Below are 70,726 nucleotides of genomic sequence, written 5' to 3'. Positions count from 1 at the left end.
GTGCATATATGCACTTTTTAAGCTACACACAGTATAAATCCATTTAGATACTCTTCCTTTATAGGCCATCTGATCCAGCATTTTAACACAACCCGACTGTTTCAAATGTCCAATGACAAGCCTCTTGAACTACAGATTTTGGACTAAGTTTTTTGGTTAAGAACAGTGATGGGCAAACATACAATCAGTTTTTCAAACCCTCCAACAGAGATGGGGAATTTGGAATAAAAAGCTAGATAACTCTTCTCCCAGTATGCAATGCAAGATGTGGGAAAGAATGGTGTAACTGTAGTTCATTACCTGGGAATGATTCCATGTGCTGGGCTCGTCCTGTTGAAATATTGGATCCAGTTGTCGTACACAGATGTGTCCAGCCCAGCTGCTTTGACCTAGAGAACAAACCCATGTGATAGGTTCTTGTGTGGACAGTATTTATGTTCAAGTTAAAATGTTGTAAAAAATAAAAATAAAAAAACAAACATCAACCGACACGAGTTCATTTTAAAGACTTCACCTGTTTTGTGGCTTTGAAGATGACGTTTTGTACTGATGGCATCCCTGAAGCTCTAAGAGTGGCGTTTGCTGAGGAGCGAGTGTTTTGGATTAGCATCACATTTACATAGCCTCCATTTCCAAGGCACAAGACATGCAGTCACTGAACACAACCTGCTGTGAAAACCATTGTAAGAATTCACATATTTAACATTATGTATCACAAAATAAATCACATCTGTCAACAAGACAGTTTCAGAAACATTCTTACGAAAAAAACCCTGAAAAAAACAAAAAATCTGCAAAAATGTATATTTTCAAATGTTTATAGTTCATCTAAGTAGTTTAGAGAAGATAGATAGATAGATACCTCATGTAAACTAATCCACTGTATAATGTCGTATGTGTTTGTGATTGTCTTTGCCTGTAACTACACTTTTTTCTTTTCTTAAAACATGGTTGGCACGAGCAATTGGCTGGCAGCCCTAACTGAATTTTTTTTTTAGGGATCAATAAAGTATCTATCTGACATGAAAAACAAACAAATCGAATGAAAAATGGTCAAAACAACAATAACAATAGTCAATAGAAAAAGTAATAATGTGAACCCAACATGTCCGAAAAGGAGTAGGATGAAGCATATGCTTATTTAAACCTACCCCTTCTCCACTATTCAATAAATAATCTTACTCCCCAAACATACATTTCTAAGTGTTACATAGTATTTCTGCGACTACAATGGCTGCATCTGTCCAGTAAACCTAGACTAGGCCGAGACTATTTTAAGGCATTAAATATTTTCATTTTCAAGTGAAGCTTCTTACCAAAGACAGCTATATCCACGTTGATGTAAGCAATGGTTCGTTCACTGAGCTTGGCAAAGTATTGCTGGTGAAAAGACAAGCTCAAGGTCATGTTTGTCACTGTATGTATACAATCAGTACTTTAAGTGAGACTAAATATACTTCAAAGAGTACTTTCAAATTATGGAGTAATGGTACATTTAGTATAGCACAAGAAGAGAAGAGTAGTCATCTCAGCAAAGAATTACTGATATTTGTTATCCATCTATTTACAAGTACTAACATTGTCACAATGAAGTACTGTTCATGTTTTATTCCTTAATTCGCCTATTTCTTTGTAAAGATAGACTGTTCTTCATTGCTTTAAAATCAGTTTAGAATTACATTTACATATTGCTCAGTGTGATGTCTAATCTTGTGAATTCATTACAAATCACCTCTGTGTATTCTGCGGACCCAATAAGGCCGAACTCCTCCGCTCCCCAGCTTCCAAAAATAATGGACCTGCGAGGCCTCCAAAGGCCTGCCACAGAGAGGAACAGAGATTTACTCTTTATTCAGCTCTATGAACAAAACAATTAGTTGTTTTTTCAGCTATTAATATCCTCACCCTGCTTGACCATCTGGCCCAGCACTCTGGTAATTTCCAGCATGACAGACGTCCCACTGCTCGGGTCGATGGCACCATGAACCCAACTGTCCCTATGGTTCCCATAGATCACATACCTGTCTGTAGACATAAACACACAGAGCACAAAGCAGCTGTAGAGTAATCACAAGATGAAAACAGATGCAATCTACTGGCATATTTGGATATAGTCTTCAGTCTCACCTGGCTCAACACTTCCTCTAATAATTCCCATCACATTGGAGGAGTTCTTCAACACGTTATTGTTGAAGATGTCCAGTCTCACATCACTGGAAAAGAGGATCAAGGGTCAAGGTCAAGATTAAGTTCACCAGTGACTTACGTCTTGCCAGCATTATAGGTCTGTATTATAACTATGATGGTACCAATGATATGGTCCTGGATTGGTTAATGTCCTGTCTGTCTGACAGGTCCTTCAATGTTATGATTAGAGAAAGCTTCCTATTTTTTGGCTTGTGCCTGTATGTTGTTTTTTGACTGAAATAGAAATTGTTTTTTACAAGTAACAATTTGAAGACACTTCATGAAAGTTATTGTAAGATATATTCATAAACCACAAAGAACATCTGATTGAGCTGTTAATTATTTACACCATTACAGGGTGAAGGCTTGTCATAATCTGCAAGTCAAAGCTTCATGGATTTGGTGAGTCTTGCTGTTAAAGGATAATTGACAAATCTAAGAAAACTGTTTCCTGAACTTCCATATGTGTTCAGAGACATTCAGAGATCCGGTGTCTCTGACCTGCATCCACAGCTCCTGTTCAAGCTACCTTTGGAAACAAGCTAAAAACAAAAGCTCTGCCTTTTGTAAAAGAAAACACTTAACGATTGATCCAGATGTGAACTTTAAAAAGGAAATTGAGCTGACTCCTTAGCTAAAATGAGGTTTAATAAAAAGGAGAACTACTACTGTATATATTCTGCATATGCTGTAAAATAATATATAAAGTAAAAAGGATGGTTTGATGTTAGTTGACTACCTGTTGTTGAAAGCAGATGTATTTCTGAACCCCGGGCCACCAAAGTTGTAGGTACAGTTGAATGCTCCCTGCCATACACTTGGAGCCGCTTCTCCACCTAACGCACTGAAATGCATGATGGAAAAGCAAGTTACAATTAGTTCATAAACAACAATGTTGGGATGTATTAATTACTGAAGCAGATTTGTCTCTTCACAAACCAGATTAGTATGTAGGCGTCCTCAAATCCGATTGGTTGAATTGGAATAGGAGGGATACCTGTAATGTCCTCAACAGGAATCCTGTAAGTTTCATCTGAAAGAAAATAATAATTCTGAAGAATCTCTGGAGTAAAATATTAAAATTAAATAATTAAAAGCTTTATCTTCATATGTATGTTTAAATCTGATGTTGTTGTAAATGTCCCCTTGCAGATAGTATTAGTATGTACTAATTTTACACAAGTCACTGCTTACCTTTAGCAGCCAGGTAGGGTGTGCGCATGTCTCCATAGTGAGTGTTGAAGGAACCTCTCTCCACACCAGAGGGCGGTAAGTACCAGGAATGAGGATACGTCTCATTGACGTCTGACATGAGGCCATCATTGATGTCCAAAGGCTCTGTGTAGACAAGCACACCAATGACACCGTAGGGTGCTGCATTGATGGCCTGGATAAAACACATATGGCATTTTGTTTACATAACTTATTGATTAGCCATTTTTACCTGGCAGTACAACCATATTTTGTACCGATGACCAATAAAGGCTGGCAACAACACTATGGATTGCATAGAGAAAATGCAATAAGCAGTATACTTATAATAAATGAATAGATGAACTGACTCATCTGGGTTTATGCTGGCTAAAAAAATAGATTGCTGCTGATATTCAGTGTGTTTCAAACTGTGAATACATTCTACATGGTGCTGACCAGTGGTTTGTGCACTATAAAATGTCACTAAGTCAATAAACATGCATAAGATATCTATTTCAAGTGTCATTAAGAAACTATAATATTACAGGTTAAATAGAAAAATAGAAAAATAGAAACTTGAATTCTGTTGATATAATGAGAATTAGTTTAAGTTTTATCTTTGTTTCCTGTTTCTTCAGTTGATATAAGTTCTTACAGAGCGAACAAATTGTAAGCTGATAACACTGTAACGTGCTTGTCCTCCACCACTAAAGGTGTTGTTTAAAGAGTGACTGATTTTATTGTTTCACTTGTCAGAGCACTAAAAGCTGACAGTGACACTTTTGGCACGGACGTTTTGTGTAACCTTGCCAGATTGTTTTCTGCTTATCTTTAAAGCACAACCGAACACAAACAGTATAGTAAGTTACTCACTAATTAGCACAAAGTGCAACTCACTTTAGCAGCTCTCCCTGCTCCACCATATCTGGTGATCGCGATGGTTCCCCTGAGGTCCATGGTCTCGTTCAGCTTTCGGTAGTCGCTTGGTTTTCCCTGGTTGGCATACACCAGTTTCCCCTAAAACCATCAGAGAAGTAAACTCTGTGTCATCAACAGCAACTCGGGAAGTAACCCAGTGCAACAATGTCAATGCCTTTTGTGCATTTTATTGTTTTTTTGTTTGTTTTTTTATAAGAAAATGAATTCATGAAAACTCTAACAAGTCTTTCCAAAATCATCACACTGCCATGGTGAGAAACCTTTTTACAGGCTCTAGTCTTAACCCTCATTATGGCCTCCTCCTCCCCTTTTATAGATGTTCACAGATAGTAATAATTCCTCAACCATCGTAAGCCACTCTTAACTGATGGGCTTTTGTTATTTTATGAACTCAGACACCATAACCTGTAATGTTATCTCCTTTATCAATAATTTGCCAATTATATTTGACTAGAAAGAAAGAAAGACCATGGTCAGGGTAATGTATTTAACATTACACAAGACAAAGTTGAAATGAATGTCCAATGTCCCTTCACGTTACACAGGGCTGGACTTTGACTGATGGTTAAAAGTGGCTGAATTTAATTAATGAATTTGAAAGAATATTACTGGATGTAAATAACAGATGGAACCAAATTACAGTACTCAGTTCTGAGAAACAGTGAGGGTGGCCGTGGGGAGGGAACCCGTGCTGTAAAGATGTGGGCACAGTTCCATTTCGTCCAGACAAGGCATAAGCCAGAAGCAGCCCAGGCTTATAACAAAAACAAGGGAATTTGAAGGAGCTACTGGCTGCAGCATCTAGCTGTTACCATAGGTTTAGCCCTCCTTAAATCTAAGTGGCAGGAGCTTTTTGAAGGTCTTAAATTCTCATAAAATCTTCATGTAATAAAATATAATGTCATGACTAATAAAATATTCCTATAAACCTATAGTGACTTAGAAATGTTCCTTATCTGTCTTCTGTCAGAAGATGTGTTGGCCTCAAAGGTTACAACAGGTAAGCTTGTGCTGTGTGAGATGGGGGATGGGACAATCATGTGATTTTTTTATAGTTTCAGTAAATGACTTCCTGGAAATACTGTATGCTTTATTTAAACAGCATGTTCGATCTTTCTTTTTATTTGTCCCATATCTGTCCATCTATGTACTGTATCTGAGCAATAAAATATGGGATGTGACTGTATGGTACTGGTCTCTATTTGGTTTTGACACAAAGTGGTCAACTAAATTGTGTGCGCCCGCCCGTGTAACATGGGCCCATACTAGGACTGCACTTTTCATCCTATTAGATATGTTCATTGTAGGAGGCTGCTGTATCAGCCTAAATGCAATAAATTACAACCTCTTGGAGTATTTGAAAGTAAAATTGTCTGTTATATACAGTAGGTGTTTTCATGATTCACAATTTTATGTTTTTTATTTAATCCTGCTGAATGCCAGGCCATAACTGCGTTAATAGTGCCAAAGCAGCTGCTTTAGATGACACACTGACGTACATAACAGTAGCTTTAAACAGAATTTCAGATATGTCCGAATGCAGTGTTTTACCTCTGGGTGTCCAGGAGGGGAGTATGCAGCGTATGGCTGAACCACCTCAGGATCATCTTGGTCTGGTGTATAGCGCTTCTCTTTTTCTCTGGCAGTATGCAGCACAGTATCAGAGGGGCTCACTGAAAGGAATAATTCATTGTTACTGGTCTGCTATCACTGAGTGAAGTGAAAGTCATCAGGTGACAGGCATAACAGCTGTGGACTGTGGAGCATGAAATGTAAATAGATGCAACATGATGGAAAATATTTGCTAAATGTGATTATTTATGTGTAGCTTGAGGACTTTGCCTTCATTGGGATCATCATGAATATGTTACAGATAAACTGAATCCAGTTTTACAACAGCTTAGTAAATCATACAGTGCAACACATGAAGTCAATACAGTTGACTCATTCCTCCTTATCTCATCTTATCTCATTGTAATGTTGTATTAGACCTGCTGCCTGTTAATTACGCTCTAGTGCCCTGAACTTTCTTAAACTATAGTAAAACGATAACGAACCAAAAACATACTGAATGGAAAGTGTTATCTATCCTTAGGTTACACATGGTCACGTGTGGGCCTTGTGGTCCTCGGCAATATTAATTGTTTGTCTTTGACTAGGTGCCACCATATCTCAAGACTGTGGTGGCCAGGGTCGAAGAGACCTATTGCTGCCTTCCTAGTCATAATAGATAGATTGCCGTTGACGTTCCAATCTGCGTAAACAGACATCTGTGTCCCCAGACTAGAATATGCTCACAATAACACCTCCATGGGTAAAGACATTCTCTTTGACTAATTCCGGGGCGTGTAATATTTGGGGTGTGATCTTTGGGTTTAAAGTTTATCCACCATCACAACTTCGAGACCGACTCAGGCATTTAGGATGTACTAATACAGCATAAGACATCAGAGGCTCCTGAACACTTTCTTCCCTCCTGACCTCACCATTGACCTCTGACTTCAGCAATTTCTCCACAACAGAGAGGTATGGTATAACTCTCTCCATGTTCACATTCAGCAACTTGTTGACTCACCTACAGTGACCTTGTTGGGATTCTTAGGGTCAGGGAAAGACAGGTGGACTAGGTACTCCTCTCTCCATGCCTGGTCCAGGCCGGTTGAGGGGTCTTGCCATCTCTTTAGCATCAAGTTCACTGTCTCCTCGTCTCCAGCTGTGGTGGCCATATGGGGCACTTTTGTTAACTCCCTGTGAAGGAAGATACAGATTAAGAATAGCTTGATTATGTGTTGGCCATTATATAAAAACTCTAAAAAGTCTATAATAAGGGCAATTCCCATTGGACCTCATAGGAATGCTAAATACCCTTCAGTGCATTTAGACACTTTACAATGTGAAACTCAAATACAGAAGCTGCTTACTCACATTTTCTATCACTTCAATAAATAAACAAAAAGAAAAACCTAATTGAGTGACCAACAAATCTGCATTTCATCATTCATTAAATCACCTTAGGTTCTCCTGAATCTGGATGTTGTCCACAGTTGACATGAATTTCTCAACGAAGTCCTCGTCCACATCTTTCGCCACATCCTTTACCCAGGATGGGGCCGAGCTGCCACTCTTTGTGATACCAAAGTGACCGATTAGAATACCTACGGTCAGTACAGCAGCACCAAACACAATCGAAATCAACACCTGTTTTATCATTTTCCTCCCTGGTTCTCAAACAATCAGTTCACCTTCTCTTTGGACCTCAATCTGAGCTTTCTCTAAAGGTCAGGAATGTGTTGGTGTTGCTTAAAAATCCAGGCTTATGTAGGAGAAAATCCTTGCGTCTGATTTCTGAATGATCACTGCAACACCAGTGCAGCTGCTGAAGTGACCTCCCATAAGTAAGAGATGTGGCTATTGTAAAGTTTACCCATTAATGTTTGCAGAGGGGATGGACTTTATCCCTTTGTGTGTGTGTGTGTGAGAGGTGTGTAAATCCATTTATTTTCATCAATTTATTTTGTTAACACTGTGTGAGTGTGGAATGAATATTTGGGTTTTAAGTGTTATTCAGTAGCACCTTGTTTATTTTGTTTTTAGACTTTAGATCACTGCCAGTTTCTAAAGTGAGAATATGATTATGAAAGTTGATTTCTGACTTGACATGTTTTATCAAAGCTAACTTAAATACATTAAACTGGATTCATGTATATTCCTGTATTCAGTATTATTGTTTTCATTGCATTATAGTTAGTAAATTAGTCAGTTGATTGACTTACATCTAACAATACAAACATATAAATAAGCGTATAAGTTATGCAACATAACTAAGACCTAACATTTGTCTATGCATAATGAATTTAGATGATGACTTCTGTGAACAAGGAAACAGCAAAATGTTATTTTTTATTTACAGTAGCCATTGACATGAAATAGTATAGGGTCAAGGTAGGTGTTTCTAATGATACTAATTAAGGTTCCCTTCCATTTATTGCAGCAAAGCCTTTCCAACACGGATGAACATGCATCACAGCAGCACCCTGACTCTGGTGGACCTGAATTAAACGGAGCCTTAATTAGTATTAGCCCTACTATGTTGTGTCAAAATGGCTGCTGTGAAAAAGGTCCATTCACTTCATTTTATAATTAATATAAATGTTATAGCACTACATAAAATCAGTGTAACAACAATGTTAATACTTTGCTGTGTTGTCATTTATTCAGACTTTATTTTCTATGTTCTTTCAATTATTTACATTAGAGCTGACACTCTTCTGTGGCATGACATTTCTTGTAAACTATACAAAATTAGATTATTTTTTTCAACCGTGTGATATCAGTGGAACCATGTAAATGTGATTCTCAAATGATCTACGTGTATCTTCTATTCAAACAACCTACCAATTTTATACTATTTAACTTCAGGATTTGGAGAAAGTCATTTTAAAGCCTGGGGAAATTTGTATAAATGTTTCAATAATACATATTTTATTTATTTAAAGTGTATATGCTCATGGTTGTTTATGTGACTCATACACAATGTGCTGTTGCTCGATGAGAAAAGGTCGAGGTTGGGTTTAGAAGTTTAGGAGAGTATTTTTATTTATTTATTTATTTATTTATTTATTTATTTATTTATTTATTTATTTATGTATTAATTAATTTATTTATTTATTTATTCTCAATAAATCCCTAATCCTAGTTCAGATTATTTTATCTCAATCCAATTCATGCGAGTTAGTTTAGTCAAAATGTTTTAAAGTCTTGACGCTGAACCCAAAGGAAATAATCAAAACAATGTCTCCATCTAGTGGTGAAAACGTGTCACCGCAGCTCACAACAACTCGACACGGGACTTCCTGTGTTCACAGTTTCCTACCTTAACAAAATGTCGCTCTTGATTTTGCTCCTTTCAATACACATGGAGAGATACAGTTGTCACTTCACAACATTTGGTGGTCGTGAAAATGTTTGCATGTCTTCATAACTCATGCTAACTCATGCTGACTCATGCTGAGCCGCAGACATGAAATGCATTTTATCTTGAATCCACAGTCTCCACATTCACCGCAGCTGTTTCATGATAAACTAAATGACATTTAACGCAGGGGACGTTTCCTCTGTTTTCTCCCAGCATGCACTCTTCATCTGTTTCACTTTCACTCTTGGAGACTTCGTGCTAAAAACCAGCCAAGCGGTGAGTTGTACGTTTCTGATCGTATTCATATAGCACACAGCTGACTGCTTTTAATAAAAGATAATAGAGGATATGACAACCACGGTTTTGATGGAATGGTCTCGATAGGGATTGGATACTATAAATGAATGGACATGTGTGTGAAATCGAAAGTGTCACCTGTCATGTTTGTGCGTTTTCATTGTCCTCTTTACTGTGTAGCTGTTCAGTTTTTACAAAGAATGAGATATATATTAACCTACAAGGAATAAATGTAATGCCTAGTGGACAAAAGCCAGCCCTGGTTATTGTGTGTATATATATATTTATGTATGAATTCATTATGTAAAATGTATAAAATGGAATGCCTTATTCCTAAACATATCAATGTTTGTGTATGTCATTTGTATTACAGGTGAGAGGGTTTCCTGCTTTCACCGTCACCATGTTAGTGGCTCCTCTTGTGCTGCTGTTGTTCGTTTCATTTTCTCCCTCATCAGGAGCTCAGCTACCAAATCAAGGCAAAGTCAAGGATGTCCCCATAGCCACCAATGGTCAGCCATTCCCCTGGGACCGCATGAGACTTCCTAAAACTGTTTCCCCGCTCCACTATGACCTGACCATCCACCCCAACCTGACCACCCTCGACTTCACCGGCGTTGCTCGTATCCAGCTGGACGTGCACCAAGACACCAGCACCATTGTTCTTCATGCAAAGCAGTTGCAGGTATCCAACGTGCTGCTCCTCGCACCTGAAGGTGTGAGGCCTCTCCGTGTTTTGGAGTATCCTCCTTTCCATCAGCTCGCCCTGCTGTCAGACTCGGTGCTGACCAAAGGTAGGAAGTATGAAGTTCAGCTGGAGTTTGCTGCCAACTTATCTGACAGCTTCCACGGTTTCTACAAAAGCAGCTACCGCACACGGAGTGGGGAGGTCAGGTAAGAGCCACTTTTTATTGGATGTTATGCATTATGGGATACTGTAATCTTAAGTGATGCAATCTTAAGTTTGAGAAACAGTAATACCAACAGTAACAAGTATGAGAAGTATGAGACAGAGGCAAATAATGATGATGATGACGATCTCATTTGTTGATATTTTTTACAAATATAGCAACGATAAACCTGATTTTAAAATTTTGATTCACTATCATTTATTTACATTATTAGGGTTCTGGCATCCACACAGTTTGAAGCCACCTTTGCTCGTGGAGCCTTCCCCTGTTTTGATGAGCCGGCCTTCAAAGCCAACTTCACCATACGGATGATACGAGAGCCACGTCACATAGCCATATCCAACATGCCCAAGGTACACAATCATGCAGCAAGATTAGTTTAATTTGTTTTAAGTACAAGTGAGGAATTCGTCCTAATTCACCATACTGATTGCTGGCCTTGCCTTTATGTTTCTCATTTTTAATCTCAGGTAAAAACTGTGGACTTGCCAGGCGGTCTGCTTGAGGATCACTTCGACACCACTGTGAAGATGAGCACTTACCTAGTGGCCTACATTGTTTCTGACTTCCTGTCTGTGAGCAAGACCACACAGCATGGTGTCAAGGTGAGCGGGACAACAAATACTGCCATACTGTCATTTAGGTCTCTCACCTATGTTGTGGAGAAATTGCTGAAGTCAAAGGTCAATGGTGAGGTCAGGAAGGAAGAAAGTGTTCAGGAGCCTCTGGTGTCTTATGCTGTATTATTTATTGACACTTGGCCAAGGAGAATTAGAGACACTCTCAAAGTACATCACAAGTGCCTGAGTCGGTCTCACATTCTGCCCCAACTCATCCTGGTGGATAGACTTTAAACCCCAAGATAACACCAAATATGCTATACGCCCAGAAATAGTCAAAGAGAATGTCTTTACCCTTGTAGGTGTTTATTGTCAGCATATTCTAGTCTGGAGACACAGATGTCTGTTTACGCAGATTGGAACGTCAATGGCAAGCTATCTATTATGTCTAAGAAGGCAGCAATAGGTCTCTTCGACCCTGGCCACCACAGTGTTGAGATAGACTGGCACCTACTGTTCCGAACCAAAGCCAAACAACTAATACTGCCGAGGACCTCAAGGCCCACACGTGACCTTGTGTAACCTAAGGATAGAAAATTCCATAACAACCTAGAGCTGCGTAGTTAGAAATATTTGTCACTTTGCTTTCACCTGTTTTTAAGTCGTATACACTGTATTGTGGATGAACATATTTTGTCTTTAATGTGTTTCCTATCAGATTTCAGTCTATGCCGTACCTGAGAAAATCGACCAGACAGCCTTTGCACTGGATGCTGCCGTCAAGCTGTTGGACTTCTACGATGACTATTTTGATATTCCTTACCCGCTTCCCAAACAGGGTCAGTGGAAATCCATGCTATTACCATGTTATTAAGCCACTGAGTAGCAGAAGCTGCTGTATTTATTTTAGTAGCATTTAGTAACTAACTCAGTTATTATTGTAATGTACTTTTCTTTCTTTTTTCTTTTTTTGCTGTACATAGATTAAGAAAAGAATCAGCATAAATGACAACCCCTCTACTACTGTTAATCATTGTAAATAGTGTCACGATTCGTGTCTGTTCATCTGTGGAAATTGTGTGGTATGGTAGGTGAATTGTGTGTGTAGATATCCAGGATGACATCTTATCTCATGTCTTTCTGCTTGGTGTGAGGTCACTTTGACTGAACAGCATATAAATTTAAATTTAAGACTGCGGCTGCACTGTGCCCTAGATAAAACATTTGTCCACTCTTGAATGCACACAGAGACTCTTGGAAGGCACGCATATTTTTAAAAAAGAGCATAAAGAGAGTGGTTCATCTGAGAGGGAACCTGTAATGTTTGTGAGACATAAAAACAGCAATATGCATAGAAATAATTAATATATTTAAAAAAGAAGAGGAGACACTTAGTTCGATCAGCAGGTGACATGAATGTACCATATATAGTGTTTATGTGCTTGCTGTTCCCTGCAGACCTTGCTGCTATCCCTGACTTCCAGTCAGGAGCGATGGAGAACTGGGGTCTGACCACATACAGGGAGACTGGCCTCCTCTTTGACCCTGAAAAGTCCTCAGCTTCAGACAAACTGGGTCTCACCAAGGTCATCGCCCACGAGCTTGCGCATCAGGTAGCTGGCCTGCGTCTGTTTGCTGTTGCTTCAGTTTGATGGGTGGATGGATGAAGTTGAAAACCGCTGTCTCATGCTGCAAGCTGAGGCTAAACATTAGCATGTGCAGGGGTTTACAGATGTGTCTAATGCAGAGTCTTAAGTGATGTTTCAACAGGACTAAACTTTAAGATGCATTTATATGTTGAATGCTGTTTTTTCGTCCAGTGGTTTGGGAACCTGGTGACAATGGAGTGGTGGAATGACCTGTGGCTCAATGAGGGTTTCGCCAAGTTCATGGAGTATATTTCTCTCGACATCACCTACCCAGAGCTGCAAGTGGTGAGAGCTGAGCACAGGAAACTTAGAACATGTGAATGAGCAATCAGAGTCTGCCACATGGTACAGTGTTTCTCTTTCTCATTCATTCTCTATTTCTGTCTCTTCAAGGATGACTTCTTCTTGGGGAAATGTTTCGAGGCCATGGAGGTGGACTCCCTCAGCTCATCCCACCCAGTCTCCACCGACGTGGAAAATCCCACACAGATCCAGGAGATGTTTGATGACGTGTCATATGACAAGGTCAGTCTCAATCAGAGGACCAACTGTTTGGTGTTTCGGGTTATTAGTAAACTTATCATAATAAAAGTATTTTTGTATTTGGTCATTAGTTCATTTTCAGCGTGTTTGTTGTCTTATTTAGGGGGCATGTATTCTGAATATGCTGCGGGACTTCCTTACTCCTGAGGCCTTTGAGATTGGCATCATCCGATACCTCAAGCGCTACAGCTACCAAAACACTGTCAACAGCCACCTGTGGGAGAGCCTGACTGATGTGAGTTTGGTGTCACATTTGCATGAGAGAAGTTCTTTTCTTTTTCTGTCTACAAAGTGCTTGTTTTGTCGACGGTCAGTCAGCTTTGATGAATAAAACAATAAGTTAAATCAGACAAGTCCTGTAAGTAATGATTTTGGCCACGAAATCTCTGCATGATGATTGGAGTGATGCAAGGTCTTGCCTTCTTACTTAACCCTGTCTCAGTAAATAATTTCCCCCTGGGATTATTAAAGTATTTCTGATTCTGATTAGGATTTAAACCTTCATCTTGCCATACAGATCTTTTTGAGAGGACAAATTTGCAATAGTTAATTTTCCTGCTTATGTCATTGTGAGGGATCAGTAGTATAGTTTTAGGAACATCATTTTGGACCTGGCATTTTTGAGACTGTGTGATGTGTCTGCCAGTGTTGTTACTGTTATCATTGTCTGCTAATGTTTTCTACGTCTTCCTCACCAGATCTGCAACTCTGATGATCTCATGGAAGGAGGAATGAAACACAAAGAATTCTGCTCCAAGCGAAAACGCCAGTCTGGATCGTCTGTATGTTTTTTATTATTTGTTCAGTCCACTACTCTACTGACACTATTTATGATGTATGTAAATTTGTGATGTGTGTGTATGTGTGTGTGTACCTTTTCAGAAATGGTACTCTGGTGATGAATTGGATGTTAGGGCCATCATGGACACCTGGACGCTGCAGGAAGGCTTTCCACTGGTCACTGTGGAGGTCAGAGGCCGCGAGGTCAGGCTCAGTCAGGAGCGCTTTCTGAAGACAGACGACCCCTCCCTCACTGAGGGGTAAGACATCAGATTAGGAGCTTTAATGACAGATAACAAGTGTACAGTGTCAGTCAGAACAGAAGTCCCTCTTCCTGCATTTAAAGTATATTCTAATGCCAAGGTGCCACTTCACTATCTAAATAGTCATATTAAATAATATGATAATTTATTGTTTCTTTTTTTAATTGCATTTGTATTGTAAATTTATTTGTGTTGTGTTTACAGATTCCTCTGGCAGATTCCACTGACCTACATGACCAGCGCCTCCAACACCATCCACCGCTTTCTGCTCAAGTCAAAGACCGGTGAGTGTGTAGCTCAGTATAATGATGTTTTTTTTAGATTGCTGAATTTATTTCCAAATATTTAAAGTGAAATTTCAATTCCTCTTCACGTCAAAGCTTGCCTTTACATCTCCTCCATGCAGATGTCTTGTACCTGCCGGAGCCAGTAGACTGGGTGAAGTTCAATGTGGATATGAGCGGATACTACATGGTCCACTATGCTGGTGAGGGATGGAACTCTATTATCAAAGTGCTGCAATACAACCACACAGCTCTGACCAGCAACGACCGTGCCAGCCTCATCCACAACATCTTCCAATTGGTCAGGTATGTTTACAGATTAGATAATAACAGCTGGACCTGCTGTTTGTTCAGCGTTTCACAATAACTAGTTTTTGTAAAAATTGTTGTTGTTCCCACTGAAGATGGCTTGTTAATCTTAAAATTCAGTGTTGCCTCTTAGTATTTTTTCAGCCAAATGTAAAAGGGAGGTCAAAAGGGAAAAAAATGCAGCATGGTGTTGATTTGAAGCCTGTTGTGTGTTGCAGTATAGGGAAGGTGAGGCTGGACACCGCTCTGGAGCTGTCTCTCTACCTGTCCAGAGAGACTGAGATCATGCCTGTGACTCAGGGCTTTGGAGAGCTCGTACCTCTCTACAAACTTATGGAAAAGAGAGACATGGCTGCTCTGGAGAACCAGATGAAGGTTAGTGAGGGCAGAATTCATGACAAATTATATTGGGCAAATATTACTTACATATCTATAGAAAAATATGGGAAAATTCTACCAGTCAAATTAATCTTTGTGTGTTTTGTCTCTTTTTTGGCAAATGAATGACATTGGAAACTAGCTTTAAGGTGCATTACTGTCAACTGCTGGCAGTAACGTAAAATATTATCTTGGGCCATTTCAAGCTTTTATTTGATAGAGACAACTGAATAGTAACAGGAATGTGAGGAGAGAGAGATAGATGGGGAATGACATGCAGCAAAGGGCCGCAGGTCGGATTCAAACCCTGGGCAAGGACTGAGCCTTTGTACATGGGGCGGCTGCTCTACCAACTGAGCTAACCAACACCCCGGAAATTATTCACATAATATCAGTATTTCATTTTAAAATATCATGATTATCGTCAGCATTGGTATATTACCCCTAATTCTATGTACAGTAAGTCCATAAAATGCATAGTTAAAACACTCAAGCTTGTTGATGAATGTGATAAATCCAAACACTCTTTACAGAAGGTAAGTAATGGACTCCGATTGTACTTATTTATAATTTCAAAGAAATGTCTCCATCAAGCTCCCGTGAAGGACACTTAATGGTAAAGAAACAAAAAGTTTACATTTATAAACATTTGCTTTTTTTTAGGTATTGATGTCATCCTCTTTCCTGCCTTTGTTGGCACATTATTATGTTTCCTGGTGCATTAGCATGATCAGCAGGAATGTTTATAGAGTCACCCATGTGCATGTACATGAGACAAAACAGGGACCTGTTCTTTAAAATATCCACAGTGCTACTAGAGGTCAAAAGCTGTACGCACACTGAGTCAATGTCATGGTTCCTTGAATACTGAAAAAGCCTGAAAAAGATGGATTGTGCACAAGAAAGTATTCAATGACTGATAAAATGAAACATATTAAATATTAGTATTAATTAAAGTATTAATTATCTGTCTAAAAGACAAAACATCATAACTTATTTCTTAAAATGTTTAATTTACAGCCAACCATCAGATAAAATCAATTTCTAGTGATCAATATCTGGCCTGCTGCATGTTTCTCAGGACTACATTGTGGATCTGTTCCGAGGGCTCATTGATCGGCAGGAGTGGACTGACTCTGGATCAGTGTCTGAACGAGTGCTGAGGAGCTACCTGCTGCTGTTCGGCACTGTCAGGAACTACGCTCCCTGTGTGACCAAAGCCACCCAGCTCTTTAGCAAGTGGAAGGACTCTGACGGCAACATGAGGTCAGAGGTCAAACTCCTAAAAGAGCACGTCAAAAGTTTAGAGATTCGTTCACGAGTCTTCCTCACAAATACTTCCTGTAGTCAGAGCTGAACCTTCAGTATTTATAAGCACTTGTACATGTATGTATGTGAACTTAAAGCCTTCCCTGTTTTTAGTCTCCCTGTTGACGTCACAACTGCTGCATTTATGATTGGCGCTCGGACACCAGAGGGGTGGGACTTCCTGTTTGAGAAATACCGTACCTCACTGCAAATGTCTGTAAAGAGCCGCATGAAGTCTGCAATGGCCTTCAGCCCACTACAGGACAAGCTCAAGTGGTGGGTACATTATATTACACCTCCAACTCCCTCCTCTCTGATCTCCACCACCGATTTCATAATCACATTCTTTCTCTTTCTATCATTTTATTACCCCCTCTCCTCTTGTTTTCCCTTGTATTTCACTTTGCCTTTCCCTGTACTCTTATTTCTGTCTGCAGGATGATGGAGCAGAGCCTCCACGGTGAGATAATGAAAACGCAGGACCTCCCAGATGTGGTCGTCACTGTCAGCAGAAACCCCCGTGGCTACAAACTGGGCTGGGATTTCCTCCGAGCCAACTGGCACACCATGATCAAGAAGTCAGTCCACCTCATCAAGCATATACTATACATTCCTCCTTTTTTACAAAAGTTTTGGAACTTTCCTTGCTTTTAATGTTACAAGAAAGACCTGTGGTATCCTTCAAAAAAGTTTAAAAAAAAAAAGTCAGTGATAGCTTTTGAAAAACCCAATTTGTCAGCTTTTATTACTAACTCGTTATGTAGAGCCTGAGAGTTTATGTTTTTTTCTATGAAATATTAGCAGAGTTGTGTATTCTGAACTTGAATTGTGTCTATGTTTGCTTCGATGCCGCAGATTTGACTTAGGCTCCAGCACCATATCATACATGGTAAACGGAGTGACCAACCAGTATTCTACTAGGGAGATGTTGGATGAGGTAAGCAAGTTGTGCATTTATGTCTATCTATAAACATTTTGGTGGTATTTAACATTGTGACTACTTTCAACAATAAGTTAGCTAAACACTAAATGTTCCAACTGTATTTGTCATTTAATGATTGAAGAAACTAAATTTGTGTGATTAAATTAACTTTGCTTTAGATTTTAAGCTTGTTCAGTAGCAGATTTTTTTTTAAATCAGCTTATATATTGTATATGTTTGTGAATCTACCTAATCTGTACTCAGGTGAAAAGCTTCTTTGGCTCCCTGACTGAGGAGACGGGCTCAGAGATGAGGTGTATCCGTCAGACCTATGAGACCATTGAGGACAACATCCGCTGGATGGACACCAACCTTCCTCTGCTGCAGGCCTGGCTGGACAAACGCAGCCATAAAGCCTTGCATGAAGATTTGTAACTACAGGGAAAACACAAAAGTCTAGATGGAACCATTATGTTGCTGAATTCAACTTTTATTGTAACAGCAACTGTCCCCCAACATTAAGATTATAAAAACAAACATTTTGGATCATGTATCATCTCAGTGCATATTATTAATTACCTCAAACCTGACTGACCTGATTTAAGACTTATGTGTCATTTACTCAAAGCAATGACTTCGTGCCTCATCTGTAAACTGCTGTTCAGCGTGAGTGTTTCTCAGGTTTAAAGAGATTGAAGTAATTTTTTCTAAGATTTCTTTAAAAAAACCCATATGGTAGAGGTTTAAGGAAGTGACATGAATATGAAAAACATATTCTTCTTCACCTGAATATTTGTGCTCAGAGCTGTCAGTGTGTGTTTGTATATATTTGTTGCGGTATGGGTTTGTTTTGGGTGTGGGCGGGGGTGAGTTTTTATCTGAAATTTGGTAGAGTAACAACATAAATATTGCACAGTGTTGTATAAATAGTAAACATTTATCTCATATATTTAGGTACCAGATCACTCCTTCTCACATGACATAAAAAGACAGACAAAAAAAGCTTATCGCATCCAGCCTTCAATAAATATGCTGCAAAATGTAATTTATTTAGCTTTACCTGAATAAATCCTGAAACTATTGTTGGTATAAAAAACGTTTGCTTGTTAGAAAACTCAAGATCACTCTGCTGTTAAATCAGATCAGCTGAAGTTTTTGCACTATTTGCTTGAGTTTCCAATATCGGGAACATGACTATAAATTCGGACACCACTGGCCATTCTTAGTAGGATTTTTTACTTTATTGAAATTCTCATACAGATGAGGAAGTGCTCTGTGAGGAATGTATAGTTACAGATGCAGAATTGTTTTATGCTACTGTAAAATCCATTTTCTTCAGGACAGGATTCAGACCAATTCTGTTATTTTGTAAGGACAATATTGTGTTTGTTTGTTTTTTAAATAAAGTTGATTTGACTACATTTGCATTTGTATTTCTATTTTTGTATTGCATATTATTATTTGTATCATAATAATATTGGTAATCCTTCCATTTTTAGCCTGGGGAGTTATATGGGTGAAACCTTTGTACCTTTGCACTCCACTGAACATCAGGTCATACACGTTGCCAGCAGTAAAGATTACATTTCCTGCGTTGTGGGGTGATTTTACAGTCACCTGGTTCCACCCGTTTTCTGTCACACAAGCACACACACAGACATAGTGTAAAACCCACTAAAGGGAGTATCAGTGTACCACTGATTTTTAAATATAAATATCACTTTATTAGTGATAGTGAAGAGGAGTGCTATTCAGCCTGTGACAATAGTTGCATAATGTATCCCTGTGCTTCGGAGGTGTCATCAGAGGTTATCTCAGCTTTGGTTTGAAGGCAAACAGGTGGTGTGTTGTAAGTGTCTGAGTTGCATTATGGTAAATGTAGGATGCAGGAAGCTTGACTCATACTTTGGACTAAAACTTCAATTGTGACAATTGCTTTTTTGTCCCAAACTGGCCTGGTCTATAATGGAAAAGTCACTGTGAAAAACAATGAATTAAAGAAAGAAACAGTTGACATGAGCATTCAAACAATCTTACATTCTACAATCTGGCTCTTCAAAACTCTTCCTCGCCAGGATTTCAGGGAGAAGGACAAAGTGCTTCAGTAGCTGTCTGAGATAAAAGCTGTCTTCACCTGTCGGAGCACCAGTATTGACTCTACGCTCATGTAAACAGGAACCTCATTAAAGGTGCTCTTGACTTGAGAAACAGGCTTGTAGTCTTACTTCTCTCATACAGATCACGATTGCTTGTTTTGGTCTTTAGTCTTGAAAAGCTTATTTCACTGCTCTTCTTCTGACCGTCTTGTTTCTGAGGTGATTACCTCTTAGCTGAGGCCAAATAAAGGTGTGGAGAAAGGTAGCTGTTACTTTAAATCTTCTACTGTTGTCATAAATTCTTCTGATGGACCTTTAGCACAAACTAATAAAACACGCTGTCCAAAAAAAACAAAACACACACATATGTTCATATATGTAAGCATATAGTATATTCATACACATAACACTTAAAGATAAACAGAAACTTAACATAACAAAGAATACTTCAATTTCTAATGGTGTTTCAGTGGCTGTTATACATGCTGGGATTTGCACGCGCAGGTATACACACACACACACACACACACACACACCACCCCCTCATCAGCACACCCACATTATAAACTGGACTCTGCTCCAGTGAGTTTTTCCCTCGTGGGCATACACCTGAGGAGAGACGTTTCTGGATTGGAGGTAAGAGCCTATAGTTGTTCTTTCTGCTTTATTCATGAAACTTTATACTCAGTTACTGAAACTCGGTCAAGCTCAATGTCATGGTGAAAGATCTCAAAGGAGCTGTTTGTTTAGTCAGTATTTACAGACCTGGCCCCTGTGTCAGTGTGTGCTCACTGATCATGGTGAATCACAACCTCACCTACTTCTCATGTGATTTTTGTGGCCTTTGGTTTATCTGGTTTTGTTTTATAATCTATTCAGTATATAAAAAGTGGTGACATTAGACCACTTTAAAATATGTGGTACAGATTCAATATCATGGAAAACTTGGTCCAGGCAAGAGTCCAAGTGTTTTAAAGTTGGAAAAAAAAGAAAATTAGCAAATATTAATCTAACTTTGTGATATAAACCTGTAATTATAAGGCAGGAAATTAAGCCAGAGTGTTACTTGGTTATACTTTGCTTTTAGTCTCAATGCCAGACTTGTGAAGGGACATGTAAAAACTGCATGTTGAACACTTTTTGAAGTGTGGATGACATGAGCAGTGATTTAATTGTGATTAGGCGAGTTGAACTTGATCAGTACAATTTTGTTGCTGTCCTGTGAAAACAATGCATCTCTAAAACATCAACTTTTCATGAACAAAGAATAACTCAGCTTTGTGACAAAGCATTTTTTAGGTAATTCAGTGGGATCTGAAATGGTTTATGTAGTTTCAGCGGTGGGTGAATCATTAATCCATTTTATCTAACAAATTCAAAAATCAGAGACAGTGTCTTATTGTTCTTTGAACACAGTTTAATTTTAAATTATATTTAGACTACATCTTATGCAGCGCTGAGTCATGCTTTAGTACTGATGACCCACTAGAGATAGATTGCTTTACCTGTAAGGGGTGTATTTTTGTAAGTCTGTTATCTCTCCACATACAAGTAGAGACAGACAATAAAATACTCATGGCTTCTTGGACAAAACATTTATGGGTCTTAAGTTCAAAGTATATTTTCTTGGAAGAGATCAGAGAAAAGAAAACAGGTTGGACTCTAGTTTAAGACGTTAAGCAGCTGCAGAGAGGATAAAATATTTTTAGATGAATAAAGTATGTAATTGATGACAAAATGAATGTATACATTTTGCCTGTTTCCCCTTTAGGTTCACACTCTGGTTTCTGACTGCACCTCCATTTTTAACCACCAAGAGATTATCATCACAGTTCTAAGGATGCCGTTTAACACCCTTCCCATTATGGAGTAAGACACATTTCTATTTATTTCATTTATACATTTCTTTAGTAATTACTTGAACCTTTCTGTTTCATGGACTTTGACATTACTTCCTTATGAGGTGATCCCACACATCCATTCAAATGTTTTTCTGCCCTTTAACCCAAACTAAGCTTACACTATCGATAAAGGTAACAAAAGATGTCAATTAAAAAACTAAATAAGTCCGTTTCATGTTTTATATGTGATATGGGCTATATGTGAATATTTTGTAGCTACATATAGTGATGTTATTTATGAGTGGGGTCAGTTAGTTTATTCAGTCTAAATCTGTGTGTTACCTCTTATGAACAAACTGTAATCAAACTCCAATAACAGAAATTCAACCAATCATGCATTTGAGATTCAGGGGCAGTATTGATGTGCAAAGTACTGTCAACAGCAATCAGAGATATAGTACAGAGAATATAAATATCTCTAATAATCCACCATGTTTTACAGCTAGGGTCTTTAAGAGCCCAAACATAAGTAATGTGTCATTTTCTGCAGTGGACCCCTGAAACATATGACTAGAATTTCAAATAATATAAGCATTTCCGATAAAATTTACAACGTAGTATCAATAAAACAAGTGTGTTTTTCAAGTTGTAGTGTGTCGACAACTTTGCTAACAGCCAAACATTGATCAAGTGTAGCAACACAAGAAGCAGCCAGCTAACATTACTTACTGCTCTAACAGCAAGAAGCCCAGCTAGGATCCTAAAAGAAAAGAGTTCTGTTTGTGACGCAAAACTTTTTAAAATTTCACAAAGCTTTACAAAGTTAGTCCTAAAATGTACTCTTGTCTGGTGGCTTCTTGCTCAGTTACTCTCTCTTTTTCACTCCTCAGCTTCCTTCATTGTCTTCTCTAGTCTCTTCGCCTCTGTTATTATGTCAATCGAGGCTCTTTATCACGGTTACATTGCCCGTTTGCCCTGCTCCGGTTCTGGCACAACACTGGCTCTGCTCCTCGTTAGCATTTCCCCATGGCCTGGGTCAGAAAATCTTCCCGGTGGTACAAACACTAACACTCCACCAGTGCTCTGAGCTAACAGTCGGGTCAGCCTGGCAAACAAACTGAGCTAATATCACCTGTAGTTATAGTTTGCAGTAGTTTACTTCACTGTTCATTAGGAAACTGGATGTTAGTGGGAAAGTAAAAAACATTTTCTCCATAAATATAGTCCAGTTTCACCAAAATAAGTGAAATATTTCAGTTTTGCTGTGTGACTTACTGTGGTAAAGTTCGTACAAAGAACACTCACGTCACCCTCCTCCTCTTCCTGTTCCTCTTCAAGGATCTTCCTGAGCATCCTGGGCTTTGGCCTCTCCATCATGTTCTGCACAACCTTCTGCAGGGCATGCAGTCGGCTCAGAGAGGAGGCGATAGAGAGGGAGGCATGGAGACGCAGTGAGCAGGATGGCCACCCTCCTTCGATATACTTCATCCCCTTTCCTGGAGGCAGGTCACGACGGGACAGTGAAGACCACCTCAGGGCACCTCGATACAGCCAGGAGCTCCAATCACCGCCACGATATAGCATGGCTGGATACTGTGGGCCTCCACCTTCCTATAATGAGGTAATTCTAAAACAAAACAACAACAGCACTATACCTAACCCATCAATGTGTTGTTTTCTGTTAACGCTGTGTTTCTTTCTGTCTATTTCAGCTGGGATTGAAGCCTGATGATCTTCCCCCTTCTTACACAGAATATAACACTCCTGTGTGTCCCATCACACCCCCACCTCACACAGACATGGTTCAACCACAAGCACAGTCACAGCAATGAGCCAGGACCATTACACTGTGCTCGTGTTGATAATTATTGGACTGCCTTGTTGACTTAAGTGAGCTGGCCCTGAAGTTTATAATGTTTTAAAAAATTCTTTTAATTGTGAGTTTGTTTGTTTTTTTATAGTGGTGATGAATGTAGTGTCAGGACAGAGGGGAATGAAGCTGCAGAGATGCTACCAGGTTTAAAGCTACAAAGGCATATAGAGCATTCTTTGAGCCACTAAACATTTAAGACCCAAAATAATTGTATTGCCATGTATCATGATTGGCTGTTGTTATCGCCAACAAAGGTGGTCTTGTTTGTTTGCACGTGTGGCTCATCATCAGCAGGATAGCCACTTTAAAGGGCATGAAATTAATTATAAATTCACAGTGTAAATCTAATGGTGCCACCATGTGGCCATTTATAGAGCACTTTGTTTTGTCTCCTGAATCATGAGGGGTGATTACTATTTTTGTATTAGTGCCAGTGCAGATTTTCAATTTAACATTTTTTCTCCAATTTATTGTATCTTCACAAAACCTGGTACATTATATGTGTGGATAAGGTGCAAAGTTAGTGCCATTCTCCAGGGTTCCAAATTAGTAAATGTTGATGATGGCACAGCAGCATGATGAATATAGTTTATTTATATATTAATTGTATTTTATAATTATGTGCAATATGTAATCCAATATAGAATACTGAACTAAGGAGCAGCCTTGAGACAAAAGCAGAGACACAAGGTATGTGAAAACATGATTTTATTGTTTTCAGCGACTGAATGATGTATTCATGTTGCATTCAAATCAGGAAATGTTCAGAAAGATTTAACGATCCAAAGTAAAACCTTGTTTTCATGAAATCAAATTTGATGGAAGTTTTCTGTAGATTTTAATATGATTGTGTTGCCTATTTGTATGTAAGAAGTCATAACGTGAAATTGGATTATATTTTTTTTTCTTTCTCCGTTTTCTTTTTTTTTTTTTGGACAGACAGCTGAAAAATATATTTCAAGGTCAGATGTGTGCTGTATTGCTGTATCTACAGTCTACAGTTTACCAAATAATGCAAATATATAAAGTACTGATGAGAAACTACCGTTGAACCAGCCTGCTCTGAAACCAAGACTACAGATTTTTGTGAGATCTCTGGGGACTTTTATTCAAACCTTTCAGATTTTTGTGAGATCTCTGGGGACTTTTATTCAAACCTTTGATTAAAAAATGGCAATATTGTAAAATAAATGTGTAAATAAGCAAATAGCACTAATGTATTGTTAAAATCTCAGGGCAAAATGTTTATGGTACATATAGTAGCTGGTCTACTAACAGATCTCTGAATAAAACAACAAAACACTCCGAAGACATGTCTGTAATAACATCCAAATTCTGCCATTCTAAATTAGAGAGATAGACTAAATATAGGAATTTACCTTTATGTCTGTGTATTTTATACCAAATTCCTTTGTATACATAAGATGTTGATGTTATGTACACAAAAGGTATTGATGATATCATCATATTTGCATATTGTGGGGGAAACTCCAGTGAGAGATGAATAAAGAAAGAAAGTTACTCCAATATTGTCTTTGATTTATTCAACAGAGTAAGAATAACTGAGGTTTAGGAAACTGTCAGAGGTACACTTAGACGTTTAAATTTTTTTTATATACCAATATTTTTAAACTAAATGTTACAATGTATGGCCATATAGCTAGTTGGTAAAGCAAACCATTTTGGTTATTTAATTTCACTGAAACATTGGACATTTTATTCCTCGCACACACACACATATCGGTTGGCATTAACTCATCTCTTGTCTCTGTTTTTTTTTTTTTCAAAAGTATTGCTAAAAATGATTAGCATCTAACTTTGGAAATCCATTCATAACTTCTGTCTTCTATTTCTGGCATGTTCCAGTAGTAGTAGGATGACTACAGTGGCAAACACTGTGAAGACAGGCTGACATTTAGCCACACATGGTCCTAAACAAGTGTCCTAGACGTCCACACATGATCTGTAATACTATATACAAGAGGGCTTGAACATGTGAATTCTCTCTGTTTTAAGGCAGCTGGATGTGGTGTCATCTGCCTGTCACTCCTCTCCTCTTATACATATCTTTCTTGAGCTGTGCTATCACTTACACAGTGCAGGGGGTATATATATATGTGGATGTGTGTATTATAATCCCAGAATATCTTTGTTCCTGTGCACGTTTTAGATTGTAATTTTATGACTGCTCCTGATTCATGATACTAAACTTTGTGAGTGAGTGAAGCACAATGGGCCTCAACATCCTAAATACTTTTAATACTTTTAGAATAGTCTGTTGTTCCTGTGGAGTATGTTTTATATTACAAATGAAACACTAGAGGGCAGTACAAGTGTGTAGACAGAGGCACATGTCCATATCTTGTCTAATCTTTATTATTATTATTATTATTATTAGGCAGTATGTACTCAAAGGCAACTCAAAAGTACATTTAAAAAAAGGAAAGAACATTCATTTTCCCAAAATGTACTTTCCCAGCCAGTCTAACATTGACATCAGTCAATAGCTATCTGAACATGTTGTCATATGTGTTGAAAGTAAAAATATGTCCACCGAAGAGATGATTATGGGTTCCACTATTTGTCTATGAGTCATATAAAAGCTTGGTTATTTCAGTAGTCTGGCACATATACACAGGACAAACAGCCCTTATATGGAGATTTGATTTGATAAATTCAGATTTGGTACTCTGTTACCAAAAAAAGTATTGACTTTAGTAATGTGCCAAAGGTTATTGGTGGGAAAGTATGATTCACAAAGTTGATGGCACAGGTAAGTAATATAAGTTTAAAGGAGTGGAGGAAGTACAAAGCTCAGGTGAATCAGCAGTGCTGGTAATCACTCACCTGTTTGTAAAACATTTATGTTTTATTTGCGTCATCATTACTGACTGTTTTTGCCATCTTTCGGAATAAATTGCATGTTGTTTGATCTCTACAGGTCTACGTGTCTTCACTTGCTTTCTCATTAGTGCCATCTTGTGGTCCAATAAGTTACAACTTTGGAGAATTTCAAGCAAAAGGGAGTCAATCTCGGTTTATTACAACAAATGTATCATGAAATGTATTAACATATCAGACACGGTTAGTTCATTCAATCAACCATTTATCCAAATCTGAAAACTAGTTCTTTGCTGTGGTCCTAAATAATGTATTAAAATCAATACTTCCAGAGTCATTTATGGCAATTTGCTACTTAGATACTTTGAAAACAGAATAAAGAAAGTGTAGTTTAAAGCTGGATCTTGTCTGTACACATTTGTGTTCTGAAATCTAGTCAAATTGAAAACAATAAAAGATATTACCATGAAGTAGTAAAAGCAGGATAAATGCATTAAGGGGGACATCTGCGTGGCACCTTTCACACCAGAAAGTATTCAGACCAATAACCCCTGAAATCAAAACCTCCTGCTCCTCTTCTACTGTTACCCATTGTGCTTTTGTTCCTCTGTCTTCCCCCTTCTCTCTCTGGCTCTGTTTATACTAATTTACTCCTCTCACTCTGTGTTGCACTCTCCTTGTGTGTCATATTCACTCTGTCGGCCCTGTGAGAATTATAATAATGTAAGAATTTACTTCAGTCTCTATGCTTACAGGACATATGTTGACCCTGTGTACCTTTGAACACTGCCCAAAATAGTAATTGTTTTGAATTTGGTTCAATCATGCTACGTGTGCCCGGGTGAAAGAGACAATAAAGTTTACTGGATGATTCAAGAGACTATTGCTATGGATTACAATAATGGGAAATGTACATATTCTGTTCATAAATTACACTTTTATATTTCTCTTCGCAGGATTTGCTACTGTATGGTGAAACCCTCTGTGTTCTGGAATACAATTTCAAATATTCGTCTGTGGGTTTGAATAATGCATGACCTATTTGCCCTTGTAATAATGACCCACATGTGGGCAATTTAAGAGGTCAGTGTGTCCACTAAACTACAAAGAAATCTGTTCATTAGTACATAAGAAACCCTGCTGGCAAACAGATGAACAAGCCAACAGAGCTTGAAACAAACAGAGGGAAAACAGTTAAGCTGGTTTTGTAAATTGCTTTATTAAGAAAACAAAGAAGAACTCTGATAAGTTTTGAGTTTGAATACTGCTTGTCTTATTGGAAGAGACATGCGGGATCCTGGAATAGATTTAGAGGGAGAAAACCCCCCGAGGGCTGCACAGACAGAGACAAGCACAGATAATATAAAAAGGAATGGATGGGATGCTTTTACGTCTGTGCATGTCGGTCAAAGAAAAGAGTGTGAGAGCAAGAGCTGCTGGAGGAATGCAAAGAGAACGTGTTTGTATATGTAAGTCTGTTGTCCGCTGAATGATAGCTGAGCACAGTTGCTTTTATTACCAGGATGACCCATCTCTCTCCTTACCTTCCTCCCTTTATCCCCCCTCCCATTATCCTGCTCCCCTGCTGCTTTGTGATATGAATACACATTGGATAGTCCCTGGCATCTGATGACACTCTCAGTGAGTATTTCCCTGCACTACTATCTTTGTCTGGACTTCATCACCACTGTGACTCTGCATTAACACGCTGTCTGTGCTTGTGCTTTGTGTGTTCGTCAGTATGTGTCCTCAGCTGTGCAAAGTCCCAGGAAAAATCAGTGGCACCTTTCAGAATATACAGTGTGTATATGCACGTGATCTTGTGCACACATCGTGTCTGTCTCTGTGTGTGGGTGGGCTGCTGTTGGTGGTATTCAGGAAAGTCAGGGGTCACAAGAATTGGTGGGAGTTGGTGGCTCTAGAGGGAGTAAGTTCAAGGGGTTTTTGAGCTCAAGAGATATCATCTTTCATCAGAAATTGTTTTATCACCAAGATGGTTTGTACATAGACACAGCCAGAGAGTCCAATGAGGGTGCTTTCATCCGAATAGAACAGGAGTCTGGATGTATCACGTGTTTTCCCAGCTCCATGCGCTGCCTCTTGTCAGACAGGAAGACTGTGATCCACCTGCTGGTGGAAAGCTTGCCATGCAGCAGAACTGGAGCGATGGTGTTAAAGTCCACAAACAGGATCCTGGCATAGGTTCCTGAAGAGTCCAGGTGCTGGAGGATAAAGTGGGTTATACTGATGGCATCGTCTACAAACCTGGTGGGTTAAAGGACAGACAGAGTCTGGTCAGAGTCAGGGACTGTGTCTTCCAGATTTGACAGTAGAGTTCTAGACCTAAAAACCAAAAAGAGCTCATCTGCAAAACAGCTACAGTGTATATACTGTCTAATCTTGGTCTTGTCTCAAACTCAACACACTTTGTTTCATGACTTTGCCTCAGTTGAAATCATCCTGACTACAACACTGGTAAAAAACCTTTAAGTCTCCACAGTCCAAGCACGCACAGCTTCACTGTCCAACTTCCTTAATATCCTCACAGCAGATTTAGAGAGCTTTACAGAGGGGAAACAGTTTTAATACTTACAATATGCCTACTTATCTTTGGCATAATAAAATTCCACACATGGAAATAACTTGAAGTAGTGAAGTTAATGTCTCTACTTCCTCCTAAAGTACTTGTTTGCTCGCTTACAGGATTGCTAATTTTATTTACTTAATCTCACGGTGCTTTGGGGCACTATGAAGTCCTCTCCAAAAATAATATTTGAGGATGTAAATAAACAGAAACTAAATGTTAGTGAGGAAGCCAAATAAAATTGACCATCTGCATCACTGGTGAGTAAAAACACAGAGGCGCTCTTTTCCCAGATTGTGCTCTATTTTCAAAGCATCTTTTTAAACATGTCATTTAGAAAAAATACCATTTGAACTAAAATATCAATCTGTGTGTTTCTGCAAAATATTTTTTTTAACTATTTAGTATCTAATAGTAGTACATTTCTTAGGACAGCAACAAGTCTGAAAACCCCCAAATGTAAAACTTATTGTTTAAACAGTGTTTGTCTTTGTGTGTGCATTGGGTGGTAACTATGGAGCTGGTGTTTGTTGACTAACAACATTCCAGTATGTGTGAGCGATAACCCAGTTCAGCAGGTAAACATCATACATCTATTTAAAGATGCTGACTCTCCTCTGAGCAGCTGATGTGTGTGTTGCCTGCAGTCTTCAGGAAAAACACTGAGAGGCCTCAGGGTTATTCCTTTTAAATACTAACCCAAAGTGGACACACACGTTTATAGAAAAAAAACATATTACAAGTATTAAAAGAATTTTAATATGCATTTTTTTTTTCTTCTAATTCCATCAGCTATTGTTTTATAGTTTAATTACTCATGTCTGGATGCATTTTTCACACTCACGAGTGAACAGGCCGTGTTGTGCAACGATTCACACCAACCTGTCTAACATCTATGGGAGTGCAGGCAAATTCCATGTGTGACCTAAACCCCATTATCCAGGACCTGACTGTCCACATCATTGTATCATTGTTGAGATGGGGTCAGACTTGTGTTAGGCAGTGTTTGCTTTGTAAACAGTGTATGCATGTACTTCTTCTACATCTTTAAGACCTGGGCGTGCCTTGTTTTTCTTTCTTACAAGTGAAATTAAAGCAACAAGCTGCAGGCAAGAGGGAGAAGGAAGGTGTGTCACTTGCCAGGTCTCTATCACCCCAGATAAGATAAGACTGGATCCTTAATAGTGTTTGATTCTGGCATCAGTGGATCACATTTCTAAACACAATCAACTCACTTTCACTACAGTGACACCACTTTCTTTGTATACATAATTATAGGGTTGCTGCCTGAGAGTAAACTGTAGTAAACTGTGAACTTGTGTGAATTGGCAGCACTAGTAAGCCTTCAGCTATATGACCTGACAAACCTGCTTAACCCACACTGTTCTGTAACAACACATTTGCTGAGTGACAGCAATACAAAGTGACTGTTATTCTGTAATTGAAGCATCCTCTAACACAGACACATACTGTGCAAATAAATCTTAAATCGCTCACACGCACAGAAGAAATGAACTTCTTCTGACCAATATTTCCACTAGTCCGGCACTTGAGTGTATTTTTGTTGATTTTCTCTTTAGAATAATAAATTAAATGTAGCATGGTAGCTTTTTCAGTATGTCCGGCATGTTACAAAAATATATAAACTAAATGAATATGAACTATTTTAGACACTGTCATGCTCCAGTCAAAAACAGGTCACAATTTCCCACTTGTCCAACACTTGTTGCTGTAAGCATGTAAATATATTTGCATCGAGCTCACAAAGCACAGCTACAAGTCATGAGTTATGCACATATTTCATCCTTGTCTCTCTTGAACTTTTTCTACAGGGCTGACTTTCAGATTTGCTCTCTGGTAACTTACAGTGATGACAGTAAATGAAAGGTCATGGTGACAGTGGTTCACTTCCAGCAGCAGCTGTATGTTATGCTGGAGTTTTGGTTTTACAGTGCTACAGTGACTATACTGTGTTTTCATTTTCAAATAACTTCATAGTTTTAAAAGAAAATTCTATTTAGAGGCCACAAATAGAAAAAAACTTAAACTCATGTATGTCCAGCGTGACACTTCTTGAGCAACAGTGACTGCAATGGAAAGATCACCAGTTCAACATGCAAGTGGACGTGCTAGTGACACTGTATGCATGTAATCCATCTACAGTCACACTGCTGAGGAGTAAATCAAGCCATAAGCCTTCAGGGGCAACTGCCATGCTCTATGATCACAGCTCAGTTTGCAAATAACAGAACCAGTTAAACACTAAAACTATCCTAACCCTTCATTGCACAACCTAAGTGAAGTATAGAAACATGCTTATGAAAGTGCAGTGTTCCATACACAAGTAGGACAATAAATGACACAATAATGCATCCTCTCTTCTGGGATTATGCATGATCGTGGCTGTACCCAAAGAGTCGAAGACAATGGGTGCTCACAACAGATGCAGTGCAGGGGGTGAGGTGGGGAGGGAGGGTAAACATGTGTGCATGTTTTCATTCCCTTTATTCCCTTGATCACACACGCACACACGCACACACACACACACACACACACACACACACACACACACACACACACACACTAACACAATGAAAACAATTCTCTGGCTTCATGATTTTAATGAATTCAAACTAGCTGACAGAGGCACACACTGTTTTGTAGGCAAGACTGGCTGTTTGTGTGTGCACACTTTCATGGTTTGAATTGAATGGTAGCGTGCTCTGTGTTCTGCATGTTGCAAAAAAAATATTTTAGTGCGTTTGCAAAGTTGTCGCCATGTGCTTCAGTCCACAAGTATTTCTAACTGATCCAGAAAAGGGGATGTGGCTCTCTCTCTCTCTCTCTCTTTCTCTCTCTCTCTCTCTCTCTCTGCTTTGATGGAGTGGTTGCATAACATAAACCCACCATCCAGCCAATAGGTAGCTCAACTCTGATACAATCTTCTCACTGAGCTGTCGTGCACGTGCATGTGTGTTAGGTGAAGGGGGGGGAGGAGGGAGGATGGATGTGTATGTGTGTCTGTCTCTCCACCACGCCCCCCTCATCTTTCATCCCAGTGCTCCTATAGGTTCGGTTCAAAGGTAACAAAAAGACTGGGGGCTCTATAAAGATCCCGTTTGCTCTCTCCGCCTCCCTGCTCTCCCTTTTCATTTCTTCGGCCCGTCTCGTTCGTACCAGCAAAACACCAAAATGCCCAGCAAGAGGAAGAAGAACAAGCGTCGCATGAGGAGGGTGGTAAGTGGTGGCAGCAGGCGCACTTCATTCTCCATTCGTTTTTTATTCTCGCACGATAATCATCTTCCAAAGTATCTTTACCTTCATTAGAATGTGATCTCCAGTCAGTCACTATTTCTTTCTCTTGGACAAAGTTGATTAAATGACTTTTTGTTTGTTTGTTTTGTTTAATACAGCTTGCGATTGTAGTGGTTATTTAAACTCAGTGCGTCTCTAAACTTTTTCCAAAAGACAAAACCTATTTCCCCCTCCCTTAACTCTTAGCGATTATTGGTACCTAAAAAATCAAATGCTGTCCATAGTACTGCACAATATTGATGTAAATAACTTGTTTTGCACTTATCTTCAAATGAATTATTTATTTTTTCTGCGTCTGTTCTTGTGACGCACTCAACTCCGAGGAGCGCTCCAAGCATCGTGCGTAAAACCCCGCAGAGATGGAAGTTTGTACCGAAAATTGACCAAAAATAGATGCTATTTGAATCATACAATTTCAGTAACACGACACGTGAACGTATACCTGCCTCTTCTTTATGTACACGAGACAAATCTTGGCTTAATTACACGTGCGCTCAGCATAAAATGGTTAAAAGCTGGAATGGCGATTCGAGGTTTCGAGACCAGCTTCTCAATAGCTCAATGTGCTTAAGCAGCAGCAGCAGCAGCACCAATTACATCATGATTGGCATATTTGATTTCTGCTCCACCTCTCTTAGGTAACTGGAATGAAGTTTTATTTCTGAACATTCAGTGCCCAAAGAGAAGAAGTGGGTGTGGCAGATATTGGGAGGGGTCTATAATATGTGAGAAAGTAACACAGAAGCTCCAGTTTCCCAGAGTGCAGAGATGAACTCCAACACCAAACTCTGTTTTTTGTAGTCATAATTATTATATCATATATTATTATTTTTTCAATGCAGCTCCATTATCTAATTTCAACTTAAAAATGATCACTTGCTTCACCACTAAAGGCTAACTTGAAGCCCAGTCCTCCAACTCTGGGCAGACTTCTCAGTATGGAGTTTGAGGCATTCTTCCTCACCCCCCCTCCTCCTTAAGCCTCTGGCTGGCTGGCCAGTCCTCCACTCTCAACATCACACAACTGTATTTGGGAGTGTGTTGACCGAAGGAATGTCTTGCCTTTTTTTTTTTTTTGCCAGATTGGAGCCTGCACAATCTCTCTGAGCCTCTCTGCATCTGCCAGTGAAACTAAGATAAAAAATCCCCCCTAAAGTTACTTAGAGCTTGATGTTATCACCAGTTCTCTCAGAGATATCAGGGCACAGGAAGGGACGGAGCTGCAGGACACTTGAAGAAGTCAAGCTGAGTGCTCCTCTTTGGCAACACATGCCTTTCTGTATCAACACTTTGATAAAAAAAAGAGTTGTGAGAGAGAGTTTACTCTGTGGTAGTGAAGTTTGGCTTTCTAGACAGAAGGCTATTTGTGAGCAACAATGAGGGAGGGGTTGTTTTGACAGTGGCTAGATGGACAAGCATAGACACATGGACTTACACACCCGCCTCGTTGGCTTACAGCATTGGTCTAGCACTGTGAATGCCGAACTGGCTGTCGGTCTAACAAAAGCATTTTCAGGGAGTGATTGTAACCTGATTATAACCTGATTATGATGTGATTAGGCCCACTGTCTGGCCTGCAGGGCACCCAGCAATGCTGCTGACTCACACGGTTTCCATTCCCGCTTCACCAGACCTGTCAGGACTGCTTTGATTCAACTAATTAGCTCCCATTATCTAACTAGCTTTGCCCCCTCCACCAGTGGTCTGCGCTCCTAAAACCTCCATTAAACCCTGAGGGGGTATTGTCCAGAGCTGAAAAACATGTCGGATCTAGGTGGGATGGCATGCCCGGTATTCCTGCAGAGTGAAATGTGTTAGAACAAACCCCAGACTGACAACAACATCAATATCTGGACACAATGGGGGCATCAGTAACATTTAGATCCCCAAAACTCCTTTTTACATCTTTTCCCTTGTATTCCACCTTCATTCTTAAACAGTTTACTTTATATAGGTGTCAGTTATTTATGCCACACTAAACTTACTCAAGAGGGTAAACTAATTTCATGGATCTAATATAATTTCCCGCAGCAGAATTAGTGGATCTCACTGTATTAACAAAACAACGATCATTAACCCAGATGTTTTTGTGCATTTTCCTCCTTGCAGCAGGCCCAGAGGAGAGCCCTCGAAGAGCAGCATGCAGCCAACCCACTAGTCAAAGCGAGCCCTGCAATTGCAGTGAGTGCGCCCCCTGCAGCAACCCCAAAGAAAGCGACTAAAACTCGAGCGCCAGCTCCAGAAAAGATCCCAAAGCCTACTCCGATTGTTGTCCCCATTGTAGAGACCCCCAAAGTAGAAATAAAACCAGTTGTAAAAGAACCTGTCACAGAGCCCGTCCCAGTCGAGGTAAAGGCACCAGAACCTGAAGCTGTGGTGTTGGAACAGACTCCAGCAGAAGTCGAGGTTGAAGTCCCAGTCCCGGTCACTGAAGAAGCACCAGTCATTGAGACTCTGCCAGCAGAGCCCATTGTAGTTGAAGCTGAGATAGTACAGGAGGCTGAACCTATCATTCCCGAAACAGAACCATTAACTGAGGTAAGGATTATTAATGTTATCTTTAATCTTCTAGAAAATTAACATGTCATGCATATATTTAGGTTTATGAACTACTTATGGAATGAATACTTTCGGGTTCCTCTGGTGTGAACCTACATGCAATTACCAGGGAGTAGTATTTTTTTGCAAGGTTTTGGCAAGGTTAGATAGATCTCTAGTAATTTTCCATTTTGTATATGTTTTGCAGGAAAGAAACTGTTTTCACAGGCTGTTTCTGTATATAGATGTATATACATATCAACGTAAATTTGGGTTTTGTGAACGACCGGTTTAGATACTATATGGTCAAATAGCATGTGCTGTGGCTGAGTCCTTATGCAAGAAGGGAGGTGGAATTGGTGGGGGTGGAAAACTGAAGGAACAACATGTTCCATTTAGTACAGAGGTGAAAAGTAGGAGAGAGATCCAGTGGAAGACTCAATCATTATACATAATCATCTAATGTCTGTGTTGCAAAGCATGTTGAAGTCTTTAAATATATGCAGTTATTACCAAGGTGTTGGACTGAAGTGTTTTTCATTTGATTATTGTATTGTAAGAGTAGGTTGGTAGGTTGATAAACTATTTTAGTAATCTATGTCATCGATGAAGTTAGTGAATGGGATGAAAACGCTTTCTGCTTGCAGTATTTAAATAACTGTATTGCTTTTGGCTATTTGTTTTGCAATGTTTTTGGCCTTCCAACTCTTTACATTTTCAATTGTAAGTTGAAAAATGACACATTTCCCTCTGTTGTGTCATGTATCCATTATGTACACGTTTGGGAACAGAATGTCCTATTTCAGCCTGTAGACTGCAGGCACACAAGCTGCACACCACATATACATGTTTCTATGTGCCTAAACTCACACACACTAAATGTGTTTTCTTTGCTCCCAGTAACTGAGCTGTGACCACATATGGTGCACATGAACATGCTCACGTGTGTGGTAGCATGCATGCCAGTGCACGATGCTTCCCCAAGGATATGTGTAATCCATGTCTCATTCTGTCCACTTCACATATAGTTTAGACAAAAAATTTTAATTGCACCCTTTAACCCCTAAGTGTTATGCCCTACCCCCTGAGGAGGACTAATAAGAGGTTTGTATAGGTTACGGACTGCCCTTCATTGTATAGTTGTGGCAGCCCACCCCACTCACTGTCCCTTCCTCCCTCTTTCCCTCCCACCACACCACCCATCTCGCCTTTTTCCTCCCCTCTTGCCTTCTGTCTTCATTGCTCCGACCTTCGCTGCTTGCAGATGTGTCAGATCTAGCTCAGACGCTCACAAATGCGCGTAGACCCTCATGCACTTTTGCAAAACTGAAAAGTAGTCAGTGCTGGATGGAAATGCACACACAAAAAAGTGTGCAAGTAACGTTTTGCTTTTCTCAGTTTTGACTTCATTAAACGTTGCTGACAGACAGCTTATATTCTTGCGGCCACAAGTCTTGTAATAAAGTGTTTGCTCGGTGGCACCACGTCAGGCTAGAGTTGGACATCACTTGAGATAGGTGGTAGGATCAGAACAGGTATAAATGGGGCTTGTATTCAGTTGGCTTTGGAACAAAAAGGAGGTGGCCCCTTCGCTTCTGGGTGTCACTACGGAGACTCAGGTGAGTGTAAATCCACCATCCATTCCACCCAGACCTGCTGAGTGTGTTTCATTTTTCTGTAGCCTGAACTGATGGTGGGTGTGGCTTCTTTCAAGGCTGAACATTTTGTACCAGCTTGCTCCCACTGTGCTCCTGTGGCCATCCACTCCTTCCCCCTTCTGTCCCTCATTCCCCCTTTCCTCGTAAATTAATTCTTCCTCATCATCACCACTTGTTCTTCTCCTCTCCCCTCCCCCTCCTCCGCCTGCCCCCTCTCCTTCTCCCTTCTTCAATCCTCCCCCTCCTCTCTTCTCCTACTGTAATATGGCAACCTTTTAGCCACCATGAGCTCGTGTGCACGTGCGGTCCCCTTTTATCATTTGGAAGAGACGGGACTGGGGAAAGTGTGACTGAATTGTGTGTCTGTGCATGTGTGTAGTTGTGTAGTTTAGCCTTTGGTATTTAGGGCAATGAAGAGGAGCTTACAGACAGCTGTCACAACTGTTTTAAAGTATGTGAGAAATATCTAGTGAAGGGATGACATGGGGTATTTGCTTTCAGTTTAATAAAAATGCTAATTACAGCATGCTTCCCAATGATTAGTCAGCATATTTTCTTTTAGCACATTTGACATGACAGCCAGAGAGAGAGAAAAAAGTGGCCAACAAAGATGTGTGAAGTGATTCTTTTAATGTTTTCGAACTTGGTTGGAAAATGTCTCTGCTTGTGGCAATGCACGTGAGGGCACCCAGCGTTCCTCCCCTCAGTGTCCAGCCTTCCTCCACACACATGTACACATGCACACGCAGCCCCCCTCCCACCAGACATTTACTGGCAGATTTTATGGGTTTGTTTTCAGGAACACTGTGGGGCTTTGTTAGCTGAACCATATACTTTTGCACAGAGAACAGTCAAAATGCTCCTTTTTAGGTTGTCTGTTTTTGCTATTTGCCTTGCAAACTTGCCCTTTTATACCGAGAAAAAAAAAAACTTGCAAGATTGCAAAGTAGTTTTCTCTTAATTGGTTGTCAAAACGCCAAAATTAGTGTGAGTTTTTAAGTGTCAGTATGGTTAGAATTATGCATTATGATTTGTATGACTGGTGAGGGTAATGTGTGTGCAGATCAGTTTGGTACACAGTGTTCTGGTGCTGGGACAGGCTGGAGCGGGTGTGTATATTTCATGTATGTGCGTGTGTGTGTGTGTGGATGTGTGATTTCCTGTCAAGCAAAGGAAGGCCTATAGTCCACCTCTCTCCTTCCCTTCCCTCCGCTTTGCTCCCTCCCTATACCACCCTCCCTCCATATATCTGTCTATATATCTGGAGTATATATTTACCCATCTCGGCTATGCATGTTTTTTTATCCGCTTGGCTTTTGTTCAAAAGTTGGTAAAAATCCAGGAAGACAGGATTAATTGCTGCACAGTAACTCAGAAAAAGAGGTAGCGATCATGAAACTTGAGTGCAGCCACGAGCATTTAAACTGTATTCTGTAAGAGTTTCAGTCTCTTCTAACTACTGTAGATAGAATATGTGATTTTGCCAATGGACATGTGGCCCATTCTTGACTGTACAGTAGCAGCCCTCATGCACCAGATCTGTCCTACATTTAAGACAGCTGGTACAAGACAGAATAAATAATTTACTGCTGGACTATAAACATTTACAATATTTATGTGCTGCTTCCTATGCTTCAACACGCTTGGATGCATAGTTGGTGCCACGACCATTCACCATTTAGCTTACTGCCAACTGTTCAAGTAAATCAGTGGAAAGGCTACAAAACCTATGGCTATGGCTTATAGAAAAATAAGAGTGACTTCTGCCATTATTTAGGCATTTTCATGCCAAACACAGAACATTAGCACTTCAACAGAGCAAATGCTGGAATGTATCTGAGTTTATGTGGATGTTTGGAGTAAGGACATGATAATGAAGAAAATGGGTGTACCAGCCTGCCATTATGCAATTGGCTGTTAAACTCTGAGGATGTATGATGTTCCTTCTTCTTTTCTTGACCTAGAAAAACTCACTCACATTTGCATTTGTTGTTTGTAATCCATCACTGCAAATTTAAGATCATATCTTTTTCTCACTCATCAAACCTGCTAAGGCTCTCATGGTAAAAACAGCTTGAGGCCATCACAGCTGCAGTTTGGCTGACAAACAGTTGAGCAGAAAAACATTTTTGCTTTGGGCACATTTTTAGGACCGGTGTGTTGGCACCTCCCAAAGCCTGACCTTTAACAAGAAAAAAACAAAAACAGCATAATCGCAGCACGAGACAAAGAGTTTTCATTTCCTGTAAATGCTTGTTAATGTTTTGCCATTTACTCTTTATTTTATAAGATTCAATAGATTTATATATGATTGTTTTCCTGACTGGTGGATAAACCCCCTTTTTTGTTCATAGGTCATACCCCCAGCTGAGGCTCCAGTGGTGGCTCCTGCTGAGACTGAGGTAAAAAAGAAACCTGCATTTCATTTTCACACACACACACACACACACACACACACACACACACACACACACACACACACACACACACACACACACACACAAAACCCCTTTTCAGGCCCCCTAACCTCAGCTTGCTCCAGCAGTATATCTTTGTGGTATACGCCAGAGGCAGATTGCACTGGGTCAATGAGAATGAGTGGGGCATAAGTCAACATGCCGCCTTTCAAGTGAGACCGGCTTTTATTTTTGAGGAGCTCGTTTTTGCTATAACTTGCTAAATTCTTGAAAAGGGGTCAACAGTAGACCACTTGTTAGTATTTTAGAGATTTGCTGGTTTTTATTTCAGAACTGTCAAAGAAAAACAATTAAGAAATGGTAAATGGGCTGCATTTGTACAGCATCTTTCAGGCTGAAATAATCAGTCTCATTGATTAGTGGCCAATGAAACTAAGCCCTTATATAAAGAATAATACAGTAAACTCATTGAGTACAACAAGCTGCCTTCAAGGTAACACATTTCAGTTATGTGTGCTGGTTTTGCTCATGTCACACCCAAACGGTTTTGCAAAAGACTGCACACAACCAGAGTAACTCACAGTTTCCACTTCCATGTTTTATAAGTTTATAGCAGCATTAACTAGACGAAAGACAAGTTTCTCAGTGGGAAAGTTTCTGTGACATAAGCTTCACACCTTACGAATAACAACCACACTGCCTCAGGTCTTTCTCTTTTATAACACAGTTCTCAGATCACAGCTTGGCTCAGCTACTCCAAATGTTTTCAGAGCGAAAAACACAGAGTCATGTTCAGTTTGATGGATTTTATCTAGATAGATAGATAGATAGATAGATAGATAGATGGATAGATAGATAGATAGATAGATAGATAGATAGATAGATAGATAGATAGATAGATAGATTTTAGATTTTAGATTCTATTTATTTGCTTAAGTGTGTTTGTATTTCTCATTCTCTAGATTCAGACAGAAGAAACTACAATCATAACAACAGAGACTGAACAGGTGAGACTCTTCTTAATGAGCATGGTTTTACAGTATAGTTGTATTAGTATAAACTCTTGCCATTTGTCTGTATATGCTCGCCCAGAAAAGACCCCTGGTTGATGAATTGTGCATTTGTTCCCATGTTGCATGCTGCATGGTTTCTTAATGTGTGCCGTGTTGATTTTGCATGTGCAGACACATGATGTCTGCGAGCCAGAGACTGAAGTGGAGGTTGAGACCTTGGCACAGGAAGAGCCAGCCGTCGAGGTTGAGGTGGAAGTGGCTGCCACAGAAGTCACCGAAGAACCAGTGGTAGAAGCACAGACTTGTGACCAAGTTTGTGCTGAAGCAGAACTCGCTGCTGATGAGGTGGTTACAGAAACAGAGGTGGAACCAGTGGAGGAAGCTGTCACAGAGGTACCTGAGCCAGAACAGGTGATCGAAGCCGTGGTCAGTCCTGCATCCCCAGAAGAGGATGATGCTGAAGTAGAAGTGTTGGCAGAAGAAGTGTTGGCAGAAGAAGTGTTGGCAGAAGAAGAGGCTCCCGAAGTCCTCTCTGAGCCTGTTACGATGACAGAGGTGCACCACTGATAAAAAAAATACTCTCATATAGATATGACTTTTGTGTAGTTTTTAAATTTTTCATGTGATTGATGATCTGTTGTTTGCTGTGTGCAGCATGTGGCTTGAACAGTTGTTATTGCTATAATTCATTTAACATTCAATAGCGTTGCTGTAAATGCTTTCATGAATATCAACTTTCTTAACTCTTAACAGCTTTTCACTAACAGGTTGTGTTCTGCTAAATAATGACCTGACAGGATGTGTTGTCTCACCAGGTGCCAGTCACCATCCCTGAGGCTCCGGTAGAAGAGGTACAAGCCCCTGTACCTGAAGTCATAGAGGTAACTCTTTTTTTTAACCCACATGTTAGATTGCATTCTAGATATAGGTCACCCTGAAATTACAAGTCTATGGATTATACTGTTAATAAATCTTTAAACTACATTATGTCATTAGCCAGCTATTTCTATTCATATTTAATTTGATACTCTTTTATTAAATTTCTCCTGGGATGATGGTAATTAATTCCCCTCATTCACCTAATCTATGTGTGTGCTGATATGTGCACAATCTTAACGTTTCTCATCTTGTTCTCTGTGTCGCTCCAAAGGCTCCTGCCACCCAGGACAATGCTGACAGCCTGGTCGATGACTTTGTTGTCACAGAATCTGCCTCAGTGGTGGAGGACGCCATTGCTGAGTCTGCTGCTGTCCAAGCGGTGAGAACTACACAAGAGGAATTTGTCACTACACACTGCAGTTAATAAGCATTACATTGCGTTCCATTGTGTACATCTGTACGATGTGTAAAAAGCTATATTGCATTTCAGTGTCATTCAGCTTGAATTTAATCTAGTGGTTTCAGCTGTAGGTCTTTATTATTGTTGTTATACATGATTGCACGTACACCACGTTCCTAATTGATATTATTGTGGTAAAAAAACACAGTGGTAGAAGTAACTTAGTGTTAATTCAGTGTAATTTTTGTTAATAAATTTTGTCAAAGACCAGGATAATCTTTTTCACTTCTTGAATGTTTACTGCACATAATCCATGTTCATTGTACAAATGTTACGCTGATCTTAATCGGGACCTTTCTCTGCTTGCAATATTTAGGAAATTGTGGAAATGAGTGACAACCTCGACACCCAATCAGAATCTTTGGATGTGACGCCCATTTTGCCTGAGCCTGAGCCCATCTGTGAGCTTCAGACTGAGCCCGAGCCCATCTGTGAGCTTCAGACTGAGCCCGAGCCCATCTGTGAGCTTCAGACTGAGCCCGAGCCCATCCCTGTGCCTCACGCTGAGCCTGAGCCTGAGCCCGTGCCTGAGTCTCACGCTGAGCCTGAGCCCGTGCCTGCACCTCAGGCCGAGCCTGAGCCCCAGCCTCAGGCTGAGCCCGAGCCTAAGCCCGAGCCCCAGCCAGAAGCTGAGCCCAAGTCTGAACCCGAGCCTGTGCCTGAGCCCAGTCTTGCCCCTGCAGAGGAAATTGTCATTGTGAGTTACAGTCAGATTTTTATCATTATAAACAGACAGTAACTGTCTGGTTCATTGTAGTTTAATTATAGTTTGATGTACTGGTGACCATCTACTCTGTCTCCTAACCTCCTCTTCTTCCTTTCCTTTTCAGGAAAGCGCTGCTAAGCAGACATGTCTGGATGCGCTGTCAGAAGAGCCTAAGAAAGAAATCTGTGACATGCCATGTCAGATGCAGCTCACAGTGGAGTCTGTGGAGATGTCAGTGGAGGCATCAATGAATGGACACATTGTTCCAGAGGTCTCCATTGAGGGCTAGATACACAACACACAGTTTGAAAAAACCCTTTTGTCTTTGTAAGTTTCTCACAATACTGAATCTGTCTTTTATGACATAGATCGAATCTAAGTTATTCCGTTTTTTTTCCACTCTCTGACCATGTTGTTAACTCAGTTTACACAACTTCTAGCAACCACTAATCAGGCCCCCGTCTCGTCTCTTTCAGATTCCCCTTTGGTCATTTGGAGGACTCAAAGCTTTACAGGGAGTCGACCAGCTGATTTATTTTTTATTTTTTAGGGCTTACGACAGAACCACCAGGAAATTGAAGGGACATCCACGCTTTGAAGTGCCTTTCAAAGGCCCTTGTTCCTGTCAAAACCAAATGTCAACATGCCCAAACTGCTGCATTCAAGGCACTGTTGTCATTAAGTGTGCATAAATGGAACAAACATATTGTGACTTTTTTTTTTGTATTTCTCCCTAAATGCACGTACAGTGAATTTGCATTAGCAGTGGAAGCAGAAGTGTGTGAGAGATGGAGACTCCTAAAACAAGAAAAATGGTAGTACCTGATATTTCTTGGCATGTTTTCATCTCTCCAGAACATCTCTTTCCATGCTGCATACACTCAATACATGTGAAATCTGTGGCATCGATGAATGTTGCTATAGTTTGTACTTGAGTCTGTGTTCATAAGGGTGGGAGGGACAACACGTTCTGTTTTGTTCACATTTTGAAATAAAAGATTTTGTGCACCAGACCCTTTTTACTCTCGGAGACACGTCTACAAATTTCCCCCTTTACCTTCATTTCGTCTTCCGCTTCTTATCTCTGTCTCCATAAGTGCCAGTGCTAAGATGTAGCTTTTATGGTCACGGGAGCTTGGACAGAGTTTGAGAGGATGAGATGAGAGATGACTTTCTTTTTCCTTTTTCTCACATTCTCCTTTTTTTAAATTCCTTTTGTATAGACCATATGATGTGCTACAGTTTTGTGTTCAAAGTCTGTACATTGGAGGGGAAATGTAATGTAATCTGGTCATGTGGATCCACCTTTGAAATAAAGCTGTAACTCATCGTGATAAAGGAGTACTTGTTTTCCTTTCTATGCACTATTTCACTCATACAATACACAAACAGGAGGAGAGAGATTATATATTTTGGCTTCATTTTTTAGGTCAGTTCTGCACAGGCAATAGTGTGTTGTTACCTTTCAAAGATGCAACTTAAACTTAAAATACTTTGTTGTGTTAGTTTAACAAATGCAATCTTGTTCCCGGCCTACAGGAATAAGAATAAACTGGCAAAAATGAAAAAAAAACCCACAAAAGTGCATAACATACAGTTTGACAATGTGAAAATTTTTACTGTTTGCAGTAATTCAATTTCATTTATATAGCGCCAAATCGTGATAAAGTAATCTCATTACATAGAGCAAGTCTATATTGAACTCTTCATAATATCATTTGCAGAGACCCAACAATTCCCACCATGAGCAAGCGCTTGGCGACAGTGGCAAGGAAAAACTTCCTTTTAACAGGCAGAAATATATAAAAGTTTTTTTTCTTTTTCACAATATTGTGAGGTATATGTTTGATACTTCTAATCATTAAAAAGGGACAGGGGTATATAATTGAGTTGTTGCATAGAGTAAATCTTCTCTTAATTTTAGATCACTGACCACCTCTGTCAAAATTGGTGGAAGCAACCACTTGTCCATACTCTCTATTTAGAAGTAAGTTTGCCATTTATACAAACAATTAACACCTACTGGTCACAAACAAAAATGGTACATGAAGATGATTAAAGTGGAATAAACTCTAAAGCTAACTGTGAGGTTTCTACCACTGAAAAAGTAGCAGGTGGTGAATGTAAAGCCCCTGTTAATCTTCAAAATAAAGACAATGAAACAGTTCAAAAGCTTTTTTTTTAATTATTTGTCTTTGCACTGAAATCTACATTCATATTAGTATGATGTAATTTGGTACAGTAAACACTGTCGATGTGTGGTTTTGCAATCCTCCGTCTTTATACTATAATCATACTGTCAAAGAGAGTTTCAAACTAAATTTCAAGCATCAGTTTTTATTTTTTTTATTTTTTTTCTTACATAGGTTTACTGGCCCCTCGTGTTGGAATTTCAACAAAATGTCAAAATGCAAAACGGAAGCAACAACTTCGGTTCTGCCTTAAGAGGGAACAAAAGAAACAAAAGTAACAACAAAAGAACAGATTAAACAGACAAATGATAAACACATACGCTTAACAACAGAGAGGATATATATTTGTAAAAGCACATTCGTATTATAACAATAAGATGCTTTGGAATGAAAACAGCAACAAAGAGACTCACTGTGATCATCCAACAACTGTCCAACTTGCACTCAGCACATTTCACTTATATATTATCTGAAATTTTTCATCTTGTGCCATTAATATGCATGAATACATGTCATTAGAACCCAAAGTCCTCCCTCAAAAACATAATAATAAATAAGAAAACAGGTGATTTGATTGGTCCATGAGGTAAAATGTGAAATAAAAAGAGCAAAAAACAAAAACAAAAAAAAACTTGGAAATATTTTTGAAAAGACAAGAACACAAAAACAGAAACAGTGTGTGCAAGGCTGGAAAAATTAAATTAAGAAAGAAAAAAATCAGGATTGCAGACGAAAAGCATGAAGTCCCTCAGAAAGAAACACACACACACAGACACTGACTTGCACACACATACACCCACACTACCAATCACGCGGTCAAGCATGAAGCTTAGTAACAAATCAATCTGCCCATGTTAACAAAGCCACTTGATGAATGATAACATTTCTATATTTACACTTAAGTGATGACTGACAAAAGCTCAGAATGAACCCCCCCCCCAAAAAAAAAGAGAGAAAAAGAGAGTACAACCAAGAGCAAGCCGAATAAAACACCATATTCTCTTTTCATTCCTTCACTTTTTGATCTCCTCCTATGCACTGATGGAAAAGTGGATTTCCACTAAACCAGGGCACTGGGGGGTGGGTGGGGCTTACAGAGACAAAGAGAGGGGTTAATAATGACGACGACGATGATGATGATGATGATGGAGATGCTCAAAAGCAATCAGCAGTGTGAGCGCCCGGGAAGGCATGTAATCTGCCAACTCAGTGCAATCAGGCAGGTAGACTCTTTCTGTTTCTGCTACAAGAAAAAGAGCACTTCAACAAAAGAGCCCCCCCCCTGCCGCCCGCTTGGACTACCCTGGTTTGTAATAAAAACACACCTTACCCACCCCCACCCACCCCCAACCCCTTCCCCTCCGCCCTGTTGTTTTGAGGTTTGGTGTGGGAGAGCATGCAGTTAGCTACACAGTATAGCCTGAGTGGGTGGAATTAAAAAGAGCACTTCAAAAAAACAACAGACTGCCCGCTTGTATTTATATGGGGCTCCAAAAACAAGTTCAGCTTCTTTGTCAGAAGTTCAGGATGCAGGATTTCAACATCGATCTGAGGAGTGTATATAGCAGTAACTGTGATGGTAGAAGCAGCACTAGTAGTGTTCAGCAGGCAATAGTCTTCTGGAAAGGAAATGGCTCAAGAGCAAACCCAACCAAGTGTTGTACCCGAAAGTTTTATCAACAGATCTACCTCAAAAATCTTGGGGAGGTTTAAATCCTGCTTCTGCATTAGAGTTGTTTTCTTGTTCATTGGTATGTGACTCATCAGCAATTTATTTTTTTATTTTTTGAGGCAACTAAGCTTAAAAACGTAACATTTAAATGATGTTTTGTAAATGTCCATATTGGCTGGCATGCTGAAATCGTAAAGCCATATTCATTTTTTTTTTTTCCAGTCAGCTAAATGACTAATTGCTGTTTGCAAAAGTGCCAGGCGCAAATGACAAACTTACCAGCCACAGCACAAAATTTACCAGCATTTCATTAGAGTAGGGTCATTTTATATTTTTGTCATGATAATCAGCTCGGTAATTTGAAATGTCTTTGTATTATCCGATTTCTTTTCCGTTTTCTCTTCTTCATGTGATTGTCACCCATTCCTCCCTCCTGATGTTTGCAGCACCACTCAGGCAGTCGTACAGGTAGGCAGTGAGTTTTAAGAACTAATGTTTATTTAATCACAATGTTTATTTAACCGGTTCTTTATGAACCAGTGAGGAAATTTTCATCACAGCCAGACATGAGGCGAACTGTCTTTTTCTTTGACCGTAGAAACAGAAGAAAGTAAAGAAGGAAGAAGGGAGTGAAGGGAATGGTAGAGAGGACACCTCTCAGAGGCTCTGTGCCCCCTAAGGCCCAATGTGGGCTCAGTCCTGTCCAATCTGGCCCAGTCTAACCCTTGTTTGGTTAGGCCAAATCCAGTCCAGTCATGTCTGGTCTGGTCTAGCTGGGATCCTGACCAGACTTTTAGAAGAGTGCTTTGGATCCCTGGTTCTCGAACTCTGACCAGGCGTCGTTCAGTTCCATGAAGATCATCTTAGCGTATTGTTCATAAGGCTTGCCTGTTGCCTGCAGAGAAAGACCATACATATGCAAATGAACAGAGAACAGTAAAGATGAGAGTTAAAATGCTAAAAATAACTTTTAGAATAAACAGTATTCATATTTTGCCTTGTAACTGTCCTGTGAGGTTTTATTAATGCACCTGGCTAAATGCGTAAGCAGCATGTTATACTTTACCTTATCTGGATGGACAATCAGCACAGCCTTCCTGTAGTACTTCTTCACCTGGTCAGGTGTCACCAGGTCGGCCATGCCTACAGCTTTCCAGCGGGTTTCACCCTCCCACAGCACAGTATTCAGAGTTGACAACAGTGCTCGGATGTTTCGCTCCTTCCCTTCAATCCAGTCCAAGATCTGCAGCACGACAATAAAACAAACCTTTACTACCTTTAGTGCAAACATTGTTCAGCACTTATAGGCTGCTCTGTGAGGCACAGCTCTGGGTATCACCTGCCAAAAGGTGCCTTGTTGTGTTGAGCTAAGCAATAAGTAACCAGAAGGACCGATTGGTTTGCTCAGAATTTCTTTCTTTTTTTTGGAGTAAAATCATCTGCTGAATAAGTCAGTGGGCAAGGTGATTTACTCAGCACTTTTTAAATCATATTTATCCACTTAAGTTTTGCAAATAGCTATGTTTTTTCCAGGAACACTCTATTGCAGTTACATCAACACCTGGAAGCTGCCCAGTACAACCACCTGGCTCAGGTTGGAAAGGGAAGTGCTGCTCTTTCACTTCTCCCCGCTAAATTTATTCTGGTAAGATGGAACTGATGTCACATATTTGCATTTTATCCACTGAAGAATTTGTTTTTAATAGCGCGTTTTTTGTCCTTCACATGTGCATTCAAGTTGGTTACCTGTAGTTTTAGCGGATCGATGTCTTTTGTGATCTCCTGTCTCCTCATTTCAGCAATGGTCCTTGGTCCCTTCCTATCAGGCCTGGAGGCAAAACCCTGAGTCGACAGCAGGTCCTCAAAGTCATCCTCCTTTACCTTTGGCTTGGGGCCTTCGTTAAGAAAAAAACATTTGAGTTATAACTGAGTGTTAATTGTGGAAATTAGCACAGAAAAATGATCTTCAAGGCGGGTAAGAAACCTTTCCCCTGTACTCAGTGTCTCTTACCAAATCCAGGCCCACGAACTCCTCTCTCCTCTCTCCCACCAATGACACTGGAGAAGTTGAGGTTGTAGTTGGGTTTGGTGGACTGTGCGCTTGCAGGCTGAGATGCTGAAGATGCTTTGGGTGCGGACCCAGATCCTGATGGGGCCATCCAAGGTTTGCTCTGGGCTGAGGTGGGTCTTCCAGATTGCCAGGGCTGAGCTTGAGGCTTAGCAGAGGAGGAAGGAGCCTTTGTGCTAAACGAAGGTGCAGATGAACCTGCAAAAAACATGAGGAATGATATTAGTTAGATACAGTTAGTCATTTGAGATACATTTATAATTACAAGCCAAGTTTCTCTCTGTGCACCATTACCGGCATACTGCATATCTGACCCAGCCTCTTACCTGGTAAATTGGATGCCAGGTTTCCTAGGTCAGCAAAAGGATCAAAGGTCTGAGACTTGGCCTTGGACATAGATGACACACCAGAAGCTAGAGACAAATGACCAATATGCAAGTTAGAGTTTGATTCACAGTTTAGGATTGCCAACAAAATCAACAATTCACACAACTTAGTAAATTGCCCATCAGCTGCAAACCCTTACTTAATGTTCATCCACCTACCCGTGTTGGTATAGTTGGGTTTGCTGGTGGTGGCGTTCATGCTAGTGGTGTTGCCAGCTGCCCAGCTGTCCCACCCACCTAGCAGGTCTGGTTGGCTGGCTGATGATGTCATCTTAGGGGTATCGTTCACTAGCTTGTCTGGTAAGATACAAACATCCAAAGTTACACTAGTTATGCTTCCTTTGCATGTTACCATTAGCCATTGCCAGGAGCAAATATCAATAGGGAGAAGAAAAACAAACAAAAAACTAAACTAGAAATGTCACAGCAGCTGATGTACTTACTGAGGTTAAAAAGGCTTGTGTTGGAAGCAGGAGCAGGGTTACTGTGAGCTGAACTGAACCCGCTGGTGGCCGAACTATCAGAACCCAGTAAGTCTCCAAACAGGTCCGGTCCAGAGGCCTGCCGAGACGAACCCACACTGGAGCCAACACCAGAGCCAGTCCCAATCCCAAATGGATCAAACAGGTCGCCCATGGCTACAACACAGACACACCAAAAGAGAAAAAAGAAAAAGGATTAAAGTGTAACACAAAAATGCAGCACTACAGGGGATGTGGCTTCATGGCTACAAAGTGTGTGATGTGGGAGAGATAACATAGACAAGAGTGAGAGACCACTGCTCACTTTTGCAGGAATACAGCTGCGGGTGGTCAGAGCTAACCCACCTTATCAGCCATGAGCAGCTGTAAGACTGTGGTGCCCCTGGATTTTTGACAGTGAAGCACATTCACGACCATTTGTAAGTTTCGATGTAGTATACTGTATGTGTGTCGGTTGGTGACGAAAGCTGCCACCATACGTCACCTGCCTCTAAAGTGAGACAATAGCTTAATTCAAATGCATTTTTATAATAATGCAACTAGCGCGTATTAAGTCTTATCTCTTACGTTTTGCGTCTGGTGTCGCCCCACTGGGCTGCCCGCTGAAGAACAAGTCTTCCTGCACTGCTCCTGTCTGAGCAGCAGGGGGTGCAAACAGGTCATTGAGGAGGTCACTGTTGCTGGATGCAGCTTTCATTTCTCCCTGGACCACTTGATTAGGAGCAGAAGACGAGGTTGAAGACATGGCTGAAGCTTGAGGGTCAGAGTTCAACCCCAAGAGGTCAGCTGTGTCACCGGTTGGAGATTCCTGGGCTGCAGGAGTGGAGCTCTGGGGGGAGATGAAGGTCACCGAGAAAAGACAGCAATGAATGGAAGAGAAAATGAAGCATTTTGGCTCTGCCTCACACAAGAATGTAAAGTCGTACTGTACTGATGGCATAATATGATACAATCAGCCATTCAGGACTTTACCTACCTGGAAGTCGGCATCAAACAGTGGTTCGCTGGTGTCACGTGACAGAGGCTCCCCACTGGGAGCAGAATAAGAGTAGGACTCTCCTTCTGATTGATCACTCAAGTCCTCCTGGTCATTCATGGACCCCCCTCCTTGACTGCCTGAAGCATTCGGAGTGCCACGCACATCTACCATATAAAAAATTTTGGACATTTTAAGGGATTTGATGTTATTTCTTAATCAGTAGGGGTGGGCGTTAAGAGGTCAGAGTGTATTTCATGGCTTGTCTGGGAGAATTTCGATCTTTTAAAAAATAAAACAGGGACAATTACTAAAAATCGAAACTTATACAGAGCAATAGCTACATGATTTTGCCAGGTATATTATCATTATATATTATAGTGATAAAATATTATCAATAAACATAACTACAGTACCTTCCCAATCCAGTGTCTGGAAGAAGTTGTTGGCATTGCTATCGGTGCTCACAGGAGATTCTGCTTCTGTTGCGTTTGAGCCTTCTGGAGTCTGAGCTGGCTGGGGCGACTCAGAGTCATAAAAGGCTGAGGAACCTGGCTGACGAGGCAGCTCAGGCTTACCTGTAGTGATAAAGGTTAAATATTTGGTTCACGTGTACAAATTAATTTAAAAACATACTCAGAAATGTGTCTGATTTATACACTAAGTGAGCTGATAGACTGATGGATTGCGCTACACAGCAAATCAAACCAAACCCTGATACTTCTAATCCAAGAAGCCTGGCTTTTGTAAAAGACTGCCACCTACCAAATTTGCTGAGAATCTCCTGCTGTTCATCACGGGAGGAGAAAAGGATTTTGGGGTTGAGGCCCTTGGTTTGGAAGCCCTCCCAAGGAGGTGTCTTGGTGCTGGGTCTGTCCCTGGGTTCCACCTCGATGTCCAAGTTGACCTGGAACAAGTCTGGGTACTTCTCCTGGATGTCACAAGCATCCAAGTCATACCTGACAGGAGAACAGGTAGATGGGAGAGACAATGTTATGAAGGAAGAGTTCGTTAAAAACAAACAAACAAACGGAAGACAAATCGGAAATCTGAAGCTTTAAGGGAACTGAATTTCTCAAAATTGTGTACATACTTGGCAAACTTGACAGTGGTCGCATTTCTGGGGACAAAACCTGTGTGGAACTGGATCTGAAACATCTTCATGGATGCCATCTAAAACACAAAAATATAGAATTTAAAATGAGTGTTTCGTCCATCATTTTCTTATATCCATTTTAAAACTGATGAGATACAGATTGTACACATGCCTTGGCCTGTAGACGTCCTCCCAGTGTTGATCTTGCATGATATATCACCACCAGTACATCTCCTTGGACTGTCACATTGAGGGGAATCTCTGCTCTCCCATCCTCCATCTTAAAATCTCTGGAAAGAGCCAAGGAATGAGAGAGAGAATGAATAATTGAAATAGTCACATTGTTTCACTTCTGGAAGGCGTTCTCGTGCGTGTGTCAACTCACTTCATCTTGTCGTACTCCTGTGATGTCGTCAGGACTCTCTCGTCTCCAACATAAACCTCGCAGAACGGTCTGCACCCATTACGCTGCTTGTTGAACAGCGGCACGGGTGTCATGATGATGGAGCGAATTATTATGGGCTTGCTGTGGGGGATAATGGGCTCCTCTGCCATCATGTCACACATATACTCTATATATCTGCAACAATCAAAAATCAGGATTAGAATCATGTTTTGCTGGCTTTTATTAAAACGGTGAACATTTTGGTGCATGACTCACATCCTAAAAATGATTAACGTGTATGATTTCATACCTCTTGTGTGAGGGCGCTATGCCAGGGGGGCAACGTTTCATTGAAAACATGTAGACAGCAGCTTCAGCTGTTGTAAAAAGGCGACAGAAACACAGGAAGGAGCACACCGCCACCGCTGATGCTGCTCTGCCATCCTACAGAGAGAGAGGGAACATGGTGGTTACAGTGAAGGTAACAATGGAAGATACTACAGGTGTCATTTTTTATTCTCTAATCATCTACTTGTGTCCTGTCCCATCCTGATAATGTATGAAGAACTAAGTCATTAGTCATCTTCATCACGTAGTTGGTGGTGAGAGGCCACTTACCAGGCAGTGCACTATACAGATGTTCCTCTGGTCTTGTTTGAGCCAGAGATGCATGTTTTTACACACACTGTAGAGACTGCGGAGGTTGGGGGCACGGCGTACCTGCCAGTTACACTCTGAGACCTACACACACACAAAACGACATACGCCTTAAGACAAAAAGAATCTTGTATAGCTACATGACTGAGAGAGTAATAGCAGAAAATAGAGAAAAACACTGCTGACATTGTGACTGAATAAATAAACTATTCACTCACAGCAATGACTCACCATGACACATGGGAGTTTGGTAATGTTCCACTCTGGCACACATCGACTAATCAAAAAAAGGCACGCACACACACACAAACACACACTTCATACCCTGTTATGGAATCGAGAAGGCCTGTATGATCGTTTTGAGAGGTTGTAGACAGCATAGTGACCAGCGTGACGTGAATCCAGGAACAGACGGACGTCCTCGATGTTGTTCTTTATCGCCGATTCCACCCCCTCTGCTGGGAAGGACATGACTACACACACAAACAAACAATTGCAGAGGAAACATGTTTAACGTCAAAGGTTCATCTGTTTGTCATAATGTTAAACAGTGACTCAGATATTTTGTCACATCACTTTCACTTTACCGTTGTCTCAAAGGAATTACCTCTAATGTAATTTTTCATCATGAAAAATCAAAAAGTCGGTTCTATGGACTGTACTACACCTACCTGCTATTCTGGAGGTGATGTATGAAATATCCAGGTCCCCTTTGGCATAGCTGAAAGAGAAATTAAAAGAACACTTATGAAAGAAGTTGGTATACAACTAAGTAGGGAGGAAAAAACAGAATCAGGTACAACCATGGGGGATTTCTGCCTGGACTACAACTCAACAGAATAATTTTAAACAGTTTTGATGGAGACTGTCGCACAAATGTGCAAATTACACTAAATAATTCCCCAGTTTGTCTTTCCTCTGAGTCTTAAATGTAGCACAGGCTTTTGGCAGATGCTTCTTGTTGCATGAGAATATGCTCAGGAGGATCATTACTGCCAGTAACTCCTTGGTGTTAAGTATTATTGGCAGTTAATTGATGTAGAAAGTAGGCTACATTGGAATTTACAGCAAAAGTCATATTGGAACAATGACAGCAGCAAAAACAATGCAATATGATTCCCACTGAAAATTAAAAAATTGGTCCACACAAACAAACTTTAGGCCAAGCAAAACATAAATATACTGAATCTATATATGCTGATGATGCACAGTTTTATCTGTGTGGTGTCAGGACAGACGGGTGATGCTGGTTAAAACACGTATGTAACTGAAATGGTGATTTAGTAAGCAGTGGAGCTATATTAAAACCTTTAAACTACCATTCATTCATTCGCTCATTCATTCAATTACTTATTCAGTTTTAGGGGCCAGTAAATCTTAATCATGTGGTACGTTTGAAGTTGCTTATAATACAAATAGGGCTGGGTATCGATTCAAATTCCAAGAATCGATTCGACTTCTTCTCAGTCTTGAGAATCGATTATCATAATCCGTTCTGATCCAATCCGATCTCGATTCGGGTTAGTGTTATTAAAACCATTTTTTTGGTCGGAATACGGGCGCATATCTTTGCAAATGTAACCCGCAATCGTCTCAGTTATTTTAAGAGAACGTACAGAAGTGGCTGGTAGTTAAGTGTTGAGTCTTTTGTCTGTAGTTTTATTATATTTCCGGTGAATTTTCATTTTTCCCATGTTCATGAACGCATCATAGTCATTCCGACGGTCATTGAACGCACCTCGCATGTGTGAGACGCCATAGTGTGGGGTTAAAGTTAACAGGGGGAAAATGTATTAAAATTTTAATTTAATCAAATCGATCTTTGGATGTACGAATCGATCTATATGCAAATCGATTCAGAATCGGAAAATCGATTTTTTTCAACACAGGCCTAAACACAAATAAAGAATAATTATGTAAAAAAACAAGCAGATTTGTTAAAATAATTAAAAAGTGACAAATAAATGGTTGAACAACAATTTTAAACTTGTTACTGACTAGCCCAATAATTTCCTGTACCATGCATAGAGTATATGCTTCACTTGTTTCGTCATTCGCTCTTAAAACGACACTCATCCATTCATTCACTTCACGCCACTCTCTGCATTCATTCAATTGAATCATTGAATGTGTGATGTTAGGATCAGCAAACTGTGACGATGGACACAGCACAGCAAATGGCTTAGTAGGGTTTTTTTTCTTCGTCTAAATTAACACACAAACTACAGGAGCACACAGAGCAACGCATTAACTGAGGCACTTCACCGACCCATATTTACCTTGGGTTGCTAGGTGATGGACACATAGTGGGACCATGAGGGATTGGGACAGAGAAAAGAAAAAACAAAAAATAAACAAAACGACCAAACAAATGAAACAAACCGATGATAGGATAACCAAATGAAACATCAAACCTTAACAGGTATGGGCTGAGTGGGTATTAAGAGGAACACTTTGCTTATTTCTAACCATTTTAAACCCATCACAAAGCCCACTTGTCACTGATTGCTGCAGCCAAGGTGTAGCAGACCAGATGACTTATGTCAGCGGTTGGTGAAAGAACTACAAAGAGAGAGAGAACCTAAATATGGTTTGTCTTTTCCTGCAAGATTCACAACTGTAAAGTCTGCCATCAGAGTGGAAAACCACATTTTAGACAGCCAAACAGCAAAATGTTCCTTTTAAAAAAAAAGGTAGATCTGGGGCCATGGTAGCTATGAGTATGAATGGTTACATAAACAATTTGCAGGTGTACAATGTCTGCGTTTTCCTTTCACGGTGATGCAACTGTGATGCACACGATGACTGTTTAGAAAACTGGTAAGTTATTTGGTGGATGCCTGAAATAAAAATTTCTTACATGACTAGAGTGCACAGTAAATTTACAGATTTATCAGATTTTTCCTTATCATCAAACACAAACATGGATGAATAAGAGTAGGCATATGTGGAGTTACAGTAGCCAAAACGTGAAAAGTTCTCCATAGGTGAACACAAACATGATGGAAATCATCTGATCAATTCAGCAACACATGCCCATGCTACGCCAAGTGAGAAAAATGTTATATGAATAAAGCACGATCAGTGGCAACCGATCTGTCATGAGAAAAAAGATTAACTGAAAAGAATACGATAGAAAATATGAATAAACAACAAGAATAATCAGGGTAACAAGGTTAGAGCACCTTACCTGGCTACTGACTGGATGACCTTAGAGGAAGTGTCCTTTATGTTGGTCAGGAACCGTTCTGTTCCTCCTTTTAAGATATCAAAGAGGCCACTGCCCGACTGATCAGGATCGTACATGCCTATAAGAATGACACGATTGCAGACACTGGGTTCAACTGGAGAAATCAGGGTCACAGTTTAACTCACAACATAAACATGTATGCAACATTTGTATATATGTATGAGTGTCTGCATGATTTGTATTTTTTAATTATTATCTAACAAATAGACCAAATAAAGATCTGTTTACCAAGCTTATAGATGAAAAGAAAGGTTACTGATTGAGTAAAATCTATGTTGTACAACCGCAGATTTAAAAAAAAAGCCACGTTCCTGCTTAGCTGTGATGTGCCTGACATGAAAAAAAGTGGTGAAAAGAGATTGTTTGTTTTACTTTGAGGTAAATGCATCGGATAACATCAGTTGCTTTCAGCTGTGGCGGAGCTGCCTGATGTTGAGATACAACAACGACAAGCTGCAAATGACTTAGACTGACTCATTGTTATTTGTCGAGCAGGCCTGACATGAATGAACAGGAGGTTTCTCTTTAAGGGAAAGAGCAAACATATTCTGCCTTTTGACAGATGGTTTACTGACCTTGCAGAAATCCTCTTAACACAGATTGCAAGTGTGTGTGTTACATGTGTGTGTGTGCATGTGTATTGATGAGAGAAAAGGTACAGATAAACAAGTGAAATATGATTTTCTCACAAAGGACCTCCAGCTTTTGCTCAGAATGAATGTGCGTACAGTCTGCTTCAGACATAATGTAGGGTGCGAATCACAGTCACTGTGCCAAATGTTAATATGTGATACTCTAAAGTTTGTTTTCTCTAACACCCATTTTGGCAGGAAATTATTCCTGTGATTGCTCTTGTCTATTCTGCTACAAATTAACACCACTTATTATTATTATTATTATTATTATTATTATTATTATTATTATTATTCAACCTAAAAACTGAGCATACAGCCAGTGACATACACAATAAAATCTCATCTTATTGACTATATTACATAAGTAATATATAACAATAAAGCAGTAAATGAAACATCCTGCAACAATCCTGCTCTATAACCATGTTAAAGGTACTTGAGTTAGAATGAGAGTAAGATATCTCATGTTGGGAAATTTCCATACATAATGATCATGATTCAATAATTCACCATGCAAATGTTATAATAATATAAAAACAAATGACCTACTGAATGCAGGGTGTATGGGATATGGGTGTAGTCTGGGCGTGTGTGTGAGAACATGTTTTTCGGTTTGATTAGAAATTCTGTGTTTTTGTTTCTGTGGTTTTAGGTTGCCCTTCAGCAGATCAATGAGTTGTTACATTTCACTTTTGGAAATGTGACACTGTTTTCAGAGAAGATTCGGTTTCACCCTCGACACTCTAAACAAAGAAACGCTATAAAAAAACAAACATAAACCTGCAACCTCTCTAACAAAACACTGTTCCCAAAGCTACAGAGAGAATAATATTGTCATTCAAACAGACTCTTACCTGCATTGTTGTGGACGTTGTGGATCTGCATGGGCGGCTGAGCTCCATTGTTGCCAAATCCTCCGTTTTGCTCCAACAGCTGCAGACATTCATAGCCATCATACACTGGACGCCAACAGTAGTACGTACTCAACATTGCAACAGGCAGGTCAACAAAAACTAGGTTGACAAAAAGGCTTAAAAAAAAAAACCCAACAAACAAAACAGGTTTTGCCTAAAACGTTCAAAATATATATGAATGAGGAGCAGCAACCAAAAAGAGGTTAACAGAGAGAGAGAAGGAAATCATCAGAAAAACAAAGATCCTCCTTGTAAAAAAAAAAAGTAATCTTAAAAAACATGAAAATATTTCAGTAATTCCATCCCAGCAAAGGATAAAACAGAGCCTGATAGAAAACGATGCGTCGAGGAATAGAAAAAGAACATTAGTCAAATCCTGAATGTTAAGCAACAGGTCTCTGTCCCTAAATATTAAATCACCAGTTCAAATCAATGAGATGCTCGCTAAAACAATTTTTCAGAACTGCAGTTTCTGGGTCTGCGTTGAGCCAGCCAGACAGCCTCTGCGTCTCGCTTCCCCTCCGAGATGTCTACCGTATTTCTCCCCTCAGTGTTTCACTTCCATCTCTGCGCCCATCCTTCACAGGTTTTCTCCTCTCCGCTCCATCTAACAGTCTGTCTCTCCATATGTCCTCTACGAAGCGGCACAGAGAGGAGGAGGAGGATTATACTCTCCTTATGTCCAAGCAGGGAAACCCCTTCTTAACCCTAATCAGATCAGCGATCACCAAATCTGCCTTGCCCCCCTGCACACATTTACCAGCCTTATGCGGATTCACTTTGGTAAGAAATTGGTGGAGATACAGAAGAGTTTCAGTTTACTGATTTGTTTTAAACAATTAAGCATTAACTTAGAATAAGAAGATTAGAATTAAGTGTTTGTAGTGCTAAAGCACAAGAAAACTAGGATTTCCTGCAGTGGTAACCAGTGTATGAGTTAGAAGAAAAAGAGGGAAGCTTTTTGACATTGAAATCAGCTTTACATATTATAAACTGTGGCTGAGGATTTGTGGTAAGAATTATAAGAGGCTGTGGCTGCTTAGTCGGTCAAGGCCAGTATCCCGGGTAAAATACTTTTCTATTCGTGTTGGTGTCACTTCATGCTTGTTTTTTTTTTTTCATTTCAGTTTCACCCATTTTCCACCTCTATGTGTCTCTTGGATGCATTAGGACCATGCCAGCTGGGAAGAGAGGAGCCTAGGAATAAGAATACAGACTCCTTTGAGACTGCCGCTGTGTGTGTGTGTGTGTGTTGTATTTGGCGTTGAACACATGTGAGGCAGGATTACACACACACACACACACACACACACACACACACACACACACACACACACACACACAGCGGAAGAAGCCGTGTGGTCGGCCTGTCAATAGTCTTTTCCCAGGCTGGCAGGCACTGAGGATGAGCCCGTGTCTCACTTCATCAACTTGTTTACTTGAATGCACTTAAAGTTGTCACCAACCTGAAGAAACCGCTTTAGACGGTTAGAGATAAGAAAAACTCATGAACCACACACTAAGGTCTCAAATCCATTCTTATAGAAGGAAGGAGAAATAAGGTGGAGGAACAGCCACGGTCAAAATTTTGCACTATGTCAGCGGCAGTAATTCCTGAGAAAGACAACGACTGAAAAATAGCAGCACAAACAGACAGTGCAGCATGTCTATGTGACATGTAAGATAGCACAGTTCTACTGTGGTGTCACTACCTCTGTAATGGGAGATTTGGAGTTGACATTGCGTGCTGCTGCTATCTCCTGGAGCTGGTTGACCAACTCTGTAATGGACAGACGCTCCTCTGGGTTCACCTTCAACATGGAACCTGGACGTCAGAAAGGAGGAGGAGCAGAAGAATGAGTGGAGAGACAGGGAAATGTTAAAAAACGAAAAAGATAGTTGGATGCAAAAAAAACAGTGGACAGCACTACCATTTATGGGAATCAAGGCTGCGTAGATGATAAATTAGTAATTAAATAGTTGATTATTATTTATGTGTTTGTGCCATTGTTTGCAGGAAAAGGACAGATGTAAATTATCCACCAGGTGGAGCTCTTTAACCTAATTAGATTAGCTGTAACAAGGTACTGGCAGCGCTGCAGTGACAACTGTGTCAGTCAGCAAGGCCAGAAGAAACTAGAAGGATGGATGAATAAACAGACAGATGGGCAGGAACTAGCAGACACAGAACAAAAAGGTACGTACGTATGAGGTCATGATACACGGTGTACTTGACATCGTTCTGAGGGATGGAGTATTTTCCGTTGACGATCTGCAGCTTGGCCCCCTCTTCGAATGGGTGCTGCTTAAAACACAACAGGTAGAGGATGCATCCTAGGGCCTGCACAGGAGAGAGGAAATAACAAAGATCACAATAAACTTCAAGACAATTTCCTCAATGAAAAGAAGATCATGAAATAATCCCATATTTTTGTTTTCCGTTTATAAGAAATAAGTATTGAGCCTGAAAACATACAGTGTTTTCCCAGGAATAAGGAGAACATATTCTTATCCTACCCTTAAAAAGAGACCAAAACAACTGTGAATCTGTGCTGCTGGCTATAAGCAACGTTATCTGCCACTTTAACAACACGGCAAAATCCTCTTCAAACAACTTCCGAATCTGTCTTCTACAAACATTGCGATGAGTAGCTCGGCTATAGCAATGATACAATCTTAGACCTTGATTGGTCCTGGATTAGCTGTGACATTGGGGAATAAAAAACAGAAAAAGGTAAAAGCTCTGACCCAAATGTCCTGTTTCTCATTGATGGGGAAGTTGGAATAGAGATCGATCATCTCCGGTGTTCGGTATGCAGGAGTGGTGTTCCTTGTGATCTACACACACACAGAAAAAATGAAAAATCAGCACACAAACACAGCTGATGGACCAGATAAAACCAGAATCAAGTACCCAGCTATAGTTAGCTGCTGGTCTGCTGTCTGAGAGAAACTTATGAAGTTAAGAAAATGCATTGAGAACTGTTTCCCCGTCCTCCTCAGAGAGCTACAAACAAATTATTCACATCTAAACTAAAAACAGCTGTCACGCAGGTTATTACATTTAGAAAGCAGGATCTGTGGGGACCTGCATACTTAGATCATCTGTGGACCCCTGTGTGTGATTGTGTCTGGTGCTTATGGTATAAATATAATTAACCTGATTAATCTGTGTTTCCTGGACCTCTAGCTGTTAATTCAATCAAAGGTTTCTGGTTCCTGACAAACACCATGACAACAGTATTGCCACTGACCCCCAGTGAACTTTTTTCCTCCAATTGAACGGCTGACTTTCATAGTGACATTACAGAATATAAGATGCATTCATATAAGTAATTAATAATTCATATACAATGTTTTTTGTTTCTTTCTATATAAAAAAATACTGTTGGAAAGAAGAAGAAAAAAAGAGTCAATGGTTAATGTGTAACGGAGCACCCTGCTGAGATTAACCTCAAGTGATTGTGTATTTGTGTGTGTGTGTGTACCTCATCCTCCACCATGGACCTTTTCTGTGCTGACCAGCTGTAGTCGGGGTAATGTGACACTGTGGTGGCGCTGCCAAAGTCACACAGCTTGATGGTGCCCTGGTTACTAATCAAGAGGTTCTCAATCTGCAACACATCAAGAAAGCTGTGGTTAGCACGTCAACCAAAGCACATGTAATTACCTATCAGTAATCATAACAGCGACTAATTTAAAGCACAATCAAATGTTACAAAATCAGTAATATTGCGGTTCATTTTAAGGTACGACATAACGGATACTTCATCATTCACTTATCCGACTACAGATCAGCGACAAACCTTGAGGTCTCTGTGTATGATCGGAGGTTTCTGTTTGTGCATGTGCTGCACGGCGCGGCACGTCTGGTACAGGATTTTCAGCACAGTGTCACATGACAGGGGAGCCCTCTGTTCTACCCGCTTTATGAAGTCCACCAGCTGACCTGAGGCACAGGAGATACAAAGAGGGGAAAGCATGAAAACCCATCAGTTAAAGTTAAACTAAGACCTGCTGATACCCACATGTCTTTTTTTATTGATCGTAAGTTGTCTGAGGGAATCGGAGAAAATATGACACACTGCAGATAAAAGTCTTGTATCATGCAATAGAATAACTGATAATAACAAAAACGTGCTTCACACACTTATTATTAAGTGGCTTACAAAGAAGGAGACTACTGAATGAAAAACGCCTGTTGTAAATGACAGCTCAGCCCGAACAGAGAGGAAGTAGAGCAGGAAGTAGAAAGGTCGCAGACGGGAATGCATTTCATCATGAGTGTCTTTCAGTTAAAAGTTACTGGGAATAAATTCTGATGACTCAGATGAACTGAAATCTAGTTTGAAGAATGAGAAAGTGCTGATTAACTAGTGAATACATTCAACAAAGAAAGAGAAGAGGTGAAAGACAAAGTAGAAGTCTCTCTGTTTGTAGGAGTGTGTATATTTACCTTTACACAACTCTGTGAGGATCAGGAACTCGGCCTGTCCGGTGTCCGACTCCTCCTTACTGATGGAAGCAGCGGAGCAGAACTGAACCATGTTGGGGTGACCAGACAGCTTTTTCTGTACAGCGAGCAGGTTAAGGAACATGCCGCAAAAACACTGCTGTGGTGTCAAGCCTGGCCTCAGGTGTCAGGTTCAATCTTCCAGCCACATTGGAATGACTAAAAACCCATTGCTTACTGACAATTGTCCAGCGAAAGCAAGAAGAGCTTACAGTTGAGTACTGGGAAGAATTCACTGATGACTGTGTATTTTCTTTCCTGCCTACTCAACATTCACATCATTAGTTTTAAAACACAATGTTGCAATGAAACCGGAAACACAGTTTCATTTACCACTGGTTTATGACTCTGCTACACAACATAAAATAACTATTGCCCAACTGTACAAGAGAGGTGCCAGAATTTTTTTTAGCAGCTTGCCAAAAGGTTTGTTAGTTCCCTCCACTGGCACTGACAGGGTTATCTCACTGACAAAAACTGTGGCTCCATGATATAAAACCTCCCCAGCGACACTGATATACAATGGCTGCTTCAGTGCTTTGATCTTATCCCTCCTGGCAGCCACTGAATAACACATCTGTGAAAGAAACCCCTCCAGAATTATTCATTTTCTGCCCTGCTCTTCGCTTCTCCTCAAACACGAAACACGCTAGACTACTCCACTAAGTAAGATTCAGATTATGTGGACACGACCACATAGTGCAAAGCAGCCTGTGTGTTTGTGAAACAGTAATGCCATAATAAACTTAAGCACTGTAAATATATATTAGTTCCTGGTTTGCGCATTCTGGCATTGTGTGGCACTGCCAATAAACTACAAGTGATCTAGTAATGACAGTGCAGTAAACTGGAGGTGGTTTAGAGTTTAATGTGCCTTGGTCACATGTCACCATGTGCGCTGTGTCTTTTGTCGTGAGGGTCTGGAAATGACAAAGGATACCATGAAGCAGACTTCCTGTATGATTTCCTTGTTCTTCTCTTCCTCGTTGGACAGCAGCCTCTGCAACAAATGTGCACACACGCCATTAGTTTTTTTTTTTTTGCTGTTCATCAGGCGACGCATAATCTTTTTATTAAACATACCTAAGAGGATTGAAACTAACATATTCCATCAATAAACAGTCTATACAGCAGTTGCTTTGAACACCGGGAACTGATTTTAATGCCAAGTCAAACAGGATAATAGATTTATCACATCGACTGCTCCTGCTGATTATGGTGACTGACGAGTTCAATGGCCGCTTTCCCAGTTCAATCTGGATCTAGACCCAGAGTGAACCGTAAAATGGATATTTGCAAGCAAACCTAAGCCAAACATTTAGCACATTATTGCTTTTCCTTCAGTGCAGCCATTGTTTTGCAGCGTGCCTTATCTTTCTTTCTCTCTTGCGCATTTATCATTTATTTAGACCTGCATTAAAAGTCATCAGTTAACTGCTGAACGCAGACAGAATAATAACACTGCATAGTATATGCAGTGTACAATGGAGAGAGAGCTAATGTCCCTGATTCAGTGCATCATTTATGCATGTGCAATACTGAGCGGTACAGCATGTAAGAGGATCAACATGTAACAAGCAGCAACAGGCAGAATTTTCTCAGTATACATTTATCTTACCTTGAGGGCATAGTCTTTACCACCGCTCATGTCCTGGGCTTCGTACACAAAGGCAAATCCACCTATGAATGAAAAAAAAAAGTGCAACCAGCATGTAATTTATATTGAATAGTACATGTAATCTTGAGCTCTTACAATGATATGTAATCATCATCAAACGCTCTGCGTGAGCAGGGTGTTATTTCACTGGTCAGAAGTATTACCGATGCTGATGCATCTTTATACAAGACATGCCGCCTCAAGAGTTGGAGATACTGTAGGCTCTAATGGGCACATTTGGCCACACACTTATATAACATTGCTTTTCTGGTGGTGTAGAATTTTATTTTTTTTTTTAAAGTGGAAATACCACCAGCACAGGACACCATACACACCATTCCACTCCACAGGATGCTGAATTAATTTAGTTTCACCTTGTGACCACAGAGAGCACTAAAACCTCCAGGAATGCCCTGCTTCACACTCCCATAAACAATTTAAATCTGGAAGCTGCCAAGTATAACCACAGTCTTGTCTGCTGGCCGCTGAGCAGCCACACTGGAGATGTTGGAGCTTAAGTGCCTTGCTCAAGAATGACACAAGCACCTAACCTTTAGACCACCACTGAGCCCCAGCTGAATATACACCTTTTCACTGAAGGTGTGGCTGAAACCTGCACTGGTGATATACACTGATAATGATATCTATAACTACTTTTCAGTATAGTCAGTACACCACTTGTTCTTTTTGTGCTAGCTCCGGTTTTGTGTGCGTCTGTGCTCACAAGAAAAATATATTTAGCAAGTCATAGTCCAACCGAGGCCATGAAGGGGTTACCATAGTGATGAGTAAATCAACTACCAGCTGTGCTCTGCTCTGATTGAGCACGTTCAAGATTCTAATCTTTAAAGCCTTATTTACAAAAAGGAGGACTGGCCAGGTGTGGTCAGTGACTTTTATTTGGTCAGGCCTGATTTTGCAAACACTAGCCATCTATTGAACGAGTACATCCTTTACTTACACAATACATTTACCTGCAAAGGTTGGGACTTTCATTTAAAAAGGGAGACACTGCAGGTGAATAACTTAAACAACATTTTTAGTAGATAAGACAATGAAACCTCCATAGTTCATCATCAAGACTGTTTTATTACAAGATTTCTAAAAAAAGGTTTTAAAAAGATTCTTTTTTTGAAAGATTATGTATTACCTAATTAAAGATACGCTCCTTTGCATAGATTTGTGTATTACCTAATTAAAGATACGCTCCTTTGCATAGATTTGCAGAACAAAAATCTGAACATTGGATAAATTCTAGTGTCAAAGGGCTTTATAAAGCATTGGACAATTTTGGATGGATCTCTTTTTATGACTCCATAAATCTTAATAAATAAATTTTTTTACTTTAAATATGCTAATGTAACATTATCTAATGCTAATGCTAAGCTTTGTGTGTAGTAACTGTAACTGTGTAAAATCTCAATATTGACCAGTGCATGAAAAAAACAGTGTTTCTGTCTGCAGTGTCTCACCTGAAGAATGTGCAACCTTCCCTGTAGGGATCACATTTCCTCAGTTTTGTGCTGGCAAATGGAAAGACTGCAACTTGAAAGGCTCTATTCTTTTGCTCTATTTACCACTCCATTCCAAGAAAAATACTTGAAATGGTGGGTAAAAATCCTACTGCATTTCACCCAAAACTTGCTTGGGTACATTCTTTGTGCTTGTGTTAAATAATTACAGGGATGTAGGGAATGAAGCGCAGTTCACCCGCTTTAGCTCTGAATAAAGGGACCTCTCTTGTCTACTGTTTCACCTGCTCAGAAAAGGGAATAAAAACCAAGAGAAAGGAAAGACCAGCCAGGTGTCTCTGTTCTTGAAAACCTGTTTAGTTATGTGAAGATATTAATCTCAGCTTCACAAACCAAAGGACAAAGTATGTGGCTTTGAAACTGAGCTCATATTGACAACCAGCACTTGTGCATCTGCAACACAGCGGAGTGGTTTCCTAAATTTACCCAAGTGTATTAAACGGTTACCCAAACTGAATCTTTTAAGTAGAGCAAACCTTGAATGATCAAGTGGCTGGTACAGCAGACAGACAAACTAGTTATGGCCCTAAAAAAGTAAAAGAACCATCTGGTTACAGCCAACCACTGTATTCTCTCATGAAATATCTTGGCGAGGAAACACAACAAAGACACTTTTCAACAGCAGGATGTTTGAAAAAGAGCAAAAGGTTTAGTGTAAAATGATCCTGATTTGTATCATCTGCCTTGATTTCTAGGTCGTGTTTAACTTCTCTCTTCAACAAACTATCATGGCTGAGGATGTGCAACCACAACAACATGATTATACTGCTGATCGGGGTTGAATTAGTGCCGAAACAAGTACTTGATAGTTAAGCAACAACAATTTTAATGATAAAAAAAGTGAATTGTCTGTCATTTATCAAGCAGAAATGTAACTGATGCTCAACTGTGTGCGCTTCGAAGTTAAATAAGGTGATGTGATTGGCATTTTACACGTTTTTTTTTTATAACATGTATTACACAGATTTAAAACGCAGTTGGGACTGAACACTTCAGAATGAGTCAGAGTGTTGCGAAAGGGGACACGTGAGTGAGTACTGCACGACAAAGGTTTCTGTCAAATAAACCGTCAGAATTAGCCAGAAATTTTCAAGTAAGGTCTGGTACCGGAAGACACACATTACGTGCTGACAGAAAGAACATAGAGACTTGACAACTTCCTAAAACATCAGGCTGGTTTTTGTTACAGTATCTCCAACAGCATGACCTGACAAACCTTCATCAGTTAGATGTGAGGACTATTTATAATCAGAAATAATTACGACAATTAGAAATGTACCCTTTTTTTTGTATATTTGTATTGCATATTTTCTGTATATATGTTTTCTACTGTTTTGCTGGTTTGTATTGTAGGAATGTCATAACAATAAGTTACATAAAAAGCGGAGCGAGTTTACTTGCTGAACTAACGGGGCTGATTATGCTGAAAACACTGCTGACACTGAAAGACTGAGTACTCATCTTCAGACTACTTGATCTAACCGTTAATGTTAAATCACAGATTTAACCACTACGAGCCACTAAGTATCTAACCATGCGTGGCAGTACACAAAGCCAAGGACAAAAATCTGTGTTTAGGGCTGCAGAAATGAAACCTGATCTCTGGGTTCACACATTTCCTGTAAGCAGACACAATTGTTTTGATGCATATGAACAAATAGAGGCTGCTATTTTATTCAGACACATTATTATAAACCCAAGCAGCTGAAAGAGCAATTTTGAAGCATATGATGAGGGGACTCATATGATATGTATATGGTAATATACCTTCAACTTACTAAGGAATACTATACATCAAGAACAATTAATAACACACACAGACACAACAAAAATATTTTTGAGACACTAACTAACTGTCTTTCTATATTTGCCATATTTCTTAGATATCTTTCAACTTGCATATGTTTTATATTTCATGTATACTGCTGTTTGCACCAGCGATATGAGGGGAAACACTATTTCATTTCTCTGTATGTCCTGTACATATGGCAGCACTGACAATAAAGCTGACTTGACTTGAAACTCCAAAAGACCAAACTAGACATTTAAAAAAACAGGTTTCACTGACACATTTCATCCTGTTCTTGTTGGTTTGTTTATTTTGGAGCCTGAGCCAGAGACACATGAATAAAAGATAATGAAGGAGAGATCAGGGAGAAAGAAGCACTGGCACCTGACCAGTCTGAAACAATCCAGCACAGCTCTGCAGATGCTTTGATTCTGCACTTTGTGTATTTAACATTTTTCTTTTAAAAATGCACCACCATGTTAAGAAAGAGGTTTGGTAACAACACTGCCATCATTCATATTTTCATTTTGAATCTCCTGTCTGTCCTCACTGTGATGCTTTTCTCTGGAGTCAACAAAGATGATCAGGTTGAAGCTGTGCGGTTAACACACAGAGCTAAAAGTTAAAGTCCCACACATCGATCTGACGTGTGTTAGTCTCACATAAACCAAACGATCACCGGTGTGTTTACTCGGTGACTCAGGCTCTGCGTCGCTATTGACTACACGGTAAGTCTGTCACTCATGCTAACGTTAGCCGCTTAGCCGTAGCACACTTTAGCCGCGCAGGACGTCACCGACACATCTCGTGGCAGTACGCAGTCTCACCTTCCGCGATCACCCTCTTGATCCTCAGTTTCATGTCGCCGAGCTCAACGATCTGTCCGACGAAGTCATTCTGGTCCCGGCTGGCCGCCCCGGACGAGCCGGGCCCGGCTAGGAAATCCAGTGCCGACTGGAAGAGGGACATTTTTTATCCAGCGCCCTGCTTCGGAGTCACAGAGGCCGGCTCCGGGTGAAGGAATGCGCCGTGTGAAAAAAAACCCCAGCAGTCTCGGTGGGAACAACTCTCGGTCGTTTTCCTTTAGTTATACCAGCGTACGATCAGGTGATATTATCCTTTCACTGGAAGCAAACATCCTCTTCCTGCTGCTAGGCTGACGAGGCCGCCACCATCTCTGCTGGCGCCGACTTCCGTGGAGGGCGATGACGTCAGGACACGATTCAAGTCATGTGACGTAAAAAAAAAAAAGTTAGGAAACAGAAAAAGATGCTTGAAGTAAACAATAAAATGTATTAGTGCGCCATCTACTGGGCATGCATCTGTAGTGTCCTGCTTCACACACACAGACAGTTTGAATGAAATCAGTCAGTGTTAGGATTACACAGTCACAGCTCAGGCTGGTATCAGTGTGAGGTCTATGCAAGACCCTGCCAACCCTGCCCTGTTTATGTTATTATTTTTTTTTTAAAGAACTTTATTTCACAAACAAAGGAACACAGATCATATACAAAACATTACAAAAACATTCATGTATATTCTACGCCAATAGTTTACATAAATATATTTAAATGTTCACATATATTAAGCGTTTTTATAGCTTTTGTGTTATTAGAAAACTCAATGGAAGCAATGTACTGCCTGAGCTCAGTGTGAAAGGCAACAAAAGATGGTTTTCTTCGAGTAAATTTACACTTATGAATATGAAATTTTGCCATCAGTATGATGAGATTGATAATAAAAGTTATGTCTAATCTTACTCTATTTTTGTTCAAGTCAAAGAGCCCAAACAGTACATCCCTCCAAAACAACTCATTATCAACCTTTTTAGCAATAAAGTTACAGATATCAGTCCACAGACTTTGGACAAAGGGGCAGTGCCAAAATAAAGCCCTGTTTCTGTTATGTAACATCCATCTATCTGTATCTTCATCAGGATCGCAGTGGGGCTGGAGCCTATCCCAGGTGACTTTCGGTGAGAGGCGGACAGGTCCCAGGGCACATAGAGAAAAAAAAACACACATTCACATCTACGGCTAATTTAGAGTCACCAATTAACCTATTAAGTCTTTGGACCCATTAAGAACCCCCATTAAGAACCCACACAGACACAGGGAAAACATGCAAACTCCATACATAAAAAAAACAGGAACCTTCTTGCTGTGAGGCACTAATCACTGCACCACCATGCCATACGATAGAAAAAACAACAACATTTTGTGTAGGTTTTTCCATTCATTTGAGTGGGGGCAGGGCGTTTTGGCTGCAGTGGTGTGGCCAATGTGCTGAAAAAACCCACAGTGACCTGTGGCAGAGAAGTTGAGCCATTCTCAACTGTGTCCTTATTGCAAAGTAAGGACATTTTTAAAAGCACATTTTCATCAATGTCAACCCAGTGTGAATGATGGAAAACAGGCGGATGGAAAACACTGTTGTGCATGAGTTGATTACACACAAGCACACACACATGTATTCATCCATTTCGCTCACATTTTTGTTCCATTGCTCTCTCCCCGGTCTTACAAAGCTGGCATCAAGCCTTCATACCCACTATTCATCCACTGGGAAATACATAGGTTCCCCAGCCCCTTACCATAACATAAATGTAACCGTTCCAATTAAATGCCTACCTGCTCCTTTCTGTCATTCACTTTGCAAAAAATGTCTTCACTTCCAAAGTCTAAAACTCAAAGGGGTCCCCACAAATATAGATGGACAAGTAAACACAACATGCACAAACACAGAGTCAATAGCTGAAAGTTTTAGCACATGTCTCATGGTTGGGAAAGCAGATTTTGCATTTCCATCAAACGAATCATTATGGTATCAACACTCTGACCGCCATAAATTCACATAACATGTCAACTAAAAAGACAGTGGCACTTTTGATTTGGCTAAACCTGAAAAAGGAGCATGCAAAAAAACTAATTTGATTTATCTTAGTGTTAGTGTTTAAATCAATGAGAAATATCTTTTGTCCTTCATTTAACATAAATATGGTGCAATACACGAAAAAATCAAGCAAAAAGATTTCGTAACACCTCAGATACTTAGAAGCTTGTCTTTTTGCCCTATAGGGTTCATTGGATGTTGTTCTGGATACGATTATCAGCTAAATGTAATGTATAACAAAATGTAACCCAGGATGTAGTATGCATGGATCAGTTGCACATTTTACACCACAGGATCCACAGTCATTGAGAAAGAATATGATTGTGAAACAAAATGAGATAGAGCTATTGCTTGTTACAAAATGTCAGTTTTGGCTGAACTGCAGGAAATATGAACTCATGTGGAGACAGTGCCAGGGTACAGAGATAAAAGACCCTTGTGGAGTAATATCAGGGTCTATTTCAGGTCAATTTCAATGTCAGAAACAGCAACATCAACTACAAAAATGATAGTCTCAATGAACATACAGGATACAGTCATAAAAGCAAGATTTACAGAATTATACAATGCTACCCAAAAGCCAGTTTGAAATCTTATTATTTCACAATTAATGAGAAGATTTAATACATTTTTTTGCAAAAGAGGTGACATCTAATTTGCGAGAGATTTCTTTCTTTTAAAACGAGCCTTCCAACGACTTACAAGGAGGCAAATTAATGCAGGATGTGTATTATTTATTGTGTATTTAAAGTCAGGTCCAGTCTACCAAAATATATAAATCCAGGTGAATAATTATTCTCGTTCCTCCACTTGTATGTAATATTACACAGTTGCCCCTAAAGTTGGAAATGATTGTGACAATGTGATTTATTCTCGATAGATAAAGTGTATTTTCTCAAAACTTTATTGATCAATCTCTTCCAAACATATCACAGTGAAAATTAAACCATGTGTATAAATAGGAATAGAAAGAGGAACGTGTCTGAAAACAAATCGTCCATACATTCCTATGTTTTGGCTAATTCTTTTCATCAAGTCTCCTTTGATAATGGCATGGTCAAAACATGGGTGGTTAAGAGGGTAATACAATAATAATGGGAAAATCAGAAGAAACAGTGTGGTTACTTTTGTAGCATACATGTAGTGTAAAAAAAAAAGTTTACAAAAGCATGCACATCCAGATTCTAGTTTGAGAAATGAGGCCCCCATTTTTTTTACAATCTGGACTCTGGGTCCAATGTTTTAAAGACACTGATACCATATTACAAAATATCATTAGTTTCCAACATATTGATTAACCCAGTCTCTCTCTCAGTATCTTCTGTGCCAGTACACACAGCAGTCAAAAGATCTGGTCACAAACCAGGGATGCCAGTTTAGTGCAGTTTATCTGACAAGTAGAAATCTGAGATTTTGTGGCCCTTCTCTTTCTTTTTTATGTTTGATGCTCGGGTAACTTTTAGGTAACTGTTTTTGGCTTTGATAAAACAACAAAGACCACAATTTTCATAAACTGTAAAAGCATCAGGTTATGATATACTGTACATATAAAAAGAAAAGTTCCCTAAAAGTGTCAGGTGTCTTTGTTGTGCAGCTCAACAATGAAAACTACACTCGACAAGATAAGACAGGACTAAACTGTAAAAGAAAATTTCCACCGTGAACTCAAACTTGAGATGACACCACCGGGCAATAAGGAGGGTCGTTGTTCCCTTTCACTGATTGGGCACACCCCTAAAACGCTCTTCCATTGTCGCTGTCTGATTGGTTCATTTGGTCCCTTTGACCGACTAAACGCCAGTTTGCCATTGATCAAACGACATGTCAGTCCAATAAAAACGCTACGCCCCTCACATAGACCGATCTGTCGGCTGATGTGGAACCAGGGTGCTGAGGACCAATCAAAAGCCTTCATTTTGACAGGCAAGTCTCGCGCGTGCACGAGAGACTCGACCATACAACTTTAACGC

At 40.0% G+C, this 70,726-nt stretch overlaps 4 protein-coding genes across 8 annotated transcripts in view; 2 read left to right on the top strand and 2 right to left on the bottom strand.

Annotated features, from left to right (window-relative positions):
* The window catches only part of naaladl1 (N-acetylated alpha-linked acidic dipeptidase like 1), a 12,050-nt gene extending 2,770 nt beyond the window's left edge, over window positions 1-9,280 (bottom strand). Inside the window, exons 1-14 of one of the 3 annotated variants that reach the window (XM_019263747.2) lie at window positions 9,194-9,280; window positions 7,331-7,443; window positions 6,896-7,068; window positions 5,872-5,993; window positions 4,279-4,398; window positions 3,382-3,574; window positions 3,127-3,220; window positions 2,927-3,031; window positions 2,128-2,213; window positions 1,906-2,025; window positions 1,733-1,818; window positions 1,317-1,380; window positions 515-582; window positions 301-389 (exon numbers count right to left, since the gene is read on the bottom strand). In XM_019263747.2, coding sequence (XP_019119292.2) covers window positions 301-389; window positions 515-582; window positions 1,317-1,380; window positions 1,733-1,818; window positions 1,906-2,025; window positions 2,128-2,213; window positions 2,927-3,031; window positions 3,127-3,220; window positions 3,382-3,574; window positions 4,279-4,398; window positions 5,872-5,993; window positions 6,896-7,068; window positions 7,331-7,371 — 1,361 coding nt within the window. In that variant the 5' untranslated portion in view covers window positions 7,372-7,443; window positions 9,194-9,280. Of the gene's footprint in view, window positions 1-300; window positions 390-514; window positions 583-1,316; window positions 1,381-1,732; window positions 1,819-1,905; window positions 2,026-2,127; window positions 2,214-2,926; window positions 3,032-3,126; window positions 3,221-3,381; window positions 3,575-4,278; window positions 4,399-5,871; window positions 5,994-6,895; window positions 7,069-7,330; window positions 7,688-9,193 lie in introns of those variants that run through there. The other 2 variants (XM_027277995.1, XM_010742782.3) reach the window with 2 other exon arrangements.
* Window positions 9,281-9,283: 3 nt separating this feature from the next.
* Window positions 9,284-18,860, top strand: erap1b (endoplasmic reticulum aminopeptidase 1b). Of its 2 annotated transcripts, none has more exons than XM_019263744.2 (19): window positions 9,284-9,511; window positions 9,906-10,426; window positions 10,658-10,796; window positions 10,914-11,048; window positions 11,722-11,842; window positions 12,462-12,616; window positions 12,824-12,937; window positions 13,046-13,177; window positions 13,299-13,430; window positions 13,894-13,977; window positions 14,078-14,235; window positions 14,443-14,522; window positions 14,645-14,828; window positions 15,050-15,206; window positions 16,291-16,475; window positions 16,632-16,793; window positions 16,955-17,095; window positions 17,373-17,454; window positions 17,704-18,860. In XM_019263744.2, exons 1-19 carry the CDS (start codon window positions 9,407-9,409, stop codon window positions 17,872-17,874), a joined length of 2,958 nt encoding a protein of 985 aa, XP_019119289.2. In that variant the 5' UTR covers window positions 9,284-9,406; the 3' UTR covers window positions 17,875-18,860. The 2 variants fall into 2 exon arrangements, with proteins under 2 accessions (XP_019119289.2, XP_019119290.2); XM_019263745.2 differs by lacking the exon at window positions 9,284-9,511 and adding an exon at window positions 9,661-9,681.
* A 12,825-nt stretch (window positions 18,861-31,685) lies between these two features.
* On the top strand, window positions 31,686-42,994 carry LOC104928500 (protein TsetseEP). The gene is made up of 10 exons (XM_019263736.2): window positions 31,686-31,911; window positions 34,099-34,527; window positions 38,540-38,587; window positions 39,565-39,609; window positions 39,787-40,170; window positions 40,431-40,496; window positions 40,766-40,873; window positions 41,271-41,651; window positions 41,785-41,987; window positions 42,137-42,994. The coding sequence occupies exons 1-9, from the start codon at window positions 31,867-31,869 to the stop codon at window positions 41,947-41,949; spliced, it is 1,671 nt and encodes a 556-aa protein (XP_019119281.2). The 5' UTR covers window positions 31,686-31,866; the 3' UTR covers window positions 41,950-41,987; window positions 42,137-42,994.
* An 831-nt stretch (window positions 42,995-43,825) lies between these two features.
* On the bottom strand, window positions 43,826-67,099 carry gak (cyclin G associated kinase). 2 transcript variants are annotated; one of them, XM_010742786.3, is made up of 30 exons: window positions 66,692-67,099; window positions 62,505-62,566; window positions 61,827-61,886; window positions 60,830-60,944; window positions 60,180-60,322; window positions 59,862-59,987; window positions 59,122-59,211; window positions 58,579-58,714; window positions 58,086-58,198; window positions 56,314-56,392; window positions 54,765-54,882; window positions 53,854-53,862; window positions 52,246-52,295; window positions 51,899-52,047; window positions 51,536-51,658; window positions 51,228-51,361; window positions 50,918-51,112; window positions 50,705-50,822; window positions 50,530-50,609; window positions 50,202-50,395; window positions 49,853-50,014; window positions 49,437-49,603; window positions 49,028-49,289; window positions 48,422-48,616; window positions 48,138-48,275; window positions 47,919-48,005; window positions 47,536-47,790; window positions 47,271-47,419; window positions 46,591-46,767; window positions 43,826-46,419 (listed from the first exon to the last, which is right to left on the bottom strand). In XM_010742786.3, the coding sequence occupies exons 1-30, from the start codon at window positions 66,831-66,833 to the stop codon at window positions 46,318-46,320; spliced, it is 3,930 nt and encodes a 1,309-aa protein (XP_010741088.2). In that variant the 5' UTR covers window positions 66,834-67,099; the 3' UTR covers window positions 43,826-46,317. The 2 variants fall into 2 exon arrangements, with proteins under 2 accessions (XP_010741088.2, XP_010741090.2); XM_010742788.3 differs by lacking the exon at window positions 53,854-53,862.
* Between the last annotated feature and the right edge of the window lie 3,627 nt (window positions 67,100-70,726).

The sequence above is a fragment of the Larimichthys crocea genome, chromosome III (assembly GCF_000972845.2).
Source record: "Larimichthys crocea isolate SSNF chromosome III, L_crocea_2.0, whole genome shotgun sequence".
Taxonomy (NCBI): domain Eukaryota; kingdom Metazoa; phylum Chordata; class Actinopteri; family Sciaenidae; genus Larimichthys; species Larimichthys crocea.
Note: the sequence above shows the minus strand (reverse complement) of the source record. Positions and strands in the feature narration are given on the sequence as shown.

Coding starts and splice junctions, on each gene's coding strand:
- LOC104928500 (XM_019263736.2), top strand. CDS start 31,867: ATGCCCAGCAAGAGGAAGAAGAACAAGCGTCGCATGAGGAGGGTG. Junction 39,610..39,786: donor TAACAACAGAGACTGAACAG/GTGAGACTCTTC, acceptor TTGCATGTGCAG/ACACATGATGTCTGCGAGCC. Junction 41,652..41,784: donor CTGCAGAGGAAATTGTCATT/GTGAGTTACAGT, acceptor TTTCCTTTTCAG/GAAAGCGCTGCTAAGCAGAC.
- erap1b (XM_019263744.2), top strand. CDS start 9,407: ATGACATTTAACGCAGGGGACGTTTCCTCTGTTTTCTCCCAGCATGCA. Junction 13,978..14,077: donor AACGCCAGTCTGGATCGTCT/GTATGTTTTTTA, acceptor GTACCTTTTCAG/AAATGGTACTCTGGTGATGA. Junction 15,207..16,290: donor CTCTGGAGAACCAGATGAAG/GTTAGTGAGGGC, acceptor CATGTTTCTCAG/GACTACATTGTGGATCTGTT.
- gak (XM_010742786.3), bottom strand. CDS start 66,833: ATGTCCCTCTTCCAGTCGGCACTGGATTTCCTAGCCGGGCCCGGCTCG. Junction 60,323..60,829: donor CCTCACAGAGTTGTGTAAAG/GTAAATATACAC, acceptor CCTGTGCCTCAG/GTCAGCTGGTGGACTTCATA. Junction 52,048..52,245: donor CATCACCTCCAGAATAGCAG/GTAGGTGTAGTA, acceptor TTGTGTGTGTAG/TCATGTCCTTCCCAGCAGAG.